Below are 63,453 nucleotides of genomic sequence, written 5' to 3'. Positions count from 1 at the left end.
ATCCTGTGCCACACTCCTGTACCCTCTGCCACCCTCCTGTACTCTCTGCCACACTCCTGTACTCACTGCCACACTCCTGTACCCACTGCCACCCTCCTGTATCCTGTGCCACACTCCTGTACCCTCTGCCACCCTCCTGTACCCTCTGCCACCCTCCTGTACCCTGTGGCACACTCCTGTACCCACTGCCACACTCCTGTACCCACTGCCACACTCCTGTACCCACTGCCACACTCCTGTATCCTCTGCCACCCTCCTGTATCCTCTGCCACCCTCCTGTACCCTCTGCCACCCTCCTGTACCCTCTGCCACCCTCCTGTACCCTCTGCCACACTCCTGTACTCTCTGCCACACTCCTGCACCCACTGCCACCCTCCTGTATCCTCTGCCACCCTCCTGTATCCTCTGCCACCCTCCTGTACCCTCTGCCACCCTCCTGTACTCTCTGCCACACTCCTGTATCCTCTGCCACCCTCCTGTACTCACTGCCACACTCCTGTACCCACTGCCACACTCCTGTATCCTCTGCCACACTCCTGTACTCTCTGCCACACTCCTGTACTCACTGCCACACTCCTGTACCCACTGCCACCCTCCTGTATCCTGTGCCACACTCCTGTACTCTCTGCCACACTCCTGTACTCACTGCCACACTCCTGCACCCACTGCCACCCTCCTGTATCCTCTGCCACCCTCCTGTACCCTCTGCCACCCTCCTGTACTCTCTGCCACACTCCTGTACTCTCTGCCACACTCCTGTACTCTCTGCCACACTCCTGTACTCTCTGCCACACTCCTGCACCCACTGCCACCCTCCTGTATCCTCTGCCACCCTCCTGTACCCTCTGCCACCCTCCTGTACCCAGTGCCACACTCCTGTACTCTCTGCCACACTCCTGCACCCACTGCCACCCTCCTGTACCCTCTGCCACCCTCCTGTACCCTCTGCCACCCTCCTGTACTCTCTGCCACCCTCCTGTACTCTCTGCCACACTCCTGTACTCACTGCCACCCTCCTGTACCCACTGCCACACACCTGTACTCACTGCCACACTCCTGTACCCACTGCCACCCTCCTGTATCCTCTGCCACCCTCCTGTACCCTCTGCCACACTCCTGTACTCACTGCCACACTCCTGTACCCACTGCCACCCTCCTGTATCCTCTGCCACCCTCCTGTACCCTCTGCCACCCTCCTGTACCCAGTGCCACACTCCTGTACTCTCTGCCACACTCCTGTACTCTCTGCCACACTCCTGCACCCACTGCCACACTCCTGTATCCTCTGCCACCCTCCTGTACCCTCTGCCACCCTCCTGTACTCACTGCCACACTCCTGCACCCACTGCCACCCTCCTGTATCCTCTGCCACCCTCCTGTACCCTCTGCCACCCTCTTGTACTCTCTGCCACACTCCTGTACCCTCTGCCACACTCCTGTACCCTCTGCCACACTCCTGTACCCTCTGCCACACTCCTGTACTCTCTGCCATGCTCCTGTACTCTCTGCCACGCTCCTGTACTCTCTGCCACACTCCTGCACCCACTGCTAACGTCCTGTATCCTCTGCCACCCTCCTGTACCCTCTGCCACCCTCCTGTACTCTCTGCCACACTCCTGTACTCTCTGCCACACTCCTGTACTCTCTGCCACACACCTGTACTCACTGCCACACTCCTGTACCCACTGCCACCCTCCTGTATCCTGTGCCACACTCCTGTACTCTCTGCCACACTCCTGTACTCTCTGCCACACTCCTGTACTCACTGCCACACTCCTGCACCCACTGCCACCCTCCTGCACCCACTGCCACCCTCCTGTACCCTCTGCCACCCTCCTGTACCCTCTGCCACACTCCTGTACTCACGGCCACACTCCTGTACTCACTGCCACACTCCTGTACCCACTGCCACCCTCCTGTACTCTCTGCCACCCTCCTGTACTCTCTGCCACCCTCCTGTACTCTCTGCCACACTCCTGTACTCTCTGCCACACTCCTGTACCCACTGCCACCCTCCTGTATCCTGTGCCACACTCCTGTACTCTTTGCCACACTCCTGTACTCACTGCCACACTCCTGTACTCACTGCCACACTCCTGCACCCACTGCCACCCTCCTGTATCCTCTGCCACCCTCCTGTACCCTCTGCCACCCTCCTGTACTCACTGCCACACTCCTGTACTCACTGCCACACTCCTGTACCCACTGCCACCCTCCTGTATCCTCTGCCACCCTCCTGTACCCTCTGCCACCCTCCTGTACCCAGTGCCACACTCCTGTACTCTCTGCCACACTCCTGCACCCACTGCCACCCTCCTGTATCCTCTGCCAACCTCCTGTACCCTCTGCCACCCTCTTGTACTCTCTGCCACCCTCTTGTACTCTCTGCCACACTCCTGTACTCACTGCCACACTCCTGTATCCTCTGCCACCCTCCTGTACCCACTGCCACACACGTGTCCTCACTGCCACACTCCTGTACCCACTGCCACCCTCCTGTATCCTCTGCCACACTCCTGTACTCTCTGCCACACTCCTGTACTCACTGCCACCCTCCTGTACCCTCTGCCACCCTCCTGTACCCTCTGCCACCCTCCTGTACCCACTGCCACACTCCTGTACCCACTGCCACACTCCTGTACCCACTGCCACACTCCTGTACCCTCTGCCACACTCCTGCACCCCCTGCCACACTCCTGTACCCACTGCCACACTCCTGTACCCTCTGCCACACTCCTGCACCCCTGCCACACTGCTGTACCCACTGACACAGTCCTGTACCCACTGCCACAGTCCTGTACCCTCTGCCACACTCCTGCACCCCCTGCCACACTCCTGCACCCTCTGCCACACTCCTGCACTCCCTGCCACACTGCTGTACCCACTGCGACACTGCTGTACCCTCTGCCACACTGCTGTACCCACTGCCACACTGCTGTACTCTCTGCCACACTCCTGTACCCACTGCCACCCTCCTGTATCCTCTGCCACCCTCCTGTACCCTCTGCCACCCTCCTGTACCCTCTGCCACATTCCTGTACCCTCTGCCACACTGCTGTACCCACTGCCACACTGCTGTACTCTCTGCCACACTCCTGTACTCACTGCCACCTCCTGTACCCACTGCCACCCTCCTGTACCCTCTGCCACATTCCTGTACCCACTGCCACCCTCCTGTATCCTCTACCACACTCCTGTACCCACTGCTACCCTCCTGTATCCTCTGCCACCCTCCTGTACCCACTGCCACATTCCTGTACCCTCTGCCACACTGCTGTACCCACTGCCACACTCCTGTACTCACTGCCACACTCCTGTACTCACTGCCACCCTCCTGTACCCTCTGCCACACTGCTGTACCCACTGCCACACTCCTGTACTCTCTGCCACACTCCTGTACTCACTGCCACCCTCCTGTATCCTCTGCCACCCTCCTGTACCCTCTGCCACCCTCCTGTATCCTCTGCCACACTCCTGTACCCAGTGCCACCCTCCTGTAACCAGTGCCACACTCCTGTACCCTCTGCCACATTGCTGCACCCACTGCCACACTCCTGTACCCACTGCCACACTCCTGTACTCACTGCCACACTCCTGTACCCTCTGCCACACTCCTGTACCCTCTGCCACACTCCTGTACCCTCTGCCACGCTCCTGTACCCACTGCCACACTCCTGTATCCTCTGCCACACTCCTGTACTCTCTGCCAAACTCCTGTACCCACTGCCACATTGCTGCACCCACTGCCACACTCCTGTACCCACTACCACACTCCTGCACCCTCTGCCACACTCCTGCACCCTCTGCCACACTCCTGCACCCTCTGCCACACTCCTGTACCCACTGCCACACTGCTGTATCCTCTGCCACACTGCTGTATCCTCTGCCACACTCCTGTATCCTCTGCCACCCTCCTGTACCCTCTGCCATATTCCTGTACCCACTGCCACACTCCTGTACTCTCTGTCACACTCCTGTACTCACTGCCACCCTCCTGTATCCTCTGCCACACTCCTGTACCCACTGCTACCCTCCTGTATCCTCTGCCACCCTCCTGTACCCACTGCCACATTCCTGTACCCTCTGCCACACTGCTGTACCCACTGCCACACTCCTGTACTCACTGCCACACTTCTGTACTCACTGCCACCCTCCTGTATCCTCTGCCACCCTCCTGTACCCTCTGCCACACTGCTGTACCCACTGCCACACTCCTGTACTCTCTGCCACACTCCTGTACTCTCTGCCACACTCCTGTATCCTCTGTCACCCACCTGTACCCTCTACCACCCTCCTGTATCCTCTGCCACCCTCCTGTACCCAGTGCCACCCTCCTGTAACCAGTGCCACACTCCTGTACCCTCTGCCACATTGCTGCACCCACTGCCACACTCCTGTAGCCACTGCCACACTCCTGTAGCCACTGCCACACTCCTGTACTCACTGCCACACTCCTGTACCCTCTGCCACACTCCTGTACCCTCTGCCACACTCCTGTACTCTCTGCCACACTCCTGTACCCACTGCCACACTCCTGTACTCACTGCCACACTCCTGTAGCCACTGCCACACTCCTGTAGCCACTGCCACACTCCTGTAGCCACTGCCACACTCCTGTACTCACTGCCACACTCCTGTACCCTCTGCCACACTCCTGTACCCTCTGCCACACTCCTGTACTCTCTGCCACACTCCTGTACTCTCTGCCACACTCCTGTACCCTCTGCCACACTCCTGTACCCACTGCCACACTCCTGTATCCTCTGCCACACTCCTGTACTCTCTGCCAAACTCCTGTACCCACTGCCACATTGCTGCACCCACTGCCACACTCCTGTACCCACTACCACACTCCTGCACCCTCTGCCACACTCCTGCACCCTCTGCCACACTCCTGTACCCTCTGCCACACTCCTGTACCCACTGCCACACTGCTGTATCCTCTGCCACACTGCTGTATCCTCTGCCACACTCCTGTACCCACTGCCACACTGCTGTATCCTCTGCCACCCTCCTGTACCCTCTGCCACACTGCTGTGCTCTCTGCCACACTCCTGCAACCACTGCCACACTCCTGTACAGACTAACACACTTCTGCATCCTCTGCCACACTTCTGCACCCACTGCCACACTCCTGTACTTACTGCCACCCTCCTGTATCCTCTGCGACACTCCTGTACCCACTGACACAGTCCTGTACCCACTGACACACTCCTGTATTCTCTGCCACACTCCTGTACCCACTGCCACACTCCTGCACCCTCTGCCACACTCCTGCACCCTCTGCCACACTCCTGCACCCTCTGCCACACTCCTGCACCCTCTGCCACACTCCTGCTCCCACTGCCACACTCCTGCACCCACTGCCACACTCCTGCACCCACTGCCACACTCCTGCACCCACTGCCACACTGCTGTACCCTCTACCACACTGCTGCACCCTCTACCACACTTCAGTACTCTCTGCCACACTCCTGTACCCTCTGCCACACTCCTGTACCCTCTGCCACACTCCTGTACCCTCTGCCACACTCCTGTACCCTCTGCCACACTCCTGTATCCTCTGCCACACTCCTGTATCCTCTGCCACACTCCTGTATCCTCTACTCACTGCCACACTCCTGTACCCTCTGCCACACTCCTGTATCCTCTGCCACACTCCTGTATCCTCTGCCACACTCCTGTACCCTCTGCCACACTCCTGCACCCACTGCCACACTCCTGTACCCTCTGCCACACTCCTGTATCCTCTGCCACACTCCTGTATCCTCTGCCACACTCCTGTACCCTCTGCCACACTCCTGTACCCTCTGCCACACTCCTGCACCCACTGCCACACTCCTGTACCCTCTGCCACACTCCTGTACCCTCTGCCACACTCCTGTATCCTCTGCCACACTCCTGTATCCTCTGCCACACTCCTGTATCCTCTGCCACACTCCTGTACCCTCTGCCACACTCCTGTACCCTCTGCCACACTCCTGTACCCACTGCCACACTCCTGTACCCACTGCCACACTCCTGCACCCTCTGCTACACTCCTGTACCCTCTGCCACACTCCTGTACTCTCTGCCAAACTCCTGTACACACTGCCACACTGCTGTACCCTCTGCCACACTCCTGCACCCTCTGCCACACTGCTGTGCTCTCTGCCACACTCCTGCAACCACTGCCACACTCCTGTACAGACTAACACACTTCTGCACCCACTGCCACACTCCTGTACTTACTGCCACCATCTTGTATCCTCTGCCACACTCCTGTACTCACTGCCACACTCCTGTACTCACTGCCACACTCCTGTACCCACTGCCACACTCCTGTATCCTGTGCCACACTCCTGTACCCTCTGCCACCCTCCTGTACCCTCTGCCACCCTCCTGTACCCTGTGGCACACTCCTGTACCTACTGCCACACTCCTGTACCCACTGCCACACTCCTGTACCCACTGCCACACTCCTGTACCCACTGCCACACTCCTGTATCCTCTGCCACCCTCCTGTATCCTCTGCCACCCTCCTGTACCCTCTGCCACCCTCCTGTACCCTCTGCCACAATCCTGTACTCTCTGCCACACTCCTGCACCCACTGCCACCCTCCTGTATCCTCTGCCACCCTCCTGTATCCTCTGCCACCCTCCTGTACCCTCTGCCACCCTCCTGTACTCTCTGCCACACTCCTGTATCCTCTGCCACCCTCCTGTACTCACTGCCACACTCCTGTACCCACTGCCACACTCCTGTATCCTCTGCCACCCTCCTGTACTCTCTGCCACACTCCTGTACTCACTGCCACACTCCTGTACCCACTGCCACCCTCCTGTATCCTGTGCCACACTCCTGTACTCTCTGCCACACTCCTGTACTCACTGCCACACTCCTGTACTCACTGCCACACTCCTGCACCCACTGCCACCCTCCTGTATCCTCTGCCACCCTCCTGTACCCTCTGCCACCCTCCTGTACTCTCTGCCACACCCCTGTACTCTCTGCCACACTCCTGCACCCACTGCCACCCTCCTGTATCCTCTGCCACCCTCCTGTACCCTCTGCCACCCTCCTGTACCCAGTGCCACACTCCTGTACTCTCTGCCACACTCCTGCACCCACTGCCACCCTCCTGTATCCACTGCCACCCTCCTGTACCCTCTGCCACCCTCCTGTACTCTCTGCCACCCTCCTGTACTCTCTGCCACCCTCCTGTACTCACTGCCACCCTCCTGTACCCACTGCCACACACCTGTACTCACTGCCACACTCCTGTACCCACTGCCACCCTCCTGTATCCTCTGCCACCCTCCTGTACCCTCTGCCACACTCCTGTACTCACTGCCACACTCCTGTACCCACTGCCACCCTCCTGTATCCTCTGCCACCCTCCTGTACCCTCTGCCACCCTCCTGTACCCAGTGCCACACTCCTGTACTCTCTGCCACACTCCTGTACTCTCTGCCACACTCCTGTACCCTCTGCCACCCTCCTGTACTCACTGCCACACTCCTGTACTCACTGCCACACAATCAGGAAGTAGAAGCAGTGCAGATTTATTTTGGGATTTGTATTGACTGTAAAAAGAACATGTTTTTTGTTTAAAGGTTATTATGCTTTTACATATCTTTTAGATCAGAGAGGAAGTTCTTAGTTTAGTTCCGCTTTAATTGAAAAACAAAATATGTAAAGTGTACCCCTCTTGTCGTACCGCCGGTCATGTCTCATGCATGTGATTTCTTTGATCAGCTGATAGATTTGCAAAGCTCGGATTTGCTGTGATCACATCCTGCTTTAGCACATGATGAAGACTAGCGAATCAGAGACTGACCTATCCATCACCTGACCAAACTGATCACATGCTTCTCCATAAGTTGTAGACAGTGCTGGATTTACCACAAAGCACTGCAGGCACACTCCCCTACCCAAGTCCCTCCCTCCCACCTTATCTATGCAGAGTCCCGAGTGGAGTGTAAATGAGAGATTACTCGCCCAGCTCTCGGCATTCCACTGACCAGATCTCCCTATACTTCCACTGCCACACTGCTGTACCCACTGCCACCCTCCTGTACACTCTGCCACACTCCAGTACTCTCTGCCACATTCCTGTACCCTCTGCCACATTCCTGTACCCACTGCCACATTCCTGTACCCACTGCCACACTCCAGTACTCTCTGCCACATTCCTGTACCCTCTGCCACACTCCAGTACTCTCTGCCACATTCCTGTACCCTCTGCCACATTCCTGTACCCTCTGCCACACTCCAGTACTCTCTGCCACATTCCTGTACCCTCTGCCACACTCCAGTACTCTCTGCCACATTCCTGTACCCTCTGCCACATTCCTGTACCCTCTGCCACATTCCTGTACCCACTGCCACATTCCTGTACCCTCTGCCACATTCCTGTACCCTCTGCCAAACTGCTGTAGCCACTGCCACACTCCTGTACTCACTGCCACACTCCTGTACTCTCTGCCACACTCCTGTACTCTCTGCCACACTCCTGCACCCTCTGCCACATTCCTGCACCCTCTGCCACATTCCTGTACCCACTGCCACATTCCTGTACCCACTGCCACACTCCAGTACTCTCTGCCACATTCCTGTACCCTCTGCCACATTCCTGTACCCACTGCCACATTCCTGTACCCACTGCCACACTCCAGTACTCTCTGCCACATTCCTGTACCCTCTGCCACACTCCAGTACTCTCTGCCACATTCCTGTACCCTCTGCCACATTCCTGTACCCTCTGCCACACTCCAGTACTCTCTGCCACATTCCTGTACCCTCTGCCACACTCCAGTACTCTCTGCCACATTCCTGTACCCTCTGCCACATTCCTGTACCCTCTGCCACATTCCTGTACCCACTGCCACATTCCTGTACCCTCTGCCACATTCCTGTACCCTCTGCCAAACTGCTGTAGCCACTGCCACACTCCTGTACTCACTGCCACACTCCTGTACTCTCTGCCACACTCCTGTACTCTCTGCCACACTCCTGCACCCACTGCCACCCTCCTGTACTCTCTGCCACACTCCTGCACCCACTGCCACCCTCCTGTACTCACTGCCACACTCCTGTACTCACTGCCACACTCCTGTACTCACTGCCACACTCCTGTATCCTCTGCCACACTCCTGTACTCTCTGCCACACTCCTGTACTCTCTGCCACACTCCTGCACCCACTGCCACACTCCTGTACTCACTGCCACACTCCTGTACTCACTGCCACACCCCTGTACCCACTGCCACCCTCCTGTACCCTCTGCCACACTCCTGTACCCACTGCCACACTCCTGTACTCACTGCCACACTCCTGTACTCACTGCCACATTCCTGTACCCACTGCCACCCTCCTGTATCCTCTGCCACCCTCCTGTATCCTCTGCCACCCTCCTGTACTCTCTGCCACACTCCTGTACTCACTGCCACACTCCTGTACCCACTGCCACCCTCCTGTATCCTGTGCCACACTCCTGTACCCTCTGCCACCCTCCTGTACTCTCTGCCACCCTCCTGTACTCACTGCCACACTCCTGTACTCACTGCCACACTCCTGTACCCACTGCCACCCTCCTGTATCCTGTGCCACACTCCTGTACCCTCTGCCACCCTCCTGTACCCTCTGCCACCCTCCTGTACCCTGTGGCACACTCCTGTACCCACTGCCACACTCCTGTACCCACTGCCACACTCCTGTACCCACTGCCACACTCCTGTACCCACTGCCACACTCCTGTATCCTCTGCCACCCTCCTGTACCCTCTGCCACCCTCCTGTACCCTCTGCCACACTCCTGTACTCTCTGCCACACTCCTGCACCCACTGCCACCCTCCTGTATCCTCTGCCACCCTCCTGTATCCTCTGCCACCCTCCTGTACCCTCTGCCACCCTCCTGTACTCTCTGCCACACTCCTGTATCCTCTGCCACCCTCCTGTACTCACTGCCACACTCCTGTACCCACTGCCACACTCCTGTATCCTCTGCCACCCTCCTGTACTCTCTGCCACACTCCTGTACTCACTGCCACACTCCTGTACCCACTGCCACCCTCCTGTATCCTGTGCCACACTCCTGTACTCTCTGCCACACTCCTGTACTCACTGCCACACTCCTGTACTCACTGCCACACTCCTGCACCCACTGCCACCCTCCTGTATCCTCTGCCACCCTCCTGTACCCTCTGCCACCCTCCTGTACTCTCTGCCACACTCCTGTACTCTCTGCCACACTCCTGTACTCTCTGCCACACTCCTGCACCCACTGCCACCCTCCTGTACCCTCTGCCACCCTCCTGTACCCTCTGCCACCCTCCTGTACCCAGTGCCACACTCCTGTACTCTCTGCCACACTCCTGCACCCACTGCCACCCTCCTGTATCCTCTGCCACCCTCCTGTACCCTCTGCCACCCTCCTGTACTCTCTGCCACCCTCCTGTACTCTCTGCCACACTCCTGTACTCACTGCCACCCTCCTGTACCCACTGCCACACACCTGTACTCACTGCCACACTCCTGTACCCACTGCCACCCTCCTGTATCCTCTGCCACCCTCCTGTACCCTCTGCCACACTCCTGTACTCACTGCCACACTCCTGTACCCACTGCCACCCTCCTGTATCCTCTGCCACCCTCCTGTACCCTCTGCCACCCTCCTGTACCCAGTGCCACACTCCTGTACTCTCTGCCACACTCCTGTACTCTCTGCCACACTCCTGCACCCACTGCCACACTCCTGTATCCTCTGCCACCCTCCTGTACCCTCTGCCACCCTCCTGTACTCACTGCCACACTCCTGCACCCACTGCCACCCTCCTGTATCCTCTGCCACCCTCCTGTACCCTCTGCCACCCTCTTGTACTCTCTGCCACACTCCTGTACCCTCTGCCACACTCCTGTACCCTCTGCCACACTCCTGTACCCTCTGCCACACTCCTGTACCCTCTGCCACACTCCTGTACTCTCTGCCACGCTCCTGTACTCTCTGCCACGCTCCTGTACTCTCTGCCACACTCCTGCACCCACTGCTAACGTCCTGTATCCTCTGCCACCCTCCTGTACCCTCTGCCACCCTCCTGTACTCTCTGCCACACTCCTGTACTCTCTGCCACACTCCTGTACTCACTGCCACACTCCTGTACCCACTGCCACCCTCCTGTATCCTGTGCCACACTCCTGTACTCTCTGCCACACTCCTGTACTCTCTGCCACACTCCTGTACTCACTGCCACACTCCTGCACCCACTGCCACCCTCCTGCACCCACTGCAACCCTCCTGTACCCTCTGCCACCCTCCTGTACCCTCTGCCACACTCCTGTACTCACGGCCACACTCCTGTACTCACTGCCACACTCCTGTACCCACTGCCACCCTCCTGTACTCTCTGCCACCCTCCTGTACTCTCTGCCACCCTCCTGTACTCTCTGCCACACTCCTGTACTCTCTGCCACACTCCTGTACCCACTGCCACCCTCCTGTATCCTGTGCCACACTCCTGTACTCTTTGCCACACTCCTGTACTCACTGCCACACTCCTGTACTCACTGCCACACTCCTGCACCCACTGCCACCCTCCTGTATCCTCTGCCACCCTCCTGTACCCTCTGCCACCCTCCTGTACTCACTGCCACACTCCTGTACTCACTGCCACACTCCTGTACCCACTGCCACCCTCCTGTATCCTCTGCCACCCTCCTGTACCCTCTGCCACCCTCCTGTACCCAGTGCCACACTCCTGTACTCTCTGCCACACTCCTGCACCCACTGCCACCCTCCTGTATCCTCTGCCAACCTCCTGTACCCTCTGCCACCCTCTTGTACTCTCTGCCACCCTCTTGTACTCTCTGCCACACTCCTGTATCCTCTGCCACCCTCCTGTACCCACTGCCACACACGTGTCCTCACTGCCACACTCCTGTACCCACTGCCACCCTCCTGTATCCTCTGCCACACTCCTGTACTCTCTGCCACCCTCCTGTACTCACTGCCACCCTCCTGTACCCTCTGCCACCCTCCTGTATCCTCTGCCACCCTCCTGTACCCACTGCCACACTCCTGTACCCACTGCCACCCTCCTGTATCCTCTGCCACCCTCCTGTACCCTCTGCCACCCTCCTGTACCCTCTGCCACATTCCTGTACCCTCTGCCACACTGCTGTACCCACTGCCACACTCCTGTACTCTCTGCCACACTCCTGTACTCACTGCCACCTCCTGTACCCACTGCCACCCTCCTGTACCCTCTGCCACATTCCTGTACCCACTGCCACCCTCCTGTATCCTCTACCACACTCCTGTACCCACTGCTACCCTCCTGTATCCTCTGCCACCCTCCTGTACCCACTGCCACATTCCTGTACCCTCTGCCACACTGCTGTACCCACTGCCACACTCCTGTACTCACTGCCACACTCCTGTACTCACTGCCACCCTCCTGTATCCTCTGCCACCCTCCTGTACCCTCTGCCACACTGCTGTACCCACTGCCACACTCCTGTACTCTCTGCCACACTCCTGTACTCACTGCCACCCTCCTGTATCCTCTGCCACCCTCCTGTACCCTCTGCCACCCTCCTGTATCCTCTGCCACCCTCCTGTACCCAGTGCCACCCTCCTGTAACCAGTGCCACACTCCTGTACCCTCTGCCACATTGCTGCACCCACTGCCACACTCCTGTACCCACTGCCACACTCCTGTACTCACTGCCACACTCCTGTACCCTCTGCCACACTCCTGTACCCTCTGCCACACTCCTGTACCCTCTGCCACGCTCCTGTACCCACTGCCACACTCCTGTATCCTCTGCCACACTCCTGTACTCTCTGCCAAACTCCTGTACCCACTGCCACATTGCTGCACCCACTACCACACTCCTGCACCCTCTGCCACACTCCTGCACCCTCTGCCACACTCCTGCACCCTCTGCCACACTCCTGCACCCTCTGCCACACTCCTGTACCCACTGCCACACTGCTGTATCCTCTGCCACACTGCTGTATCCTCTGCCACTTTCCTGTATCCTCTGCCACCCTCCTGTACCCTCTGCCATATTCCTGTACCCACTGCCACACTCCTGTACTCTCTGTCACACTCCTGTACTCACTGCCACCCTCCTGTATCCTCTGCCACACTCCTGTACCCACTGCTACCCTCCTGTATCCTCTGCCACCCTCCTGTACCCACTGCCACATTCCTGTACCCTCTGCCACACTGCTGTACCCACTGCCACACTCCTGTACTCACTGCCACACTTCTGTACTCACTGCCACCCTCCTGTATCCTCTGCCACCCTCCTGTACCCTCTGCCACACTGCTGTACCCACTGCCACACTCCTGTACTCTCTGCCACACTCCTGTACTCTCTGCCACACTCCTGTATCCTCTGCCACCCACCTGTACCCTCTGCCACCCTCCTGTATCCTCTGCCACCCTCCTGTACCCAGTGCCACCCTCCTGTAACCAGTGCCACATTGCTGCACCCACTGCCACACTCCTGTAGCCACTGCCACACTCCTGTAGCCACTGCCACACTCCTGTAGCCACTGCCACACTCCTGTACCCTCTGCCACACTCCTGTACCCTCTGCCACACTCCTGTACCCTCTGCCACACTCCTGTACCCTCTGCCACACTCCTGTACCCACTGCCACACTCCTGTACCCACTGCCACACTCCTGTACTCACTGCCACACTCCTGTAGCCACTGCCACACTCCTGTAGCCACTGCCACACTCCTGTACTCACTGCCACACTCCTGTACCCTCTGCCACACTCCTGTACCCTCTGCCACACTCCTGTACTCTCTGCCACACTCCTGTACTCTCTGCCACACTCCTGTACCCTCTGCCACACTCCTGTACCCACTGCCACACTCCTGTATCCTCTGCCACACTCCTGTACTCTCTGCCAAACTCCTGTACCCACTGCCACATTGCTGCACCCACTGCCACACTCCTGTACCCACTACCACACTCCTGCACCCTCTGCCACACTCCTGCACCCTCTGCCACACTCCTGTACCCTCTGCCACACTCCTGTACCCACTGCCACACTGCTGTATCCTCTGCCACACTGCTGTATCCTCTGCCACACTCCTGTACCCACTGCCACACTGCTGTATCCTCTGCCACCCTCCTGTACCCTCTGCCACACTGCTGTGCTCTCTGCCACACTCCTGCAACCACTGCCACACTCCTGTACAGACTAACACACTTCTGCATCCTCTGCCACACTCCTGCACCCACTGCCACACTCCTGTACTTACTGCCACCCTCCTGTATCCTCTGCGACACTCCTGTACCCACTGACACAGTCCTGTACCCACTGACACACTCCTGTATTCTCTGCCACACTCCTGTACCCACTGCCACACTCCTGCACCCTCTGCCACACTCCTGCACCCTCTGCCACACTCCTGCTCCCACTGCCACACTCCTGCACCCACTGCCACACTCCTGCACCCACTGCCACACTCCTGCACCCACTGCCACACTGCTGTACCCTCTACCACACTGCTGCACCCTCTACCACACTTCAGTACTCTCTGCCACACTCCTGTACCCTCTGCCACACTCCTGTACCCTCTGCCACACTCCTGTACCCTCTGCCACACTCCTGTATCCTCTGCCACACTCCTGTATCCTCTGCCACACTCCTGTATCCTCTACTCACTGCCACACTCCTGTACCCTCTGCCACACTCCTGTATCCTCTGCCACACTCCTGTATCCTCTGCCACACTCCTGTATCCTCTGCCACACTCCTGTACCCTCTGCCACACTCCTGCACCCACTGCCACACTCCTGCACCCTCTGCCACACTCCTGTATCCTCTGCCACACTCCTGTATCCTCTGCCACACTCCTGTATCCTCTGCCACACTCCTGTACCCTCTGCCACACTCCTGTACCCTCTGCCACACTCCTGCACCCACTGCCACACTCCTGTACCCTCTGCCACACTCCTGTATCCTCTGCCACACTCCTGTATCCTCTGCCACACTCCTGTACCCTCTGCCACACTCCTGTACCCTCTGCCACACTCCTGTACCCTCTGCCACACTCCTGTACCCACTGCCACACTCCTGTACCCACTGCCACACTCCTGTACCCACTGCCACACTCCTGCACCCTCTGCTACACTCCTGTACCCTCTGCCACACTCCTGTACTCTCTGCCAAACTCCTGTACACACTGCCACACTGCTGTACCCTCTGCCACACTCCTGCACCCTCTGCCACACTGCTGTGCTCTCTGCCACACTCCTGCAACCACTGCCACACTCCTGTACAGACTAACACACTTCTGCACCCACTGCCACACTCCTGTACTTACTGCCACCATCTTGTATCCTCTGCCACACTCCTGTACCCACTGACACAGTCCTGTACCCACTGACACACTCCTGTATCCTCTGCCACACTCCTGTACCCACTGCCACACTCCTGCACCCACTGCCACACTCCTGTACCCTCTGCCACACTCCTGCACCCACTGCCACACTCCTGCACCCACTGCCACACTCCTGCACCCACTGCCACATTCCTGTACCCTCTGCCACATTCCTGTACCCACTGCCACACTGCTGTACCCACTGCCACACTCCTGTACCCTCTGCCACACTCCTGCACCCACTGTCACACTCCTGTACCCTCTGCCACACTCCTGTACCCACTGCCACACTATGCACCCTCTGCCACACTCCTGTACCCACTGCCACCCTCCTGTACCCTCTGCCACATTCCTGTACCCACTGCCACCCTCCTGTATCCTCTACCACACTCCTGTACCCACTGCTACCCTCCTGTATCCTCTGCCACCCTCCTGTACCCACTGCCACATTCCTGTACCCTCTGCCACACTGCTGTACCCACTGCCACACTCCTGTACTCACTGCCACACTCCTGTACTCACTGCCACCCTCCTGTATCCTCTGCCACCCTCCTGTACCCTCTGCCACACTGCTGTACCCACTGCCACACTCCTGTACTCTCTGCCACACTCCTGTACTCACTGCCACCCTCCTGTATCCTCTGCCACCCTCCTGTACCCTCTGCCACCCTCCTGTATCCTCTGCCACCCTCCTGTACCCAGTGCCACCCTCCTGTAACCAGTGCCACACTCCTGTACCCTCTGCCACATTGCTGCACCCACTGCCACACTCCTGTACCCACTGCCACACTCCTGTACTCACTGCCACACTCCTGTACCCTCTGCCACACTCCTGTACCCTCTGCCACACTCCTGTACCCTCTGCCACGCTCCTGTACCCACTGCCACACTCCTGTATCCTCTGCCACACTCCTGTACTCTCTGCCAAACTCCTGTACCCACTGCCACATTGCTGCACCCACTACCACACTCCTGCACCCTCTGCCACACTCCTGCACCCTCTGCCACACTCCTGCACCCTCTGCCACACTCCTGCACCCTCTGCCACACTCCTGTACCCACTGCCACACTGCTGTATCCTCTGCCACACTGCTGTATCCTCTGCCACTTTCCTGTATCCTCTGCCACCCTCCTGTACCCTCTGCCATATTCCTGTACCCACTGCCACACTCCTGTACTCTCTGTCACACTCCTGTACTCACTGCCACCCTCCTGTATCCTCTGCCACACTCCTGTACCCACTGCTACCCTCCTGTATCCTCTGCCACCCTCCTGTACCCACTGCCACATTCCTGTACCCTCTGCCACACTGCTGTACCCACTGCCACACTCCTGTACTCACTGCCACACTTCTGTACTCACTGCCACCCTCCTGTATCCTCTGCCACCCTCCTGTACCCTCTGCCACACTGCTGTACCCACTGCCACACTCCTGTACTCTCTGCCACACTCCTGTACTCTCTGCCACACTCCTGTATCCTCTGCCACCCACCTGTACCCTCTGCCACCCTCCTGTATCCTCTGCCACCCTCCTGTACCCAGTGCCACCCTCCTGTAACCAGTGCCACATTGCTGCACCCACTGCCACACTCCTGTAGCCACTGCCACACTCCTGTAGCCACTGCCACACTCCTGTAGCCACTGCCACACTCCTGTACCCTCTGCCACACTCCTGTACCCTCTGCCACACTCCTGTACCCTCTGCCACACTCCTGTACCCTCTGCCACACTCCTGTACTCACTGCCACACTCCTGTACCCACTGCCACACTCCTGTACTCACTGCCACACTCCTGTAGCCACTGCCACACTCCTGTAGCCACTGCCACACTCCTGTACTCACTGCCACACTCCTGTACCCTCTGCCACACTCCTGTACCCTCTGCCACACTCCTGTACTCTCTGCCACACTCCTGTACTCTCTGCCACACTCCTGTACTCTCTGCCACACTCCTGTACCCTCTGCCACACTCCTGTACCCACTGCCACACTCCTGTATCCTCTGCCACACTCCTGTACTCTCTGCCAAACTCCTGTACCCACTGCCACATTGCTGCACCCACTGCCACACTCCTGTACCCACTACCACACTCCTGCACCCTCTGCCACACTCCTGCACCCTCTGCCACACTCCTGTACCCTCTGCCACACTCCTGTACCCACTGCCACACTGCTGTATCCTCTGCCACACTGCTGTATCCTCTGCCACACTCCTGTACCCACTGCCACACTGCTGTATCCTCTGCCACCCTCCTGTACCCTCTGCCACACTGCTGTGCTCTCTGCCACACTCCTGCAACCACTGCCACACTCCTGTACAGACTAACACACTTCTGCATCCTCTGCCACACTCCTGCACCCACTGCCACACTCCTGTACTTACTGCCACCCTCCTGTATCCTCTGCGACACTCCTGTACCCACTGACACAGTCCTGTACCCACTGACACACTCCTGTATTCTCTGCCACACTCCTGTACCCACTGCCACACTCCTGCACCCTCTGCCACACTCCTGCACCCTCTGCCACACTCCTGCTCCCACTGCCACACTCCTGCACCCACTGCCACACTCCTGCACCCACTGCCACACTCCTGCACCCACTGCCACACTGCTGTACCCTCTACCACACTGCTGCACCCTCTACCACACTTCAGTACTCTCTGCCACACTCCTGTACCCTCTGCCACACTCCTGTACCCTCTGCCACACTCCTGTACCCTCTGCCACACTCCTGTATCCTCTGCCACACTCCTGTATCCTCTGCCACACTCCTGTATCCTCTACTCACTGCCACACTCCTGTACCCTCTGCCACACTCCTGTATCCTCTGCCACACTCCTGTATCCTCTGCCACACTCCTGTATCCTCTGCCACACTCCTGTACCCTCTGCCACACTCCTGTACCCTCTGCCACACTCCTGCACCCACTGCCACACTCCTGCACCCTCTGCCACACTCCTGTATCCTCTGCCACACTCCTGTATCCTCTGCCACACTCCTGTACCCTCTGCCACACTCCTGTACCCTCTGCCACACTCCTGCACCCACTGCCACACTCCTGTACCCTCTGCCACACTCCTGTATCCTCTGCCACACTCCTGTATCCTCTGCCACACTCCTGTATCCTCTGCCACACTCCTGTACCCTCTGCCACACTCCTGTACCCTCTGCCACACTCCTGTACCCACTGCCACACTCCTGTACCCACTGCCACACTCCTGTACCCACTGCCACACTCCTGCACCCTCTGCTACACTCCTGTACCCTCTGCCACACTCCTGTACTCTCTGCCAAACTCCTGTACACACTGCCACACTGCTGTACCCTCTGCCACACTCCTGCACCCTCTGCCACACTGCTGTGCTCTCTGCCACACTCCTGCAACCACTGCCACACTCCTGTACAGACTAACACACTTCTGCACCCACTGCCACACTCCTGTACTTACTGCCACCATCTTGTATCCTCTGCCACACTCCTGTACCCACTGACACAGTCCTGTACCCACTGACACACTCCTGTATCCTCTGCCACACTCCTGTACCCACTGCCACACTCCTGCACCCACTGCCACACTCCTGTACCCTCTGCCACACTCCTGCACCCACTGCCACACTCCTGCACCCACTGCCACATTCCTGTACCCTCTGCCACATTCCTGTACCCACTGCCACACTGCTGTACCCACTGCCACACTCCTGTACCCTCTGCCACACTCCTGCACCCACTGTCACACTCCTGTACCCTCTGCCACACTCCTGTACCCACTGCCACACTATGCACCCTCTGCCACACTCCTGTACCCACTGCCACACTACTGTACCCTCTGCGACACCAATCAGCATTGTATCTCATATCTTGTACATTGTGTTGGCTGCAAATAATGTACATCCCAGTAAGCTCCCTCCCCTTTACACAAAATATCCTTGTATATATCCCGAGTGTTGTACATAATAATACAATGATATATACAAAATATATACATAATTGGCAATTATAGTGACAAATGTAACATGATCAAAATGTATAACAAAAGGGTGAGAGTCCTGCCCTTGTGAGCTTACACTCTACAGGAATAGAGGGGAACAAGAGGTGATAGTACAGTACTGTACTGTACAAAGGCAGTGTGGTTTAAGGTTATCTATTCCATCATACATAGACCACTCCTGTACACCCCCTATGTTACATGGAATACTCCTGTACCCCCTATATCTTACACAGAATATTCCTATACCACCCCCCCCCCCACATGTTGCATATAATACCCCTGCATAGTACCCCTCCATTGTGTTATGGACTACTCGTATAGCGCTCCCCTGCCAATCACGTTTCATGAAATACCCCTGTTGTATAGCCGACATGAGAATTGGAGTTCCCGGAAGCGCCCTCAGTGCACCACGTGTAGATTAGAAGCAAGTAATGGGCGGGGGTTGCGCTTCTTGTAGGAGGCGGGCGCGCATGCGCAGGATGCGCTATATAAAGCTGAGCGCAGCCGCCATACTGTCTTTCCTCGTATAGCAACGGCGAGTGAGGATGGGTGACCCGAGAGCTCTCACCCCACTGGTGCCCCTGCCATGTGCCGTCCCGAGACTCCTCCCCAGTGCCGAGCCGCTGCCGTGACGTGACCGAGCGAGATTATTCGGTATATATTTGTTCTGTTTGTGTGCACAATAGCGCGGAGCTCCCTCGCCTGGCCCTGCCCGGTACTACATCCCCTATTACTGTGCATAGCGCGGAGCTCCCTCGCCTGTCCCTGCCCGGTACTACATCCCCTATTACAGGGCGCCTGGCCCTGTACTACATCCCCTATTACTGTACGTAGTGCAGAGCACCCCCGCCTGGCCCTGCCCGGTACTACATCACCTATTACTGTACATAGTGCAGAGCTCCCTCGCCTGGCCCTGCCCGGTACTGCATCCACTATTACTGTGCATAGCGCGGAGCTCCCCCGCCTGGTCCTGCCCGGTATTACATCCCCTATTGCTGTGCATAGTGCGGAGCTCCCTCGCCTGGCCCTGCCCGGTATTACATCCCCTATTGCTGTGCATAGCGCGGAGCTCCCTCGTCTGGCCCTGACCGGTACTACATCCACTATTCCTGCACATAGCGGGGAGCTCCCCCGCCTGGCCCTGCCCAGTACTACATCACCTATTACTGTGCATAGCGTGGAGCTCCCCCGCCTGGCCTTGCCTGGTACTACATCCCCCATTACTGTGCATAGTACGGATCTCCCGTACCTGGTACTACATTTCCTATTAGTGTACATATAATGCGGAGCTCCCCTGCCTGGCCTTGCCTGGTACTACATTCATATTGCTGTGCATAGCAAGGAGCTCCCCGCCTGGCCATGCCCAGTTCTACATCTCCTATTATGTACATAGCGCAGATCTCCCCTGCCCGGTACTACAGTCGCTGTTACTGTACATAGTGCAGGGCTCCCCTGCCTGTTACTACATCTATTACTGTGTATAATGCAGAGCTCCCCCCACCTGGTACTACATCCCCCTATTACTGTACATGGCACAGAGCTCCCCCACCTGGCCCTGCCCAGTACTACATCTATTACTGTGTATAATACGGGGCTCCCCTGTCTGGCCCTGCCAGGTACTACATCTACTACTGTGTACAAAGCTATTGGCCTTTGCTGAGCTGATCCGCTTGGGTGGCTGCTAACACAGGCTAGATTATTGGCCTCAGCTGACTTTAATCTAGTGTGTGTACAGGACTTTAGCCCCTTGTTTTATGCAGGCTGCCATCTTGTCTGTCACTGCCGCTGCTGCTGTAGTTTGTAGTCCTTGCAGAGATATGCAGCTGCTGCCATGCATGCTGAGATATGTAGTCTATGAATGGCTTTGCTCCAACACTTTAACCTACTCGTCGAATCAGCCTTCATCCCATAGACTTTTACTATCCCCTCCCCTAACCCTCCTGGTATACGTTTGATAGTGAATGTAGGCTGATTCGACGAGTAGGTTATTAAGTCAGAACAGGCCTTACTTGTCCATTAGCTAATTGCTTTCTGTTTTATTTTCTCAGACAGTGAGAAGAAACCAGTAGGACCAGGCCTGGCACTGCTCACTCCTCTGCTGGTAAGTGGTGACCAGTCTCTTCCTGTGTCCTAAGGACCATGTGTTTCTAGGCACCTCCCCTGTAGAGTATAGCGCCTCCCCTGCAGAGTATCAGGGAGGAGCATAGTATGGCCCCTCCCACAGAAGACATCAGATCAGGGCACTTGCAGGCTGTTGCAGAGACCTCATTTCTTGGTTGTGTAGATATATGATCCATGTAGTGGCATGGACATATTACAAACATGGAACGTGTGGTGCTGATGTGCGTGATGACAGAACTTTTTTCCCCAGCAGAGCGACCCTGTTGACTGGAGCTTATATGCCAGTTTGTCTGACACATCGGCAGCACTACTCATCTAGTGTGGATTGCATCTACAACTAGCTCAGCTCTGTCCAGCGGCCGTGGAGTTGGTGTAGCATCCAGCTTCTGGGGGAGGGGTGGGGTGTTAGTTTGGGGGGGGGGGGGGGTTAGTGAGTAGTGCAGTGTAGCGTGCTCCAGATCTGGTAGTGAGGAGAGTATAGTGTGCACCGGGTCTCATAGCAGTGAGGATGAGATGGTGTAATGTTTAGTTCCTGTATGGGGTGGGGGGCAGTGAGCAGTACAGTGTGCAGCAGCTCAGGTAGTGAGGGGAGGGACAGTGTGCACCAGGTTAGGTAGCGGGGGAAGGGAGAGACAGTGTGCACCAGGTCAGGTAGCAGTGAGAGGACTGTCATAGTGGCAGTGGTGGCACAGATGATCTGATAAATGTTGTGCAACTTGGGGTCCTCGGCATTGCTCCTCCCTCACCCAGGTTTTCTGTCTTTTAGGCCAGACCGGATCACAGCTGCAAAATGTGATTGGCAGGAGCACCAGGTAAGTTATCTTGCATGTAGCAGGGCTTGCTGGGAGTTGTGGTTCTTCCAGCTGGCTCTCTGGCCTCTTTGATGTTGTGATGATGGAATTTTTTCCCCGGCAGAGCGACCTTGTTGATGGAATGTTAGCCAGTTGTGTCTGATACATCCGCAGTGTCTGTCCCTGTCCCAGTCTGTGTGCTGCTGTGCCTTACACCACTGTCTTGTCTTACAGGAGGCTTCTGATGGAGGGATGGCCAAACCAGGTATGTGCTGCTGGGACTTGTAGTACTCTATGGACTGAGTTGAATACAAAAGCCTTATTTCCTTAGCTGCAGATCCAAACAAATTCCCTAAAGAACTGTGCATAGGTGTCCCTGTTGTGAGATAGAGATAGATTTGCTACCAGCATGTCCTGGACCTGGGGGAGGGGAGCAGCATGTTCTGTACTATGGAGAGTAGAGGGGGAGCAGTATCGTCTGTATTATGGAGAGAAATCCAAAAAGGTCAGCACCCTCCAGGAATCAAATTCCAGACTTTTTATTCAGCCAAAGTGACACACAATTCCATTCCTTACACCAATGATTCCTTTCAGGGCCCCGTGGGGGGTCCCTTTTGTCAAGGCAACAGACAGAATGGTTACCATTCTGTCTGTTGCCTTGACAAAGGGGGCTTCGAAAGGAATCGTTGGTGTAAGGAATGGAATTGTCACTTTGGCTGAATAAAGTCTGGAATTTGATTCCTGGAGTGTGCTGACCTTTTTGGATATTTCTGCATGACCCTTACTTGTCCCAGCACCTCTCTGGTGTGCGATCCCATATTTTGTGTACTATTGAGGGGGGGAAAGAAGAGGATGAGCAGCATGTTCTCCTGGGGGGGCATGTTCTGCACTATGCAGAGGGGAGGAGGGGGAGCAGCATGTTCTGTACTAGGGAGGAGGGGGAGCAGCATGTTCTGTACTAGGGAGGAGGGGGAGCAGCATGTTCTGTACTAGGGAGGAGGGGGAGCAGCATGTTCTGTACTAGGGAGGAGGGGGAGCAGCATGTTCTGTACTAGGGAGGAGGGGGAGCAGCATGTTCTGTACTAGGGAGGAGGGGGAGCAGCATGTTCTGTACTAGGGAGGAGGGGGAGCAGCATGTTCTGTACTGGGGAGGAGGGGGAGCAGCATGTTCTGTACTGGGGAGGAGGGGGAGCAGCATGTTCTGTACACTGGGGAGGAGGGGGAGCAGCATGTTCTGTACACTGGGGAGGAGGGGGAGCAGCATGTTCTGTACACTGGGGAGGAGGGGGAGCAGCATGTTCTGTACACTGGGGAGGAGGGGGAGCAGCATGTTCTGTACACTGGGGAGGAGGGGGAGCAGCATGTTCTGTACACTGGGGAGGAGGGGGAGCAGCATGTTCTGTACTATGGGGAGGAGGGGGAGCAGCATGTTCTGTACTATGGGGAGGAGGGGGAGCAGCATGTTCTGTACTATGGGGAGGAGGGGGAGCAGCATGTTCTGTACTATGGGGAGGAGGGGGAGCAGCATGTTCTGTACTATGGGGAGGAGGGGGAGCAGCATGTTCTGTACTATGGGGAGGAGGGGGAGCAGCATGTTCTGTACTATGGGGAGGAGGGGGAGCAGCATGTTCTGTACTATGGGGAGGAGGGGGAGCAGCATGTTCTGTACTATGGGGAGGAGGGGGAGCAGCATGTTCTGTACTATGGGGAGGAGGGGGAGCAGCATGTTCTGTACTATGGGGAGGAGGGGGAGCAGCATGTTCTGTACTCTGGGGAGGAGGGGGAGCAGCATGTTCTGTACTCTGGGGAGGAGGGGGAGCAGCATGTTCTGTTCTCTGGGGAGGAGGGGGAGCAGCATGTTCTGTACTCTGGGGAGGAGGGGGAGCAGCATGTTCTGTACTCTGGGGAGGAGGGGGAGCAGCATGTTCTGTACTATGGGGAGGAGGGGGAGCAGCATGTTCTGTACTATGGGGAGGAGGGGGAGCAGCATGTTCTGTACTATGGGGAGGAGGGGGAGCAGCATGTTCTGTACTATGGGGAGGAGGGGGAGCAGCATGTTCTGTACTCTGGGGAGGAGGGGGAGCAGCATGTTCTGTACTAGGGAGGAGGGGGAGCAGCATGTTCTGTACTATGGGGAGGAGGGGGAGCAGCATGTTCTGTACTATGGGGAGGAGGGGGAGCAGCATGTTCTGTACTATGGGGAGGAGGGGGAGCAGCATGTTCTGTACTATGGGGAGGAGGGGGAGCAGCATGTTCTGTACTATGGGGAGGAGGGGGAGCAGCATGTTCTGTACTATGGGGAGGAGGGGGAGCAGCATGTTCTGTACTATGGGGAGGAGGGGGAGCAGCATGTTCTGTACTATGGGGAGGAGGGGGAGCAGCATGTTCTGTACTATGGGGAGGAGGGGGAGCAGCATGTTCTGTACTATGGGGAGGAGGGGGAGCAGCATGTTCTGTACTATGGGGAGGAGGGGGAGCAGCATGTTCTGTACTATGGAGAGGGGAGGAGGGGGAGCAGCATGTTCTGTACTATGGGGAGGAGGGGGAGCAGCCTGTCCACTGCTATAGAGGGGGGGGGGGGGCAGTATGTTCTGCATGGTGTAGAGGGAGTGCCAGGTCTCAGGAATGCACACTGGCTTGTCTCATTTGCTGATGTATGTGATGAATGACTTTTTTCCCCGGCAGAGCGACCCTGGTGACATGTGGTACTATTTAGCCAGTTTATTCTGATACATCAGCATTGGGCAGTCTGGCAGCTTCTGATTTCCCTGCACAATGTGTGCCATCTTATACGCTGCAGGCAGAACATCCAGGGTTATCATGTCCTCTCCTCCTCCACACATGTGATGTACATAGGGAATGGGGCAGCCTTTTACCCTATGAATAAAGTTAATACTAGTCCTCTGAGGTGGATTCTTCTTGCTAACTCTTAACTCTACTCTCTGCAGGGTCCATCCGTGTTCCCTCTGGCATGTCTCATCACATGTTCGTGTGCCCTCTGGCATGTCTCATCACATGTCCGTGTGCCCCCAGTGCTCTGATCGGCAGGTAAGTCATCTGACAGGCCCCTGCTGTTATCTGATAGTAAAGCTCCTCCCCTTGTCCCCTGACAGATCAACCCCCTCAACAGTACTGAGAAAATGGCCCATCTAGGAAGAGAAACTGAGGCTAGCCAATCCTGGCATCTTGGCGCAGGGGTACACTATAGGTGCTGACCAGTTTAGGCAGTGCTGGGGTTGTCGGCTTGTCCTGCTCTATGGGCAGAAGATGCCTCCCCTGTGGGATCTGCAGTGGTATGGCCCATGAATCGCAGGTAATAGGACTTGCACATGCTAGGTTTTCAGATCAGAATCTGCAGGGCTCTGGCCAATCACAGCAGCCACATACCAATGTGTATGTCCATGCTCCCTGCACGGCTCTTTTGTTGAGTTGACCTGCTTGGCATAACTTCCTGTTTTTAGTAATGACCTATGGGCTGTATGCCCCTCCCACAGCCATGTAAGGATTCTTTGCAGCACACCAGTCTGTATATGATGACCAGAACTTTTTTCCCCAACAGAACGACCTTGTTGATGGAAATAAAAAGCCAGATTGTCTGAAACAGATTGTGCTGAAGCTCTGTCATGTCCAGGCTCCTGTAAATCACTATATACCCCCTTCCCTGCAGTGAGACTATTGGCCCAGTGTGAAACAACCCTATTATCTAGTGGCCTGCTGCTTTCCCAGCCATGACTGGAGGCCCACCCCTGCTTATTGGTGTCATCAGAGCTGGTGGCTGTGTGATCTGACAATTCATGTTATCTCTACAGGAGCCGAATGGGGATCGCATGGGGCGGAGTGATCACTAGGGGCGGAGTAACTGGAGCGGAGGAACAAGCACCATGGAAGATGCTGGCACTATAAAATGGCAAACATGGCAGATCTTCAGCTAAATAAAATCTTTTTGCCGTAACTTGCTGTGGATTTATTGCATTATTCTGCTAATTTGTGGGTGACACTTGTCTTAGTATGAAATGTCTAACCCTAAAATGGTACGGTTGTGTCAACAGATCACACTTGGTACACCGCACATGCCTCGGGTTTCCCCATCTTGCAGGGCACCAGGGTGTGGCTTTAGGAAGGGTTACGCCCATCTCTGACAGCACCAGGGTGTGGCTTTAGGAAGGGTTACTCCCATCTCTGGGTGGCAGGGTGCCCCTGGTGTACGGCCTCAGCCCACTCTCTGCTGCCCAGTGTGGCTTTTGCCCAGTCCCCCCCCCCTTATGGTTTGGCCTTAAACCCTCCCTGCCCATGGTGTGGCCCCTCATATGCCTCCCCCACTCATGGTGCGGGCTCATGCCCCATCTATGCTGCCCACAGTGTGGCCTTGGTCAAACTTCCACAAATTTATCAACCAACAAGAATTATTGGCGCATATCCTCCATCCTAATAGTATGTTCCCCTCTCTACCAGTGACCTGGGCTGGGGAGTCTTTCTCTTACTTTAACACAGTCCTGGAACCCACTAGCAGTACATTACTAAGGGCTTTGCGATTAGAACTCTTGCTAATGTAATGCTATGGGTGTGATCCCACTTGAGGGATGTGAGTTTATAACAATTCCCCATAGGTTTGCATTAGCGAGAGCTCTTAAAATCACTGGCGCTTAGAAAAGGCTGCTAGTGGGATTGAGGTCAATGCACATGCTAAATGGCTGTTGCCCAATGGGAATCTGGACTCTTCAAACATGGGGCCTGATTCACAAAGCGGTGATAACCTTTGCACTAGCAGTTATCACTGCTTTGTGCTACTGATCACGCGCAAAGTCCCGCGCGCAAAACTTTGAACGCATAGGGTTTAATAGGCACTGCGCGCGCAAAGTTTTGTGCGCAGGAATTTTGCACAAGTTTTTTTTTATCATGCCTAAAAAGGGCTTTTCACCAGCGTGCAAACACTTTACACTGCTTTGTGAATCAAGCCCATGGAGTTTATATGTCCCCCTTTAAGGCTGGATTGGTCAGTGGTATGGTTTGGGACAGAGATGGTTAACCTTGGCACTCCAGCTGTGGTGGAACTACAAGTCCCATGAGGCATTGCAGTACTCTGACAGAAGTTCTAAGCGTAGCTTGGGGAGGCAGAGGCATGATGGGATTTGAAGTGCCAAGGTTAGCGATCACTGGTCTGGGAGGACTGGAGGTACATGGATTGGTCAGTGGTATGGTCTGGCTGAAGCTCGTCACTGAGGGGAGCAGTGGTACTTTGATTCAGTGGTATGGTGTGGGAGGAGTGGAGGTTCTTGGCTTGGTCAGTGGTATGGGATGAGTGTTGTCCTAATAGACACTGAAGCGAGAATAAATCTCGCTTCAGAGCTTATATTCAGCAGGGGCATATGTGCCCCTGCTAAAACGCTGCTATCCCGCAGCTAAATGGGGGTCCCTTACCACCAAAATCCCCCTCTGCAAAGATTTTGGGAGGTAAGGGACCCCCGTTTAGCCGCGTGATAGCAGCGTTTTAGCAGGGGCACATATGCCCCTGCTGAATATAAGCTCTGAAGCGAGATTTATTCTCGCTTCAGTGTCTTTAATGACTTTGGCCCTTCTCATACAGCAAGTCTTATATACAAGAGTTCCAGTGATTGGTGTTCAGTGCCCATGACTTCTCGCTGCAGGGCTTCTCTGACAGCCTTGGTGCAGCTGTTGTACCTGGCTGTAATGCATTTGGGCAAGATGTGGTGGTGGGCAGAACATGTGCCCTGGAGGGTACCAGGCTGCAGGTGGTGTAGAACCCATTGTATGGATGGTAGCAGGCTAAGTGTGGTGGGTAGTGTCTTTTATGGAAGATACTAGGTGGAAGGTGGTGGGCAGATTCCATTGACCTGAGGGTAGTGGGCAGAGGGCGACAGGCATATCTTTTTGTGGTGGTGTGTAGTCTCTTGCATGGAGAGTGGTGGGCAGATCTTTTTCTTCAGCTGGGGGGGGGGGGGGGAGTAAATCTTGAGCTGAGGAGTATGGTGGGGAGATGTTGAGCTGAAGGTGGTGGGCTGATCCTTCTTTAGCTTGAGGATACCAGGTGGAGGGTGGTGGGCAGATCTCTGAGCTGATTGTACCAGGTGGAGGGTGGTGAGCAGATCACCCTTGAGCTGAGGGTGGTGGGCAGATTTTGAGCTGAGGTTGCAGGTGAGGTTCCCCTTGAGCTGAGGGTAATGAGGCTGGTGGCTCTTCTTGCTCTCGGTGTGTGGAGTGAGGCAGGGTGAAGAGTGCCATGAAAGGTGAAGCGGTTGTCCTGTGTGTGGCACACTCCTCGCCTGTCACCGGCCTGCTTCTCTTACCTGTCTGGGCTCGGGTTGCAGGTAAGAACATCTGGCACGATTAATATTTTACAGGGTAGAGTGTTAATGACAGGAGGTTATCGGATAGATTGAATAATTCAGTTGCTTCTAGTACAGCTTCCCCGGCTCTGCGGAGCGGGCAGAGAAAGCCAGATTTCTTTCCATCTTTAATTAGTGATAATGTGAGACGAGACATCGCAGCGCTTGGATCAGGTCGTGAACGCGGCTTCTTTCTAGTTACTGATCAGACAAAGCGGAGAGTTTATTTCTTGGGAAAACCTCCAGGGAACGGTTCTTCCTCATCGGTCAGCTCTTCCTGTGCTTTATAATCCAGCTGCAAATAAAAACCAGGGCAATTCTGTGTGTGCGCCTCGGCCATCACTAATAACACTCAACAAACCCTTGCAAATCTATGACAAAATATTGTTACAAAAGCACCTTAGCTGTGCTCTGCAGCTGACCATTTGCTACGGCTGATTGGAGGCATCCCCCTCCAGCCTGCTCTGTTATTGTGGGATGGCTGGCAGAAATATCTGGAGAGCAGTGATGTCACGCCTGTGATATATAACTTACATCTGGAGAGCGGTGATGTCACTCCTGTAATATATAACCTATATCTGGAGAGCGGTGATGTCACTCCTGTAATATCACTCATATCTGGAGAGCGGTGATGTCACTCCTGTAATATATCACTCATATCTGGAGAGCGGTGATGTCACTCCTGTAATATATCACTCATATCTGGAGAGCGGTGATGTCACTCCTGTAATATATAACCTATATCTGGAGAGCGGTGATGTCACTCCTGTAATATATCTCATATATGGAGAGTGTTGATGTCACTCCAAAATATATAACTTATGTCTGGAGAGCAACCAATCTTAAGGCCCATACAGACGAGGTACGGCCGTCGCCACAACCATGTAGCATGCGCGTGTTGCGGCGACAGGTCGCCCGTGTGTATGATGCGCGCGCCCCGAACCGTCGCCCGTCTGAGCTGTCGCCAGGCGATTGACATGTCCAATTGCCGGCTACAGCTGTCGCCGCAACTTCGCCGGAACTGTCGCTAGTCCCGCGTGAGTATGCGGGCTAGCGACAGGAGACGCAATGCGAGTGAATGGAGCATGCGGCCGGGGGATGCTCCATTCACCAACAGCTTCCGCCGCGTCTCTGCCTTTCTGGCGAGACGTGTTGACAGCTGTCGCTCCCTGTTCGCGTGTGCGCATGCAACGGGGGACAATTGTCCCCCGTGTGTATGTAGCTTAAGTGCCTGCGATCAATGAGATGCTGTGGTCATTGAAAAAGTGAAAGTAAAGCATACACGCGTTATTCCCTGTAACATGTATGCTGTATACAGTAAACATTAGGAATACATACATTAAGTAAAAATAAATACATTCCCATTAAAATGAACCCCTTACCTCCCCCACACTCCCATCGTTACCAAAATTAAACATTTGTATTTAAAAAAAATAAAATTAAATGACCTTTAATAAGAAATCAATAAATGTTTACCTTAAGGATTCAATTTTTTTAATATGTATGTCATGAAAGTATATTACTGTTATTTTTTTGCAAATATGGGCTTGTAAGGCCCGGTTCACACTTGCGGTGGCCCTCCGGAATCGCCGTGCCGGAGCCGCACCGCTTGCAGAACGGACGCACGGCATAGCAATGAAAGCCTATGCGTCCGTTCACATGCGTCCGTTCTGCCAAACCGGAGCCGGGCCGGATCCGGACTCCGGCCTCCGTTCCAACATGCGCTATTTTTTCATCCGGCTCCTCCGGCAGCCGTATCCGGGGCGGAGCCGGACTGCACCATCCGGCCAATACAAACCAATGGGAACCGGAGAGCGCACAACACACTGGCTGAGAAATCCGGATGTTCTACCCCACTTCCTATGGGGATTGTTGCGGCGATATTGGATGGGGACACATGGGCAAGCATTTTGGAGTGGAGCAGCACAGCCGGATCCGGAGATGTTGGCAGCATGTCGCAGGTGGAGGTGAGTGCTAAACAGCAGAGGGCCTGATTCCACAGGTCCCCCTTCTGCTGACCTCCCAGACCCCAACTTTTTTTTTGTTTTTAACGAACTTTTGCCAAACGGATCCGGATCGCATCCTGATGGACACCTGATGCAACCTGACCGGATCCGGATCAGAACCGTACGGTTCCGGTCCGGATCCGGTCAGGTCATCCGGTCCGTTTGGCAAACAACCGCTAATGTGAACCGGGCCTAATTCGTGACAGACGCAAAACAGGAAAAATGCACCTTTATTTCCAAATAAAATATTGTCACCATACTTTGTACCAGGGACATATTTTAAACGTAATAACCAGGACAAATGGGCAAATAAAAAGCATGGCTTTTATCCCCGGTATTATGTTCTATTTTAAAACTATAGTGTTCGCGAAAACTGAGAAATCATATTTTTTCTTTTTTCTTATTATTCCTGTTAAAATGCATTTAGAAGAAAATAATTCTTAGCAAAATGTACCTCCCAAAGAAAGCCTAATTGGTGGTGGGAAAAGAACAAGCTATAGATCATTTTGGTGTTATAAGTTATTGGCAAATGAAAGGGAGGAGCTCTGAAAGGTGAAAATTGCTCTGGTCTATAAGGGGAAAACCCCCTTAGTGGTGAAGTGGTTACAGACCGCTGCTGCGTGTGCAAGTGTTTGTGCATGGTCCTGTGAATGATTGCTGCTAGCCAATAGCAACAATCATTTAAAGGGAAGGTTTAGGGACTATCGAAACAAAATAAAAATCCAAATCCACTTACCTAGGGCTTCCTCCAGCCTGTGGCAGGCAGGAGGTGCCCTCAGCGCCACTCCGCAGGCTCCCGGTGGTCTCCGGTGGGGCGCCCGACCTGCCCAGGCCGGCTGCCAGGTCGGGCTTCTTCTGCGCTCCACAATGCATGTCATTGGTGCGCGTTGACGTCATCGAACGTCCTCCGGGCTGTACTGCGCAGGTTCAGATCTACTGCGCCTGCGCAGTACAGCCCGGAGGACGTCAGATGATGTCAGCGCGCACCAGTGACACGCAGATTGGAGCGCAGAAGAAGCCCGACCTGGCAGCCGGCCTGGCCAGGTCGGGCGCACCACCGGGAGCCTGCGGAGCGGCGCTGAGGGCACCTCCTGCCTGCCACGGGCTGGAAAAAGCCCCAGGTAAGTGGATTTTGATTTTTTTTTTTTCGATAGTCCCTGAACCTTCCCTTTAAGAAAGTTAGGCAAAAAAAAAAAAAATGTAAAAAGTAAATGTAAAAAAAAATTACAGACAAGGTTCTAAAAAAGGTTTTCTTCTTCCTTTTTTTATTTTTTTATTTTTATTGAATCAGTCAAGTTTTACCCAGGGATGCTCACCGGATGCTCTCGTGATTACTCGTGATTCAAATGAGGTTTAATTGGCGCAGGTGTGCGGCGGGGATACAAGGGGTTATTTACCCATAAGTCCGCCCTGCGTTCCAAAGGGCTTGCACGCGTTCTATTGGTCGCGTTGCAAGGCGCATTTCCTCCTTCCGGCTTGAAGGAGGAAGTGCACCGGTGGGAGGCTTGGCGTGCTGGCTCTTTTGGAACACAGGGCGGACGGGGGAATTATGGGTAAATAACCCCTTGTATCCCTGCCGCACACCTGCGCCAATTAAACCTCATTTGAATCACAAGTGATTACTCGTGTGAGCATCCCTGGTTTTAACCCCAGCCTAGCCTATTAAACCATTCCTAACCCCTGCAATAACCATACCTATTTATAAACGCTTAATGACTGCCGCCTGTAGTGATCGGATGCGATCGCTCGGGCGAAAGTTTGGGGCCCCAATGCTCTACACTCTGCTGTTGACTAGCGATGCATCTGTACAGCACTATGGCCCCCGAACTGTCACCCTAGAGAACGCATCTGAACGCCACAGACGCGCAGACTGGGGATAACGATCCGTCACATGTTTAGCTACTAATAAAATATGGCATATGGGGTATCGTTTTATGTGGTTCATAACCGTGGGACTTGTCATGTGAAAATTAGTAAAGGGTGAAAAATGAAAAAAAAAAGAAGGGAATTTTCTGCATATACACCTAATTTTTCCCCATAACATAATTATGAAATAACAGTTTTGGGGGGAAATATTGCGCAAACAAAGCCTAGATTGTACTGAAAAAATAAGATATATATTGCTAGGTTGGTATAAGTAATTAAAAAGTTACAGCTGTATCAAAGTGACACAGCTAAAGTTTCAAAAATGTCAGGAACTGTAGTGAGAGGGATATGGCGGCTGCCATATTTATTTCCTTTTAAACAACACCAGTTGCCTGGCTGTCCTGCTGATCCTCTGCCTCTAATACTTTTAGCCACAGACCCTAAACAAGCATGCAGCATATAAGGTGTTTCTGACATTATTGTCCGATCTGAAAAGATTAGCTGCATGCTTGTTTCTGGTGTTGTTCAAACACTACTGCAGTGAAACAGTTCAGCATGGCTGCCAGGCAACTGGTATTGTTTAACCTCCCTGGCGGTCTATTAAAACCGCCAGGGTGGCAGCGCAGCACTTTTTTTTTTTTTTAAATGATGTAGCTAGCCTAGCGCTAGCTACATGATAGCCGCTGTGCAGCATGCCGCGGCGATCAGAGCAAACAGGAAATCCCGTTCAGAACGGGATTTCCTGTTTGGCTTCCCCCGTCGCCATGGCGACGATCGGGATGACGTTATCGCCGTCATCCACGTCATGGTGTCTGCGGGAGTCCTGATCCACCCCTTAGCGCAGCCTGGCGGTGATTGGCCAGGCTGCGCAAGGGCTCTCGGGGGGGGGACCCTCTAACGTGGCAGGTAGCGGCGTATTGGCGCGGAGCAGTGGCGAACGGCTTGTGCAAGCAACTAGCAGCATGTAACAAAGAAAAAAATATGAAAATCGGCCCACCAGAGGCTGAGAAATCCTCTGCTGCGGCTCGGGGTTACCGCTAAGGAGGTTAAAAGGAAATAAATATGGCAGCCTCCATATCCCTCTCACTACAGTTGCCCTTTAAGAAGTAAAAACCATGGAACGTGAACTGGTTAGTGATGAATTGTGGGGTCATTGATTCACGCTGCCCTGCTAATTCTGCGCTGCTCGATACACTACACTCCATGTCACTCAGAATTGCAGCTACTCTCTGGGAAATGACCAAAGTTCCGATAGAAAGAACATGCACATAAATGAATTTGAAGCGCATTGGATCACACTGCTTCAGTTTGCTGTAGATCATTTTCCAGGTTAGAGCCATGTTTTTATTGTTATGTTCTTATTGGTTATGCATCTTGGGGTGTTATGTCTGTCATGTAGGGTTAATATACAGTAGATATCCAAAAACATCTCAAGTGTTTGGCTGGTGTGTGGGTTAATGAGCTAGTGATCCAGTAATCCAGTTTTAGCGACTGGGGTTTGAATCCAGCCATTGGTGGTCATTTATGTGCTGCTAGTTCTGTCAACTCGATAACATGCAGAAATGTCAGTATTATTTGCTGAAATGGGAGCTGCCTTAGTGGTTAGGAGACTGAGCAGTGGTGCTAGAGTCATGGGTTTTAGCAGGGCCGGTTCAAGCAACAATTGGGCCCTAGGGCAAAATTACTTTTACACCTTTCTCTAATTTCAGGAGCAACACAAGAGCGCTCATGGGGTTTGAATCTGGGTCGCCAGCAAACCCAGTCAGACCCCTAGCCCTCTGAGCCATCAGATAAGCCCACATCAAAAGTTCTTCGTCCATCATAGTTCAAGTCTATAAGACACTACCAGTGCACAAAGAGTGAACCAACACATACATAAAGCACTCGAATCAGGACACCTTCCTTTCCCCAATCATGGACAAGATCAGCACAACTAAACCATAAGGACTCACATTGGCTTTGAATTGGGGTCCGCCAAGTTTCATGCCAGACTTTTAATTCCCTGAGCTATAAGCTCTGCCTGTGCCTAAGTGCTTTTGTCTATTATTGTTCAAGTTCTCAGTTTACCAATAAATAAAGAGTACTCCAACACATAAATCAGGGAATCTCAGCACATCAAGCAGGGCTTACAGCTACCAGGGATTGAACCAAGGTTCTTAGCATGACAGGTCAGTGCTTTAGCTCACTGGGCCATTAGATATGCTTATGCCTAGAGGCCTCGGTGCATCATAATTTCATTTCTGGAATGCATCACCAATCAGTGAACAAACTCAATGGAAGCATGAAATCCAACCCTGAATGGACTCTGACTGCTCTACTGAGAAACATGAGGTCAGCTCCCTCTGAATGAAGACCTTGTGGCCATGAAAAAGGCAGAAACCTGAGTTGAGCTCCCTCTGAGGAAGACCTTGTGGCCATGGACAAGCCAGAAACCTGAGTCCAGCTCCCTCTGAGGAAACCTGAGTTGAGCTCCCTCCGAATGAAGACCTTGTGGCCATAGACAAGCCAGAAACCTGAGTTCAGCTCCATCTGAGGAAGACCTTGTGGCCATTAACAAGCCAGAAACTCAGGTTCAGCTCCCTCTGAGGAAGACCTTGTGGCCATGGACAAGCCAGAAACCTGAGTTTAGCTTCCTCTGAGGAAGATCTTGTGGCCTTGGACAAGCCACCTCAGATCCTGAGTCCCAGGCACGTAATAAATGTCAGTAACACCAAATAGCTTGGGCCTTCTTTCCTGCCCATTGCTTGGGGGTTTAAACATCTGACAATATTTGGATGGGGTGGTCTTGCTTGAGACAGCCCCATCCAAAAGCTGTACGTAACAAAATTTTGAACCTATTCCCTGCATAAGCAGGACTCTACCACATAAATTGGGTGCTATCAGTATTCTCTCCTAATCTAGATAAGAGCAGTCTGCCTACACCACAAGGGGTTTGATCTGAGGGACCCCAGGAAGCAGGTTAGAACTCTAACCCCCTGAGCCATGCGATCAGCTCGTAAGCAAACCACTCTGTCCATCATAGATTACATTTTCAGTTTACCAGTGCATAAAGAGCACTCCAACTCTCTCAAGAGTACCATCTACACTGACTCAGCATTGAACCAGGGTTGTTAGCATTGTAGACAAGCCTGTTAACTCCCTGAGCCCTTAGATGCGTTCCACGGGTATCATATTTTCATTTCTAGAATGTATCCAGATTATGTGAACAAGCTCAAGAGAAACCTAAAAACGCCTAAAACTGGCTGGACTGTGACTGCTCTGCTGAGAGTGAAGACCATCTAATCCTGGGACTCTGCCATAGCAGCTCACCCCCCATTCACAAGGATCTGATCATGGGACTCTGCCATAGCAACTCACCCCCCATTCACAAGGATCTAATCATGGGACTCTGCCACAGTAGCTCACCCCCCAATCACAAGGATCTGATCCTGAGACTCTGCCACAGCAGCTCACCCCCCAATCACAAGCATCTGATCCTGAGACTCTGCCACAGCAGAGCCAGCCCCCATTCACTGGAGTCACGAGCTCTGCTCAGGTATCTGCGTTCATTATACTTCAGATCTATGAGTACTTCACAGATGACTAGAATGCAGCACCAAGTTATTGCAGCATGGGGCTTGGCAGCAGAGAAGTGACCCAGGCCTCCAGAGATCAGTCAAAGCCCTCACCACCAGACCATCCCCATCCATCACATCTCTCAAGACATTATATATTGCAGCAGTGACATAACTGCTCTCCAGATATAACTTATATCTGGAGAGTGGTGATGTCAGGTCACCACTCACCAGGAAGCACGTACCTGAATCTCCGGAGACCAATGAGATCAGGACAGCTTCTCTTGCAGGTCACCTCCCTCAGTCCCTGGAGTGTGAACAGGAAGTTATGGGCAATAACAGGCAGGAGGGCTTGAATGGAGACTTGGTTACATACATACTGGTAGTCATACAAAGCCGGGATCAGCAATAGAGCAGGTAGTCGTACCAAGCCGGTGCCGATAACAGAGCGAGTTCTCAGACAAACCAGGGTCAGCATCAGACAGGAATCAGGGCAGAGACCAGTCAGGTCACAGGAGTAACAAACTAGCTGGAATACTACAGCAAGTTGCTACTGGCATTCCTCAGCTTAAAGCACAACTGTAAATTTCACTTACCTGGGGCTTCTCCAAGCCCCCAGCAGCTGTCCTGTCCCGCACCGGCCCTGCATGATCCTCCGTTCTCCAGCCGGGTTGCAGTTTTGTTACCGTAGACTTGTAAGTCAACGGCAACTGCGCCTGCGAGCCCCGGGCTACGCGAAGCTTTCTTCGCTTTAGCGGCCGATAATGCGAACAAAGCTACGCATATCCCAGGGCGCGCACGCACACTTGCCGTCGACTTACAAGCCGACTGTATCAAAACTGCAACCCGGCTGGAGAACGAAGAATCGTGCAGGATCGGTGCGGGACAGGACAGCTGCTGGGGGCTTGGGGAAGCCCCAAGAAAGTGAATTCTGCTTTAACCACCTGAGCGGTCTGGACGAGCTCAGCTCGTCCAGTACCGCCGGAGGTCGCCGCTCAGGCCCTGCTGGGCCGATTTTCATGAAATAAAGTGCAGCACACGCAGCCGGCACTTTGCCAGCCGCGTGTGCTGCCTGATCGCCGCCGCTCTGCGGCGATTCGCCGCGAGCAGCGGCGAAAGAGGGCCCCCCTAGCCGCCTGAGCCCTGCGCAGCCGGAACAAAAAGTTCCGGCCAGCGCTAAGGGCTGGATCGGAGGCGGCTGACGTCAGGACGTCGGCTGACGTCGATGACGTCACTCCGCTCGTCGCTATGGCGACGATATAAGCAAAACAAGGAAGGCCGCTCATTGCGGCCTTCCTTGTTTATTCTGGGCGCCGGAGGCGATCGGAAGATCGCCTCCGGAGCGCCCTCTAGTGGGCTTTCATGCAGCCAACTTTCAGTTGGCTGCATGAAATAGTTTTTTTTTTATTTAAAAAAAACCCTCCCGCAGCCACCCTGGCGATTTAATCAGAACGCCAGGGTGGTTAAATAGGCCGTTTGACGTGAAAGTATACACGCTGTAAGAAAACGCGGAAAAGCTGCCGCGAGTGTTCTGAGCAAGGCGGCTGATTCCGCGTCCAACGCGGCAGGTTGCGCGCATGGGCCTGCATCTGCTGGCATGACTGAACGTGGAAAAACCGCCGCATGTCCTGAGAACAAGGCGGCGGATTCCGCGTCCGACACGGCAGTTTGCACGCATAGGCCTACATCTGAAAGTATGGCGGAACGCGGAGGAACCGCCGCATGCTCTGATAGCGGTGCGGCTGGTTCCGCGCCCAGCACAGCGGTTGGTTTACAGCACAGATCTGGTGTGGCTGGGACTGATAGTCCACACAGGTTTAGAAGGACGCGCGCTGAGAGGCAGAGCTTTTATGACAGCCAGAAGGGAGTCAGCTGACCAAGCCGGTCAGCTGACAATTCCACCACTTCCCATTGGTCCAGCACTTAGGGGAGGCGCTGGAGAGCGCCTTGCTATATATACTGGGTGCTGGTCATTCTCTGGTTTTCTGCCGTTGCGATCACTACGTGGAAGCACTCAGACCTTTTGTTAGAATTTGTGTTATTCTCTAGATCAGTTCCAGGGTGTTGATGATCACGGACCTCACACCCCAGATAAGGAATTCTGTATATTATCTGTGTGATTACTTTAGACTAGTTCCAGGGTGTTGATGACTAAGGAGCTCACACCCAAGACTAGGAATTAGCTTTACCATCCTGTTATTACTTCAGACTAGTTCCAGGGTGTTGATGATCAAGGAGCTCACACCTTTAGACTAGACAACTGTTGATGATTTGTTATGACCTTCTGCTTTCCTGACCTCTCTTCTGATCTCTGATTTGGTACTTCGCTATATCTGATACTCCGTTGCCAAACCTTGCTTGCCTTAGGACTCTGAATCAGTCTCTTTCCACTGTATCTGATCTGTCTGTCTGTTGCCGACCCGGCTTGTCCGACCTCGAGAACTATCTCCTCTGTTTAGAGATAGTTCACAGATCTGTCAGTGACACTCCACCATTGGTGTCACTCACACTCTGGTCCTTCCCACTCTCAGCCTGACTCCTCCCCTTGGGGAGCCTCAGGCCATTGGAAGGAGCCTGCTCTCTGGGCAGTATCTCTTACTGCTTTGCACCCTCTATACGGGGGCTCTCCTCAAGGTATTACTGTTGCACCAAACACTCAGATTTACTCAGGTGTCCAGAGGTTAGAGATATATCTGATTATCGGTGATACTGCAGATCATCAATAATCGGGTATATATCTGTATTCTCGGTGATACTGCAGATCACCGATAATCAGACCCTCTCTGTGTTACACCGATCGTTACACACACATGCACACGCAAGCGAACGCCCACGCACACGTACAAGAGTCCATGCCCTTTCGGCCCAATCCTCAAGACGCGCACGTTAGGTGAAAGCTGCCACGTATGCTTTGGCGCACGTGGACACCAGTTTGTTTGCCGCTGCCTGATCAGCACGCAAGTGACTGTGAGAGATGATGCCACTCCTACAATTTAGACCTCATGTCTTGAGAGCATAGATGTCACTCATGTAATATTTTTTATATCTGGAGAGCGGTGATGTCACTCTTGGAATATATAACATATCTTGTGAGCGGTGATGTCACCCCTGTAATATACAGGGTTGCCCATTGTGTTGGATTGTCAATGCAACCCTCTTCTCCCACTCTTCACACAATGATAGCAACACCGCAGGAGAGATGCTAGCACAGGCTTCCAGTATCCGTAGTTTCAGGGGCTGCATATCTCATATCTTCACAGCATAGACAATTGCCTTCAGATGACCGAAAAGATAAAAGTCTAAGTCTAAAAGTCTAAAGGTCCGTACACACGCCGGATTTTAGGCAACGACGGGTCCGTCGTTGCCTCCCGCTGGGTGGGCGTGCCAGCGACAGTCCGGTGTGTGTACGCTCTGTCGTCAGACTGATACGGCTGTTTCTGAGCGATCCGCCGGGCGGATCGCTCAGAAACAGCCGTATCAGTCTGACGACAGAGCGTACACACGCCTGACTGTCGCTGGCACGCCCACCCAGCGGGAGGCAACGACGGACCTGTCGTTGCCTAAAGTCCGGCGTGTGTACGGACCTTTAGTCTTGCTACATGATGATGTGTTTCCCTCTTTATGCACTGAAGCTGGCACGTTCCCTGAGTTTTTTCAGCAAGATGGTTCACCACCACATTATGGGTGTCAGGTCCGAGCATTCCTAGATGAACAGTCTCCTGGAAAGTGGATTAGTCGTGGTGGGCCAGTTGAATGGCCCCCAAAGTCTCACGATCTTCTGACCCCCTTAGACTTTTATCTATGCAATTGTCTATGCTGTGAAGATACGAGATGTGCAGCACCTGAAACTACGTATACTGGAAGCCTGTGCTATCATTTCTCCTACGGTGTTGCTATCAGTGTGTGAGGAGTGGGAGTGACAATCCAACACAATGGGCAGCACATTGAACACATTTTATAAGTGGTCAAAAACTTAAATAACTCATGAAAGAATAAAGTTAAGTTAAAACTAAGCACACCATTGTTTTTCTTGTAAAATTCCCAAAAAGTTTGATGTGTCACATGACCCTCTTCCTATTGAAAAAACAAAAGTTGGATTCAAAATGGCTGCCATGGTCTCCACCCATCTTGAAAAGTCCCCCCCCCCTCCCCTCACATATACTAATGTGCTACAAACGGGAAGTTAATATCACCAACCATTCCCATTTTATTAAGGTGTATCCATATAAATGGCCCACCCTGTATAACATACCTGGAGAGTGGTGATGTCACTCCTGTGATATATAACATACCTGGAGAATGGGGATGTCACTCCTGTGATATATAACATACCTGGAGAATGGGGATGTCACTCCTGTGATATATAACATACCTGGAGAGTGGTGATGTCACTCCTGTGACATATAACATACCTGGAGAATGGTGATGTCACTCCTGTGATATATAACATACCTGGAGAATGGTGATGTCACTCCTGTGATATATAACATACCTGGAGAATGGGGATGTCACTCCTGTGATTATATAACATATCTTGAGAGTGGTGATGTCACTCCTGTGATATATAACATATCTTGAGAGTGGAGATGGCACTCCTGTGATATATAACATACCTGGAGAATGGGGATGTCACTCCTGTGATATATAACATACCTGGAGAGTGGTGATGTCACTCCTGTGATATATAACATATCTTGAGAGTGGAGATGGCACTCCTGTGATATATAACATACCTGGAGAATGGGGATGTCACTCCTGTGATATATAACATACCTGGAGAGTGGTGATGTCACTCCTGTGATATATAACATACCTGGAGAATGGTGATGTCACTCCTGTGATTATATAACATATCTTGAGAGTGGAGATGGCACTCCTGTGATATATAACATACCTGGAGAGTGGTGATGTCACTCCTGTGATATATAACATACCTGGAGAGTGGTGATGTCACTCCTGTGATATATAACATACCTGGAGAGCGGTGATGTCACCCCTGTGATATATACCTTATATCTGGAGAGCGGTGATGTCACCCCTGTAATATATACCTTATATCTGGAGAGCGGTGATGTCACCCCTGTAATATATAACATACCTGCAGAGCGATATCCATGCTTGTGTCTGACATCACACTGAGAAGCAGGGAGGGGGACATGGAGGAGGCAGATGGGTAACTAGGGGTCTCAGCTTCAGATTATTATTAGATTGATTGAGCTACATATGGCTTTAGAAAATCTCCTTACACAGAGCAGAGAGATTATAGCGCAGTGTAATGTCATCCTGAAAAACCACTTCTTTCCCAGAATGAGCGGCAGAGCGTATAATCTCTCTGCACAAAGTGACATGTGGCCTGTAGATGTACAATTCCTCCAGCAGGCAGTGTAGTGGCATCACGCGTAGAGTATTATGTTACTGGAGTATCCTGACATCACACATGGAGTATTATAGTACTGGAGTATCCTGGCACCATACATGGAGTATTATGTTACTGGAGTATCCTGACATCACACATGGAGTATTATAGTACTGGAGTATCCTGACATCACACATGGAGTATTATAGTACTGGAGTATCCTGACATCACACATGGAGTATTATAGTACTGGAGTATCCTGACATCACACGTGGAGTATTATAGTACTGGAGTATCCTGGCACCATACGTGGAGTATTATGTTACTGGAGTATCCTGACATCACACGTGGAGTATTATAGTACTGAGGTATCCTGGCACCACACATGAAGTATTATGTTACTGGGGTATCTTGGCACCACATGTGGAGTATTAAAGTACTGGAATATCCTGGCACCACACACAGAGTATTATGTTACTGGAATATCCTGGCACCACACATGGAGTATTATAATACTGGGGTATCCTGGCACCACACATGGAGTATTATAATACTGGGGTATCCTGGCACAACACATGGAGTATTATAGTACTGGGGTATCCTGGCACCACACGTGGCGTATTATAGTACTGGGATATCCTGCCACCACACATGGAGTATTATAGTACTGGGGTATCCTGGCACGACACGTGGAGTATTATGTTACTGGGGTATCCTGGCACCACACATGGGGCTTGATTCACGAATTTTAGCGTTTGCATGCGATCGCGAATTTTTTTGCGCGCAATAAAACGTTTTCGCGCGCAAACGCAATTTTTCATGCGACATCGTTATCGTTTTAGCGAAAAAAATTCGCGTTTTCGCGTGAAACCGCTAACGATTTCGCGTGGAAATTTTGCGCGTTTGTGCGCGAAAACGGTTCATTGCGCGCGAAAACGGCCGTGCTAACAGTTAGCACTCTTTTGTGAATCAAGCCCATGGAATATTATGGTACTGGGTTATCCTGGCACCACATGTGGATTAATATGTTACTGGAGCATCCTGGCGCCACACATGGATTAATATGTTACTGGAGTATCTTGGAACCACACGTGGAGTATTATAGTACTGGGATATCCTGGCACCACACGTGTAGTATTATGTTACTGGGGTATCCTGGCTCCACAAATGGAGTATTATGTTACTGGGTTGTCCTGGCACCACACATGGAGTATTATGTTACTGGAGTATCTTGGCACCACATGTGGAGTATTATAGTACTGGGATATCCTGGCACCACACATGGAGTATTATGGTACTGGGGTATCCTGGCACCACACATGGAGTATTATGTTACTGGGGTATCCTGGCACCACACGTGGAGTAATATGTTACTGGGATATCCTGGCACCACAAATGGAGTATTATGTTACTGGGGTATCCTGGCACCACACAGAGTATTATAGTACTGGGATATCCTGGCACCACATGTGGAGTATTATAGTACTGGGGTATCCTGGTGACACACATGGAGTATTATTTTACTGGGATATCCTGGCACCACACATGGGGTATTATAGTAATGGGGTATCCTGGCACCACACGTGGAGCATTATAGTACTGGGATATCCTGGCACCACACATGGAGTATTATAGTACTGGGGTATCCTGGCACCTCACAGAGAGTATGATGTTACTGGGGTATCCTGGCACCACACATGGAGTAATATGTTACTGGAGTATCCTGGCACCACACGTGGAGTATTATGGTACTGGGGTATCCTGGCACCACACAGAGAGTAATATGTTACTGGAGTATCCTGGCACCACACGTGGAGTATTATGGTACTGGGGTATCCTGGCACCACACAGAGAGTAATATGTTACTGGGGTATCCTGGCACCACACGTGGAGAATTATGGTACTGGGGTATCCTGGCACCACACAGAGAGTAATATGTTACTGGAGTATCCTGGCACCACACGTGGAGTATTATGGTACTGGGGTATCCTGGCACCACACAGAGAGTAATATGTTACTGGAGTATCCTGGCACCACACGTGGAGTATTATGGTACTGGAGTATCCTGGCATCACACGTGGAGTATTATGGTACTGGAGTATCCTGGCATCACACATGGAGTATTATGGTACTGGGGTATCCTGGCACCACACAGAGAGTAATATGTTACTGGGGTATCCTGGCACCACACGTAGAGTATTATGGTACTGGAGTATCCTGGCATCACACATGGAGTATTATGGTACTGGGGTATCCTGGCACCACACATGTAATATTATAGTACTGGGGTATCCTGGCACCACACAGAGAGTAATATGTTACTGGGGTATCCTGGCACCACACGTGGAGTATTATGTTACTGGAGTATCCTGGCACCAAACGTGGAGTATTATGGCACTGGGGTATCCTGGCACCACACATGGAGTATTATGGTACTGGAGTATCCTGGCACCAAACGTGGAGTATTATGGTACTGGGGTATCCTGGCACCACACATGGAGTATTATGTTACTGGGGTATCCTTGAACCACATGGTACATTGTCATATGACTGGAGTGATGCCTCCGATGTTGTGGTACCGCTTCATCCATGATGTGAGATATTCCATTCATTGGGGGGGATTTTTAGTCAGTTTCGGCTTCAGGAAGTTGTGGGAGATGCTGATCTCGCTGACAGATTATCGCCGTACGCCCCCCCCCCCCCACACTCTCCCCCCAGTGCGTCATTGTGCAGCCAGCATTGGGCTCTGGCCACATATTGTGTATTTCAGGCAGTAAATATTAGCTTTTGTCTCTTGTTTTGTTTTGTTGGCTGTCATTAGGAGGCCTCATCTAGAATAACAATGGCTATTCCTGTCCTTCCCTGTGTACACGACTCCGGGGTGGCCTGTCCACTAAGCCCCCAGCATCCCACGGCAAGGTGGATGGGACATAAATACAGCTTATTGCCTCTTCCTACACACAAAAGCTGCTTCTATGGTGGAGTGTCTGTGACAGGCCAGGGTGAGTATAAACACAGGTATGATGACTGGAGAACGATATTCTGTCTTAATCCTGATATAGTAATCTCAGTCCCCGGGTCCCGGCCATGTGCCTGTATGACTATACAATGTATCGCCAATCCTGATATAGTAATCTCAGGCCCCGGGTCCCAGCCATGTGCCTGTATGACTATACAATGTATGGCCAATCCTGATATAGTAATCTCAGGCCCCGGATCCTGGCCATGTGCCTGTATGACTATACAATGTATGGCCAATCCTGATATAGTAATCTCAGTCCCTGGGTCCCGGCCATGTGTCTGTATGACTATACAATGTATCGCCAATCCTGATATAGTAATCTCAGGCCCCGGGTCCCAGCCATGTGCCTGTATGACTATACAATGTATGGCCAATCCTGATATAGTAATCTCAGTCCCCGGGTCCCGGCCATGTGCCTGTATGACTATACAATGTATGGCCAATCCTGATATAGTAATCTCAGGCCCCGGGTCCCAGCCATGTGCCTGTATGACTATACAATGTATGGCCAATCCTGATATAGTAATCTCAGGCCCCGGGTCCCAGCCATGTGCCTGTATGACTATACAATGTATGGCCAATCCTGATATAGTAATCTCAGTCCCCAGGTCCCGGCCATGTGCCTGTATGACTATACAATGTATGACCAATCCTGATATAGTAATCTCAGGCCCCGGGTCCCAGCCATGTGCCTGTATGACTATACAATGTATGGCCAATCCTGATATAGTAATCTCAGTCCCCAGGTCCCGGCCATGTGCCTGTATGACTATACAATGTATGGCCAATCCTGATATAGTAATCTCAGGCCCCGGGTCCCAGCCATGTGCCTGTATGACTATACAATGTATGGCCAATCCTGATATAGTAATCTCAGTCCCCAGGTCCCGGCCATGTGCCTGTATGACTATACAATGTATCGCCAATCCTGATATAGTAATCTCAGGCCCCGGGTCCCAGCCATGTGCCTGTATGACTATACAATGTATGGCCAATCCTGATAGAGTAATCTCAGTCCCCGGGTCTCAGCCATGTGTCTGTATGAGTATACAATGTATGGCCAATCCTGGTAGAGTAATCTCAGTCCCCGAGTCCTGGCCATGTGCCTGTATGACTATACAATGTATGGCCAATCCTGATATAGTAATCTCAGTCCCCGGGTCCTGGCCATGTGCCTGTATGACTATACAATGTATGGCCAATCCTGATATAGTAATCTCAGTCCCGGGGTCCCGGCCATGTGTCTGTATGACTATACAATGTATGGCCAATCCTGATATAGTAATCTCAGTCCCCGGGTCTCAGCCATGTGTCTGTATGACTATACAATGTATGGCCAATCCTGATAGAGTAATCTCAGTCCCCGGGTCCTGGCCATGTGTCTGTATGAGTATACAATGTATGGCCAATCCTGGTAGAGTAATCTCAGTCCCCGGGTCCTGGCCATGTGTCTGTATGACTATACAATGTATGGCCAATCCTGATATAGTAATCTCAGTCCCCAGGTCCCGGCCATGTGCCTGTATGACTATACAATGTATGGCCAATCCTGATATAGTAATCTCAGGCCCCGGGTCCCAGCCATGTGCCTGTATGACTATACAATGTATGGCCAATCCTGATATAGTAATCTCAGGCCCCGGGTCCCAGCCATGTGCCTGTATGACTATACAATGTATGACCAATCCTGATATAGTAATCTCAGTCCCCGGGTCTCAGCCATGTGTCTGTATGACTATACAATGTATGGCCAATCCTGATATAGTAATCTCAGTCCCTGGGTCCCGGCCATGTGCCTGTATGACTATACAATGTATGGCCAATCCTGGTAGAGTAATCTCAGTCCCCGGGTCCTGGCCGTGTGTCTGTATGACTATACAATGTATGGCCAATCCTGATATAGTAATCTCAGTCCCCAGGTCCCGGCCATGTGTCTGTATGACTATACAATGTATGGCCAATCCTGATATAGTAATCTCAGTCCCCGGGTCTCAGCCATGTGCCTGTATGACTATACAATCTATGGCCAATTCTGATATAGTAATCTCAGTCCCCGGGTCCCGGCCATGTGTCTGTATGACTATACAATGTATGGCCAATCCTGAATTAGTAATCTCAGTCCCCGGGTCCCAGCCATGTGCCAGTATGACTATACAATGTATGGCCAATCCTGATATAGTAATCTCAGGCCCCGGGTCCCAGCCATGTGCCTGTATGACTATACAATGTATGGCCAATCCTGATATAGTAATCTCAGTCCCCGGGTCCCGGCCATGTGTCTGTATGACTATACAATGTATGGCCAATCCTGATATAGTAATCTCAGTCCCCGGGTCCCAGCCATGTGCCTGTATGACTATACAATGTATGACCAATCCTGATATAGTAATCTCAGTCCCCGGGTCCCGGCCATGTGCCTGTATGACTATACAATGTATGGCCAATCCTGATATAGTAATCTCAGTCCCCGGGTCCCGGCCATGTGCCTGTATGACTATACAATGTATGACCAATCCTGATATAGTAATCTCAGTCCCCGGGTCCCAGCCATGTGCCTGTATGACTATACAATGTATGGCCAATCCTGATATAGTAATCTCAGTCCCTGGGTCCTGGCCATGTGCCTGTATGACTATACAATGTATGACCAATCCTGATATAGTAATCTCAGTCCCCGGGTCTCAGCCATGTGTCTGTATGACTATACAATGTATGGCCAATCCTGATATAGTAATCTCAGGCCCCGGGTCCCAGCCATGTGCCTGTATGACTATACAATGTATGACCAATCCTGATATAGTAATCTCAGTCCCCGGGTCCCGGCCATGTGCCTGTATGACTATACAATGTATGGCCAATCCTGATATAGTAATCTCAGTCCCCGGGTCCCGGCCATGTGCCTGTATGACTATACAATGTATGGCCAATCCTGATATAGTAATCTCAGGCCCCGGGTCCCAGCCATGTGCCTGTATGACTATACAATGTATGGCCAATCCTGATATAGTAATCTCAGGCCCCGGGTCCCAGCCATGTGCCTGTATGACTATACAATGTATGGCCAATCCTGATATAGTAATCTCAGTCCCCAGGTCCCGGCCATGTGCCTGTATGACTATACAATGTATGACCAATCCTGATATAGTAATCTCAGTCCCCGGGTCCCGGCCATGTGCCTGTATTACTATACAATGTATGGCCAATCCTGATATAGTAATCTCAGTCCCCGGGTCTCAGCCATGTGCCTGTATGACTATACAATCTATGGCCAATTCTGATATAGTAATCTCAGTCCCCGGGTCCCGGCCATGTGCCTGTATGACTATACAATGTATGGCCAATCCTGATATAGTAATCTCAGTCCCCGGGTCCCGGCCATGTGTCTGTATGACTATACAATGTATGGCCAATCCTGATATAGTAATCTCAGTCCCCGGGTCTCAGCCATGTGCCTGTATGACTATACAATCTATGGCCAATTCTGATATAGTAATCTCAGTCCCCGGGTCCCGGCCATGTGCCTGTATGACTATACAATGTATGGCCAATCCTGATATAGTAATCTCAGTCCCCGGGTCCCGGCCATGTGTCTGTATGACTATACAATGTATGGCCAATCCTGATATAGTAATCTCAGTCCCCGGGTCCCGGCCATGTGCCTGTATGACTATACAATCTATGGCCAATTCTGATATAGTAATCTCAGTCCCCGGGTCCCGGCCATGTGCCTGTATGACTATACAATGTATGGCCAATCCTGATATAGTAATCTCAGTCCCCGGGTCCCAGCCATGTGCCTGTATGACTATACAATGTATGGCCAATCCTGATATAGTAATCTCAGTCCCCGGGTCTCAGCCATGTGCCTGTATGACTATACAATCTATGGCCAATTCTGATATAGTAATCTCAGTCTCCGGGTCCCGGCCATGTGCCTGTATGACTATACAATGTATGGCCAATCCTGATATAGTAATCTCAGGCCCCGGGTCCCAGCCATGTGCCTGTATGACTATACAATGTATGGCCAATCCTGATATAGTAATCTCAGTCCCCGGATCCTGGCCATGTGCCTGTATGACTATACAATGTATGACCAATCCTGATATAGTAATCTCAGTCCCCGGGTCCCAGCCATGTGCCTGTATGACTATACAATGTATGGCCAATCCTGATATAGTAATCTCAGTCCCCGGGTCCCGGCCATGTGCCTGTATGACTATACAATGTATGGCCAATCCTGATATAGTAATCTCAGTCCCCGGGTCCTGGCCATGTGCCTGTATGACTATACAATGTATGACCAATCCTGATATAGTAATCTCAGTCCCCGGGTCTCAGCCATGTGTCTGTATGACTATACAATGTATGGCCAATCCTGATATAGTAATCTCAGTCCCCGGGTCCCAGCCATGTGCCTGTATGACTATACAATGTATGGCCAATCCTGATATAGTAATCTCAGTCCCCGGGTCCCGGCCATGTGCCTGTATGACTATACAACGTATGGCCAATCCTGATATAGTAATCTCAGTCCCCGGGTCCTGGCCATGTGCCTGTATGACTATACAATGTATGACCAATCCTGATATAGTAATCTCAGTCCCCGGGTCTCAGCCATGTGTCTGTATGACTATACAATGTATGGCCAATCCTGATATAGTAATCTCAGGCCCCGGGTCCCAGCCATGTGCCTGTATGACTATACAATGTATGACCAATCCTGATATAGTAATCTCAGTCCCCGGGTCCTGGCCATGTGCCTGTATGACTATACAATGTATGACCAATCCTGATATAGTAATCTCAGTCCCCGGGTCTCAGCCATGTGTCTGTATGACTATACAATGTATGGCCAATCCTGATATAGTAATCTCAGGCCCCGGGTCCCAGCCATGTGCCTGTATGACTATACAATGTATGGCCAATCCTGATATAGTAATCTCAGTCCCCGGGTCCCGGCCATGTGCCTGTATGACTATACAATGTATGGCCAATCCTGATATAGTAATCTCAGTCCCCGGGTCCCGGCCATGTGTCTGTATGACTATACAATGTATGGCCAATCCTGATATAGTAATCTCAGTCCCCGGGTCCCGGCCATGTGCCTGTATGACTATACAATGTATGACCAATCCTGATATAGTAATCTCAGTCCCCGGGTCCCGGCCATGTGCCTGTATGATTATTTCAGCTTAAAGGCTTTGCCTCTGACACAGGGGACCTGGGTCCAAATCTCGGCTCTTCCTATTTATTAGGAGTTATTGGGCAAGACTCCCTAACATTGCTACTATCTACTGAGCGCGCTCTAGTGGCTGCCTTGCAAATGCTTTTAGTCCGACAGGAGAAAAGTGCTATACAAATACTGGAATTATTATTAGTAAACTTCTGATATAGTAAATTACTTAGTCAGGTAACTTAGAGTTTACTGAAAGGATTCTACTGCATCACACTTCTGGGAGCCAAGTCCTCTGAAGTGAGCAGAGAATCGGGGTGCACTCTGTTCCCCCATACATCAGCGGCCAAACATGCAGCCGACTGATAGCTGCTGATTCAGTATAATCTGGTTATAGTAAACTCTGATATAGTAGAACTGTGGGTATAGTAAACTAAATTTCCAGGTCCCAGCCAAGCACCATTACAAGTCTATGGGAGTAACGCCTGGTATAGTAAACCCGGATATAATAGAATTTGTTATTTTTGGCCCCTTCGGTATTCTGTATCCGGCTATAGTGGAAAGTGGGCGGGGCATGTGTCATATGTCAGTCGGAGACCCATGAGCCGTGGTCAATGGGCAGGCTGGCAGCCACTTGTAGCCTGCTTGCTATCTGCATGCTACTCGGGTGCAAGCTGCATCTACTGGTGAGGCCTATGCTTTCAGTGTAAGCTGCTGCCTGATTACTGAGGGAAATGCCTGTCATCTGTGACTTGCTTGTGCATGTTTGCTATGTATGTACAGTACTTGCTTGTGCATGGCAGCAACGCAACAGTAATTTCAACAGAGGAGCACTTTCAGTACTGTACTGGCATGAATGGGCGAGACCTATACTCCAATAATAGGGAAGTTGCGATATGCTGCTAATCAGTGACATTAGTTCTTCTCCGTCTTTATACTTCATTCTTCTTCTGTATCCTTCTATATAGCTCTGTATCCTTCTACGTCTTTATGCTTCATTCTTCTTCTGTATCCTTTCTATCTAGCTCTGTATCCTTCTCCGTCTTTATGCTTCATTCTTCTTCTGTATCCTTTCTATCTACCTCTGTATCCTTCTCTGTCTATATGCTTCATTCTTCTTCTGTATCCTTTCTATCTACCTCTGTATCCTTCTCAGTCTTTATGCTTCATTCTTCTTCTGTATTCTTTCTATCTAGCTCTGTATCCTTCTCCGTCTTTATGCTTCATTCTTCTTCTGTATCCTTCTTTCTCTCTAGCTCTGTATCCTTCTCCGTCTTTATGCTTCATTCTTCTTCTGTATCCTTCTTTCTCTCTAGCTCTGTATCCTTCTCCGTCTTTATGCTTCATTCTTCTTCTGTATCCTTTCTCTCTAGCTCTGTATCCTTCTCCGTCTTTATGCTTCATTCTTCTTCTGTATCCTTTCTATCTCGCTCTGTATCCTTCTCCGTCTTTATGCTTCATTCTTCTTCTGTATCCTTTTTATCTACCTCTGTATCCTTCTCCGTCTTTATGCTTCATTCTTCTTCTGTATCCTTTCTATCTAGCCCTGTATCCTTCGTCTTTATGCTTTATTCTTCTTCTGTATCCTTCTTTCCCTCTAGCTCTGTATCCTTCTCCGTCTTTATGCTTCATTCTTCTTCTGTATCCTTTCTATCTACCTCTGTATTATTCTGTCTTTATGCTTCATTCTTCTTCTGTATCCTTTCTCTCTAGCTCTGTATCCTTCTCAGTCTTTATGCTTCATTCTTCTTCTGTATCCTTTCTATCTAGCTCTGTATCCTTCTCCGTCTTTATGCTTAATTCTTCTTCTGTATCCTTCTTTCTCTCTAGCTCTGTATCCTTCTCCGTCTTTATGCTTCATTCTTCTTCTGTATCCTTTCTATCTACCTCTGTATCCTTCTCAGTCTTTATATTTCATTCTTCTTCTGTATCCTTCTCTGTCTTTATTCTTCTTCTGTATCCTTTTATCTAGCTCTGTATTTTTCTCTGTCTTTATACTCAATTCTTTGTCTGTTTCCTTTCTTCTTCTGTATATCTCTTTTTTCTGTGCTGTGATGTTTGCTGCTCGTATCCCGGTTTGTAATTCTATTTAGAGAGCGGATTGCTGGAGACGGAGTAAAGATGGACTTGCGGTCTGTGAGGGACTCCATGCATAATATGCTCTCGTGATGATCCTGGCAGAGAATTATTCAGGGGGTCAGAGCTTCTGGACATGGTCTGTGTCAAACAATCCTATTATGCTCCTCCAGGGATATTGGTTGTTCTTTGAGATCCTTCATTCTCTGTGTAATCTTATTACTGTGTGACCACATGTCCCTTTATATACAGAGAGGCGTGGGATGTGGCCCAATAATCAGGAAGTGGCCTGCTAATCTCATATAAACTGGTACAGTACTGGACATGGGCTGGTTAGGCTGTGCCAGCGTTGTGCAGCGCTAAACATGGGCAGATCACACCATGCAAGTGCTGAGCGAGCATGTGATGAAGTGAGGGGTATCCGAGATACAATGCCATGAATCCAGGGGCAGCTGGCAAACTGTGACTCATGAATGAATACATTAGAATCCCTTTATAGTAAACTCCACGGGACCTGGGAAAGTAGTTTACAATATCAGAAGTTTACTAAATCAGAAATTGACACTTAAACACAAAGTATACTATAGTACTGGATCTTAATTCAGTCAATAATTGGGGGTAATTTTTTCTTTTCAATGCTTCAGCAAGCGAGCGTGCACAGACAGTGTGGAAACTAGATCAAAATGCACAGAGCTCTCTATGCAGGGATTTGCATGCAATAATCAGGCAGCAGCTTGTACAGGAAGCATAGGTCTCACTAGCTAATGCAAGTACAGCACTGATAGTGTGCTCCTCTGTCCACATGTCTGTGCAGCCTGGATAATACTGTAGCGTTGCAGCCATGCACAAGCAAGTCACAGATGATAGGCAATGCCCTCAGTAATCAGGCTGCAGCTTACACAGGAAGCCTAGGTCTCACCAGTTAATGCAGGTACAATACTGATAGTGTACCCCTCTGTCCACATTTCTGTGCAGCTTGGATAATACTGTAACATTGCAGCCATGCACAAGCAAGTCACATATGACAAGCAATTCCCTCATTAATCAGGCAGTAGCTTACACAGGAAGCATAAGTCTCACCAGCTAGTGCTTTTAAAGAGAACCAGAGAAGAAGCACCCTCTTGTATTTTACCTTATAAATCAGTGGGAACATGACAGTAAACACCTAATCTGCTCTGTGTTTCATTGTTCTCTGTTTAATCTGACTGTTATCACCTCTGATAAGAATCCCCGACTGAGCACTCAGTCTAGCTTTGCTACGGAAAGATTATAGCTGGGTCTGTCTTCTCTGGTGTCTTTTCAAGCTTAAGCCTGCCCCCTTGTGGCTTTGCTATAATGACTCAGCTATAATTATTCCCTGCAAAGCCAGACTGAATGCTCAGTCCGGGATTCTTATCGCAGCTGATAACAGACACTTTTAACAGTGAGGATGATACAGATAGCATGGTAAGTGTTTTCTCTAATGTTCTTACTGATATATATGGTAAAATACACAAGGGTGCTTCGTTTCTGGTTCCCTTAAAAGGGAACCTTGACTGAGGAGGATATGGATTTTTGCTTTTAAAATAAAACCAGTTGCCTGACTCTCCTGCAGATCCCGTGTCTCTAATACTTTTAGCCACAGCCCCTGAACAAGCATGCAGATCAGGTGCTCTGACTGAAGTCAGACTGGATTAGCTGCATGCTTGTTTCAGGTGTGTGATTCAGCCACTACTGCAGCAAAGAGATCAGCAGGACTGCCAGGCAACTGGTATTTTTAATAAGGAAACATCCATATCCCTCTCAGTTTAGGTTCCCTTTAAGGTAATCCAGACAGGTCCAGAGTAATGTGCAGATAGTGTACAGGCTACAAGTGGCTGCCAGTCTGCACACAGCTCATGGGTCTCTAACTGATGTATGACGCATGCCCCGCCCACTTTCCACTATAGCCAGATACAGGATACCAGGGGGGAGGCAAAAAGCAGGTTTACTATACCCAAAGTTCAATTATATCCAGGTTTACTATACCATGCATTACTCTCATATACTTATAGTGGTTCTTGGCCAGGACCTGGATATTTAGTATAATATACTTGAAGTTCTGCTACTATATTAGAGTTTACTATAACATATAGCGTAGTGAAATCTTGATATAAGGTATCCACAATACAGTCACTATTACATGGCTAAGAACTGGCCTTGCCTCGGTGGAGATCCTACAATCAGAATCCCAGCCATACACCTTCTCTGTACCATGATGGGAAACTATGAACCAGATTTTGTGTAGAGAAGAGGTGGTGAAATGCACATTGTATTACCCATAATCCAGTTTCTGTGGACCGGTGATGAGTTGTTTACCTGTTTCTGCGGACCTGTGGCGAGTTGTCCACCTGTTTCTGTGGACCTGTGGTGAATGGTGGACCTGTGGCGAATTGTCCACCTATTTCTGTGGACCTGTGGCAAGCTGTGGACCTGTGTCGAGTTGTCCACCTGTGGTGAGTTGTCCACCTCCCAAGTGTTAATAACAAGAATGAGCAGAATTGACGTATCTTTATGAATTTAATTGTAGTTGTCAAACATTACAAGGACATAGTTTTCATTCTCCACAAAGATAGAGGGAATAAAAAACAGAGCAGGTCACTTCTTCAGGTAGCGAGACAGCTAAGAACATATCTGACTGAGGGGAACACAATAAGTGTGACACATATTGCATATTTCTCTTGTAACAGTCCAGGAACATCACAGACACGTATGAACAGAAAACATTCTCGTGGACCTCTGCTGTTTCCAAACCTCTTCCCGATGGCGAATTCTGGAATGGCCGATAGTTAGACACAATCTTTCCAGCAATACCCCCCCCCCCCCCCCATCCCGACACACACACACGCGCACGCACGCACACACACACACACTTCCTGTAGCAGATCAGTCCATGGGAACATGTTGGATGGTTTGGGGAACCCTCCTCGGTGCCCACGTTCTCCAGTGACACAGAACATACATCTATAGGACTGAAGGACCAGGACATGAAGACAGAGTGTGGTCATTATTCCCCGCTGATGCTGATCCCATCCTGACTGGTGGCTGTGGGGAGATAATATCCACTCCTCGCACAACACTAATACTGTGAGGCCTCTGTTGGGCATAGGAATAAATACATAGTCTCACTGACACGTCATACAGGATTCACCGAGCCACCTAACCACTGAGCAGCTTGGGGTGTGGACAGACGTCACGTTGACTGGTCACTTGAAGCTGGTGATGTCACCACTATCCAGTGATGTCAATACTCCCCAGTGATGTCCCCAGGTTGCTGTGAATTGATAGGATGAAGGTTTATTGGGTTGAGGTGGAGGAGAGGATTCTTGGGAAGAGAGCAGATGGAATGTACAGAAGCCACAGGAATGAGACCATCACTATCCACCTTCAGAGCATCAGATATGGTCAAGAAGATGCAAAAATTCCACCTTGCATGCAAATTATATGCAGCTCAGAATGGAGGAAGTCCAATGTACCTTCAGTGTTCAATAACCCAATTCCAAACTACCTACAATCCAATCCGCATGCAAAGCTAGTATTACAGCAGTCACCGACCATCTCTACAGAGATGCCTGGTCCCTTCCCAGCCTCTGCCGCTATGCTCGGCCCCTTCCCAGCCCCGCCACAGTGCTCGGCCAATTCCCAGCCTCTGCTGCTATGCTCGGCCCCTTCCCAGCCCCGCCACAGTGCTCAGCCCCTTCCCAATCCCAGCCACAGTGCTCTACCCCTTACCCAGCCCCCGCCGCTGTGCTCGGCCCCTTCCCAGCCCCTGCTACTGTGCTCTACCCCTTACCCAGCCCCGCCTCTATGCTTGTCCCCATCCCAGCCCTGCTACTGTGCTCTACCCCTTACCCTGCCCCGCCTCTATGCTCGGCCCCTTCCCAGCCCCTGCCACTGTGCTCGGCCCCTTCCCAGCCCCCGCCTCTATGCTTGGCCCCTTCCCAGCCCCTGCCACAGTTCTCGGTCCCTTCCCAGCCCCTGCCACAGAGCTTGGCCCCTTCCCAGTCCCCGCCTCTATGCTCGGCCCCTTCCCAGCCCCTGCTACTGTGCTCGGCTCCTCCCCAGTCCCCGCCACAGTGCTCTACCCCTTACTCAGCCCCTGCCGCTGTGCTCGGCCCCTTCCCAAGCCCCGCCTCTATGCTTGTCCCCATCCCAGCCCCTGCCACTGTGCTCGGCCCCTTCCCAGCCCCTGCTACTGTGCTCGGCCCCTTCCCAGCCCCTGCCACTGTGCTCGGCCCCTTCCCAGCCCCTGCCACTGTGCTCGGCCCCTTCCCAGCCCCCGCCTCTATGCTCGGCCCCTTCCCAGCTCCCGCCACAGTGCTCGGTCCCTTCCCAGCCCCTGCCACAGAGCTCGACCCCTTCCCAGTCCCCGCCTCTATGCTCGGCCCCTTCCCAGCCCCTGCTACTGGGCTCGGCTCCTCCCCAGTCCCCGCCACAGTGCTCTACCCCTTACCCAGCCCCTGCCGCTGTGCTCGGCCCCTTCCCAAGCCCCGCCTCTATGCTCGGCCCCTTCCCAGCCCCCGCCACAGTGCTCGCCCCTTCCCAGTCCCCGCTACAGTGCTCTACCCCTTACCCAGCTCCGCCTCTATGCTTGGCCCCTTCCCAGCCCCTGCTACTGTGCTCGGCCCCTTCCCAGCCCCTGCCACAGTGCTCTACCCCTTACCCAGCCCCTGCTACTGTGCTCGGCCCCTTCCCAGCCCCTGCTACTGTGCTTGGCCCCTTCCCAGCCCCTGCCACTGTGCTCGGCTCCTTCCCAGTCCCCGCCACAGTGCTCTACCCCTTACCCAGCCCCCGCCACTGTGCTCGGCCCCTTCCCAGCCCCTGCTACTGTGCTCGGCCCCTCCCCAGTCCCCGCCACAGTGCTACTCCTTACCCAGCCTCCGCCGCTGTGCTCTGCCCCTTCCCAAGCTCTATGGTCAGCCACTTCCCAGCCCCCGCCACTGTGCTTGGCACCTTCCCAGCCCCCGCCGCAGTGCTCTGCCCCTCCCCAGCTTCCGCCATTATACTCAGCCCCTTTCCAGCCCCTGCAACTGTGCTCGGCCCCTTCCCAACCACCGCCATTGTGCTCGGCCCCTTCCCAGCCCCCGCCGCAGTGCTCTGCCCCTCCCCAGCCCCCGCCATTATGCTCGGTCCCTTCCCAGCCCCTGCTACTGTGCTCGGCCCCTTCTCAACCCCCGCCGCTGTGCTCGGCCCCTTGCCAGCCTCCGCCGCCATGCTCAGTACCCTCCCAACCCACCTGCCATAGCTGGCCTCTTTCTAGCCTCCGGCCGCAGTGCTCGGGACCTCCTCAGCCCCGTGCCTGGCCCCTTCCCAGCCCCCGTGCTCAGCGTCCCCACCATCGTGCCCCTTCTGGGCCCCCACAACAGTGCACAGCCCCTTCCCAGCCCCCGTGCTCAGCCCCATCCTAGCCCTGGCAATTGCGTCCGGTCCCATCCAAGCCCCAGCCGCTGTGCCCAGCCCCCTTTCACCATGCCCAGGAACCTTCTGAGCCCTAACAGTGCACGGCCCTTCCCAGCATATGATCAGTTTGGCAGGTGATTGATATGCACATCTTTGCAAATCTATTAGCTGATCACACAAATCACATGCTTCTCCATGACTTCTCCTAGACCTGACCATCACTAAACTTTAATATTTAATCTTCAATCAAGCCATATATAAAGATAAAGGTGATGGAACTGAATGAAAGAAAATAACTACATCTTTTTACTCACCAAACTGTTATTTGTGCCTGCTGTTTGCAATGTTCCATCACCTTCACCTCTAAATATTGTTGAAATGAATATCAGTTTTCTGTGTGGTCACGGATATTGGAGCAGCTACATTTCCACGAAGTGCCCTGACATGTCATTACAGCGGCCCTGGTGACATTGAATGCCCCAAGGAGGCCAGACAGGGCGTGGAAAGCTCTTGGGTGCACAAAAGCCCCTGACGTGACGTTACAGCGGCCCTGGTGACATGAAGTGGCAGTTGAATGTCCCCAGAAGATTGGACAGGGTGTGGAAAGCTTGTGACTTCACAGAGGGCCCCGACATGACGTTACAGCAGCCCTGGTGACATGAAGTGGCAGTTACATGCCCCGAGGAGGCCAGACAGGGCGTGGAAAGCTCTTGGGTGCACAAAGGCCCCTGACGTGACGTTACAGCGGCTCTTGTGACATGAAGTGGCAGTTGAATACTCCAAGGAGGTCAAACTGGGTGTGGAAAACTCTTGGCTTCACAGAGGGCCCTGTCATGACGTTACTGCGGCCTTAGTGACATGAAGTGGCAGTTGAATGCCCCAAGGAGGTCGGACATAGCGTGGAAAGCTCTTGGTATCACAGAGGGCCCTGACATGACAATACAGTGGCCCTGGTGACATAAAGTGGCAGTTGAATGCCCCGAGGAGGCCGGACAGGGCGTGGTAAGCTCTGGCTTCACAGAGGGCCCAGGACATGCATGGACCAGTTGGATATTTTTCAGTCACACCTCTACATGTACATCATGACTGGACAGGAACCACAGTTTCTACAAGGTCACCACACACAGAAACACAACAACACCATCCCTGGTACCACAGACCACTGAACGGTCAATCATTTGTATACTATATATATATATATATATAAGTAAAATAAAATGTAATGACTACGTAAAAAAATAAATGTCTTTGTTACCTCTTCTGAGTTGATAAACGTTGAACATTTTCTGCTCTGAAATAAATAAAATATAAACTCTTTTGTGCTCTCTGCCGCCCATCATCACATTCTTGTTTGAAATACATTGAAGAGTAGAGAGACTGCCACGTAACGGACTTTGGTAGCTTGGCCACAGTAGGCCACCATTGTGTGACTGGCAGCCCGTGCCACTGCACAGGAGCATGCTGGAACTTTCCCCTCTTGTACTGTCAGCGCCACTCTTAGAGATACTCTCTGTGGCGCCATGTGGTGGACTCGGTGATGCCATGCGGTGGCAGAGGTGGTAAGTGGCGTAGCTAGTGCAAGTGGCTTTTTTGCCCGTGAATTACGATTGTCTATCTGAATTTACCCAATCTCTTCAGAATCTCACAATAAAGGATTTATGAACTGCATGCTTCTGATTTGACTGAACAAGTTGATGAAATATTCTGGAAAATCTACATGAAGTTAATTTGCCACTTGCACTGGCTTTTACCCAATGCTCACCTCCCGTATTACCACAAGCAACATGGATTATTTCCTGTGGACCACAGAAGGTTCCAGGACATGTTCTGGAATGAAGGTCTACGTTCCGGGCTGCCTCCAGCGCTTTTTCTGTATCAGCATTCTCTGTATCCCATAGTTCTTGTTCCAGTGACAGAATAACAGTAGAAGGCAGGCTGGAGAACATGATCCCGAGCCTGGAGCGCACGAGTCCTATCTGGTTCCAAGCTGCCTCTCAGGTTGCTTGTGCAAGAAAGGGAATGCCTTCACTGCATCCCTGGCCACACCACCAGATGACTATGGGAATACATTACATTTATCCTGCCTGATAAAGCAATCCATCTTCAGCTGACCAAGGGAAATATTACAGCAATTATAGATGCTCATGTTAAAGGATACATTTAACCACCAGGGAGGGGAAAATTACATACTCACCCAGGGCCGGATTTTCCATAAGGCCCTGTAGGCCCCTGCCTACAGGCACCTTATGTGGGAGAGGTGCACCCCCCCCCCCCCCCCCCCGACCACTGACCTCAGGCACTTCCACCCCAATCCTTGTCTCATGTCACTAATGGTGCCCATACACGGTACAATAAAACGTTCGATTTTCCCGTTTATTCGATCTAAACAATCAAATTGAATGAAAGTCGAAAATAATCTTTTTGTTTTCGATCAACAAATTTGAACGATTATCCCGTTTTTTTTGAGAAAAATCTGATCAGACATGCTGAAAGAATTTTAATGATTGTGTGTTGTAATTGTACCATTTATGTTACATTGTATGAACAGATCTTTTATATCCTAATTGTTTTAAAGATATTTGCATGGTCTTCATAACAAGATTCATAACAAGATTAAAGTATATGATTATTATTTTATTATAATTATATTTATAATTATATTTTATAATTATATTTTTTTTTACTAAAGTAAAGTAAGTTTGTCCTCATCAAGGAGAGTCTACAGCGGGGGTGCCCAATAGGTCGACCGCGATATACCGGTAGATCGCGACCGTCTATTTTGTAGATAGCGGCCAAATGGCCGCGTCACATTAAATTTTGTGGCCGGCAGCTATCAGATTCTGCTGCGGGCCGCTGGGGAATCAGAAGGCAGGGGAGGACAGAGGCAGTGCAGCTGAGGAGGCGGAAGCCGTGACGTCATAGCTGGGGGCGGTGCCGGGCACAATGCGCACGCTGCCCCCTTTGTCCGCTGGAGGGTTCCCCCATCTGCACTCCAGCCAGCCGTGGCTGAAGGAGGGGGAAACCAGAACGAGCCCCAGACACCGCCTCTGGAACTGGAGGGAGGTAAGTGGCCTAGGCCCCTACTCCTAGCAATATCTATACTGAAGGTACCTCACTATGCTATACCTGGCCTACTATACAGACAGCCCCCTACACCTAGTTATCTATACCTGGCTACCTATACAGAAGGCCCGTACACCTAGCTATCTATACCTGGCTACCTATACAGAAGGCCCTTACACCTAGTTATCTATACCTGGCTACCTATACAGAAGGCCCTTACACCTAGTTATCTATACCTGGCTACCTATACAGAAGGCCCCCTACACCTAGTTATCTATACCTGGCTACCTATACAGAAGGCCCTTACACCTAGCTATCTATACCTGGCTACCTATACAGAAGGCCCTTACACCTAGTTATCTATACCTGGCTACCTATACAGACGGCCCCCTACACCTAGTTATCTATACCTGGCTACCTATACAGAAGGCCCTTACACCTAGCTATCTATACCTGGCTACCTATACAGAAGGCCCTTACACCTAGCTATCTATACCTGGCTACCTATACAGAAGGCCCTTACACCTAGTTATCTATACCTGACTACCTATACAGACGGCCCTTACACCTAGCTATCTATACCTGGCTACCTATACAGAAGGCCCTTACACCTAGTTATCTATACCTGGCTACCTATACTGAAGGCCCTTACACCTAGTTATCTATACCTGGCTAGCTATACAGACGGCCCCCTACACCTAGTTATCTATACCTGGCTAGCTATACAGAAGGCCCCCTACACCTAGTTATCTATACCTGGCTACCTATACAGAAGGCCCTTACACCTAGCTATCTATACCTGGCTAGCTATACAGACGGCCCCCTACACCTAGTTATCTATACCTGGCTACCTATACAGAAGGCCCTTACACCTAGTTATCTATACCTGACTACCTATACAGACGGCCCTTACACCTAGCTATCTATACCTGGCTACCTATACAGAAGGCCCTTACACCTAGCTATCTATACCAGGCTACCTATACAGAAGGCCCTCTACACCTAGCTATCTATACCTGTCTAGCTATACAGAAGGCCCCTAAACCTAGCTACCTATACAGAAGGCACCTATACCTAACTATACTATACCTGGTTACCTATACAGAAGGCCCTTATTTTAGCTATCTATACCTGGCTAGCTATACAGAAGGCCCCCTACACCTAGCTATCTATACATGGTTACCTATACAGAAGGCCCCCTACACCTAGCTATCTATACCTGGCTAGCTATACAGAAGGCCCTTACACCTAGTTATCTATACCTGACTACCTATACAGAAGGCCCTTACACCTAGTTATCTATACCTGACTACCTATACAGACGGCCCTTACACCTAGCTATCTATACCTGGCTACCTATACAGAAGGCCCTTACACCTAGCTATCTATACCAGGCTACCTATACAGAAGGCCCTCTACACCTAGCTATCTATACCTGTCTAGCTATACAGAAGGCCCCTACACCTAGCTACCTATACAGAAGGCACCTATACCTAACTATACTATACCTGGTTACCTATACAGAAGGCCCTTATTTTAGCTATCTATACCTGGCTAGCTATACAGAAGGCCCCCTACACCTAGCTATCTATACATGGCTACCTATACAGAAGGCCCCCTACACCTAGCTATCTATACCTGGCTACCTATACAGAAAGCCCCTACACCTAGCTATCTATACCTGGCTACCTATACAGAAAGCCCCTACACCTAGCTATCTATACCAGGCTACCTATACAGAAGGCCCCCTACACCTAGCTATCTATACATGGCTACCTATACAGAAGGCCCCCTACACCTAGCTATCTATACCTGGCTACCTATACAGAAGGCCCCCTACACCTAGCTATCTATACCTGTCTAGCTATACAGAAGGCCCCTACACCTAGCTACACCTAGCTACCTATACAGAAGGCGCTTATTTTAGCTATCTATACCTGGCTACCTATACAGAAGGCCCTTATTTTAGCTATCTATACCTGGCTACCTATACAGAAGGCCCCCTACACCTAGCTATCTATACCTGGCTAGCTATACAGAAGGCCCCCTACACCTAGCTATCTATACCTGGCTACCTATACAGAAAGCCCCTACACCTAGCTATCTATACCTGGGTACCTATACAGAAGGCCCTTATTTTAGCTATCTATACAGAAGGCACCTATACCTAACTATACTATACCTGGCTACCTATACAGAAGGCCCTTACACCTAGCTTTCTATACCTGGCTAGCTATACAGAAGGCCCCCTACACCTAGCTATCTATACTGAAGGCCCCCTACACCCAGCTATCTATACCTGGCTACCTATACTGAAGGCCTTTACACCTAGCTATCTATACCTGGCTACCTATACTGAAGGCCCCTACGCCTAGCTATCTATACTGAAGGCACCTATATCTAACTATCTATACTGAAAGCACCTTTACCTAGCTACCTAAATGTTGGTAGATCTCCTGGACTTGGCAAATTGTAAAGTAGCTCGCAAGCCGAAAAAGGTTTGGGCATCCCTGGTCTACAGGTACAATGCAAATGCAATTTTGGCCTTCTTCCTGTTAGTTATTAGAGCCATTTGTAATTGCTCTGTGGTAAAAATTCCCTCAGCACGATAAAACCCCTCCCAACACTGTGAGGTAAAACACACCTATATAGTTGCTCTGAGGTAATATTAACTTCACAATAAATAAATTGAACCACTCAGAGGAAAAATACAGCTCAATAGACGGTTTGAGCTCCAACTGCCGTCTGTGTTACCTATCTGAGGTAAAATTACAGCTTGAGCTAAAAAAAAAAGATTCCGGATGAAAAAAACGTCATTTCCGATCTATTAAACCATTAGATCGAATACTTTATTTTTACTCTTAATCTTTTTTCTCACTGATTTTTCGGCATATTCGATAATTTTCCCCGGATTTTCAGCCTAATTGAACGTTCGTGTATGGTACCTTGACAACAACTATGCGATTTTTTAGATCTAACGGGATAATCAAACAAATTTATCTAATTGAAAAAAAATGAAAAAAATTGTACCATGTATGGGCACCATAATGGTGGCCATAAACGGTACAATAAAAACGTTCGATTTTCCAGTTTATTCGATCTAAATGATCGAATTGAATGAAAGTTGACATTTTTTTTTTTCGATCAAGAAATTCGAACGATTATCCCGTTTTTTCTGGAAAAATGATCGGACATGCTGGAAAAATCTTTATATTCGATCTAATGGGATAATCGAACTAAATTATCTAATTTAAAAATTGTACCATGTATGGCCACCTTTAGG

At 51.6% G+C, this 63,453-nt stretch overlaps 1 protein-coding gene, 1 long non-coding RNA gene and 4 other non-coding genes across 24 annotated transcripts in view; 5 read left to right on the top strand and 1 right to left on the bottom strand.

Annotated features, from left to right (window-relative positions):
• Positions 1–19,873: 19,873 nt before the first annotated feature.
• LOC137542268 (uncharacterized) lies at positions 19,874–26,241 on the top strand. The gene is made up of 6 exons (XR_011025390.1): positions 19,874–20,031; positions 21,426–21,478; positions 22,265–22,310; positions 22,524–22,554; positions 25,238–25,337; positions 26,099–26,241. It is a non-coding gene; the product is annotated as an uncharacterized lncRNA (long non-coding RNA).
• LOC137542624 (small nucleolar SNORD12/SNORD106) lies at positions 21,714–21,801 on the top strand. The gene has a single exon (XR_011025501.1). It is a non-coding gene; the product is annotated as a small nucleolar SNORD12/SNORD106 (small nucleolar RNA).
• LOC137542627 (small nucleolar SNORD12/SNORD106) lies at positions 22,378–22,461 on the top strand. The gene has a single exon (XR_011025504.1). It is a non-coding gene; the product is annotated as a small nucleolar SNORD12/SNORD106 (small nucleolar RNA).
• LOC137542625 (small nucleolar SNORD12/SNORD106) lies at positions 24,938–25,028 on the top strand. The gene has a single exon (XR_011025502.1). It is a non-coding gene; the product is annotated as a small nucleolar SNORD12/SNORD106 (small nucleolar RNA).
• LOC137542626 (small nucleolar SNORD12/SNORD106) lies at positions 25,810–25,897 on the top strand. The gene has a single exon (XR_011025503.1). It is a non-coding gene; the product is annotated as a small nucleolar SNORD12/SNORD106 (small nucleolar RNA).
• A 33,573-nt stretch (positions 26,242–59,814) lies between the features above and the next one.
• Positions 59,815–63,453, bottom strand: part of KCNB1 (potassium voltage-gated channel subfamily B member 1) — a 90,453-nt gene continuing 86,814 nt past the window's right edge. Inside the window, exons 3-4 of one of the 19 annotated variants that reach the window (XR_011025457.1) lie at positions 60,589–63,453; positions 59,815–60,544 (exon numbers count right to left, since the gene is read on the bottom strand). The exon at positions 60,589–63,453 is cut by the window's right edge and continues 3,897 nt beyond it. The gene's annotated coding sequence lies outside the window, so the exon portion shown is untranslated. The other 18 variants (XR_011025458.1, XR_011025459.1, XR_011025465.1 and 15 more) reach the window with 18 other exon arrangements.

The sequence above is a fragment of the Hyperolius riggenbachi genome, chromosome 12, assembly GCF_040937935.1.
Source record: "Hyperolius riggenbachi isolate aHypRig1 chromosome 12, aHypRig1.pri, whole genome shotgun sequence".
NCBI lineage: Eukaryota > Metazoa > Chordata > Amphibia > Anura > Hyperoliidae > Hyperolius > Hyperolius riggenbachi.
Note: the sequence above shows the minus strand (reverse complement) of the source record. Positions and strands in the feature narration are given on the sequence as shown.